This window comes from Amblyomma maculatum, unplaced genomic scaffold (assembly GCF_055883805.1).
Source record: "Amblyomma maculatum isolate TAMU_Amacu unplaced genomic scaffold, ASM5588380v1 scaffold_13, whole genome shotgun sequence".
Classification (NCBI taxonomy): Eukaryota; Metazoa; Arthropoda; class Arachnida; order Ixodida; family Ixodidae; genus Amblyomma; species Amblyomma maculatum.
Genome location: NW_028146738.1, coordinates 4,175,796 through 4,247,884, shown reverse-complemented (window position 1 = coordinate 4,247,884; position 72,089 = coordinate 4,175,796). Strand labels below are relative to the sequence as shown.

The 72,089-nt window shown below is 45.9% G+C and overlaps 1 protein-coding gene across 1 annotated transcript; it reads left to right on the top strand.

Moving 5' to 3' along the window:
• Window positions 1–50,020: 50,020 nt before the first annotated feature.
• Window positions 50,021–60,094, top strand: LOC146172117 (uncharacterized). The gene is made up of 2 exons (XM_084585970.1): window positions 50,021–50,085; window positions 57,701–60,094. The coding sequence occupies exons 1-2, from the start codon at window positions 50,021–50,023 to the stop codon at window positions 59,424–59,426; spliced, it is 1,791 nt and encodes a 596-aa protein (XP_084442096.1). The 3' UTR covers window positions 59,427–60,094.
• The last annotated feature ends 11,995 nt before the right edge of the window (window positions 60,095–72,089 follow it).

The window sequence follows — 72,089 nt, the reverse complement described above, 5'->3', positions numbered from 1 at the left end:
AGCGTCTCTGCTGGTCTCTTCGCCTTCTTACGCTAATTCTCTCTTTGTTACTGCTATGCGCTTTGATGTCATGCGCAGGGCACCTGTTCCTCCACTCCGGTATGCGCGCATGCGCACTAGTGGCCTACCTTACACACGACGAAATGCTCTGGTCGTATGTATGGATGGTGAGAAGGTGGTTGCTAGGCAGCGGTGGTGAGAACAATGCAACCACTGTGAAATTGGTGCCACAGCGGATCGCTGTATCCCGGCCAATGTAGCTTTCGCTACAAAACAAAAATATAGAAGCGTCCTTTACACGTAGTGTGACACCCACACCTTGACATGAGTTTGAACATGTCTAAAATGGAAATGCTTATTCGCACATGCTTAAATGTTAATATGCGTTTTCCTAGCTGTTCCTCTGCTACTGTGACAATAAACAAAGATTTTTCTCTGATGATCATTTGCATTCTCAGCCTCGTATCGTAATGCTCCTTTTGCATGACTATTCTCGGGTTTGAAACTGCTGAACGGATTCTTTTTTCTGAGCAACTGAATTACAGTTCATTCTTCAAAAGTAAGCATTAGCGCCCTCTCTATCTCAATGCATAGCATTTCGGCAGCATGGCCAGAACGAAAGGTTTTTGCTGTTAAAAAAGGTCAGAACGCTTATTTCGTACCAATGTGTGATTACTGCTTGCATTTAATTACCTCGCTAGGGTTGCTTGTATTTGATCTCCATTGGTACGCTCAAACGGAAATTAAGGAAATAACAATCAAGAAGAAAAGTTGTCAATGACACATTCGTCGTATTTACAGCAGAAAATGTTAGTCGTTTCGGCATGTTGTACTTTATGGTGTGGATCTTTACTTGGCCTATAAAACGATGCTTGGGGACTTTACGAACAGCGGACGCCAATTCGGCATTTCATCACATACCTTCATATTTAAAAGACAATAATGCAGCATATTAAACACTGGAAAACATTGGAACTAAATAGGTTGTATCTCCTGTTTCCTCTAAACCAAGATACACGATGCTTGAGACTAAGGCCCCGTCCGTCGCCTAATGTCCCACTGCGTCCCGCCCATGTCACTTCGGCACACCCTGAAAAGGCTTTCCAAGGCCTTCCGCTCTACGTCACAGGCGCAGGGGTGGGTGACACCCTATTGGTCGGGAGCACCAGTTTCCAAAAATGGTTCGTTAAATATAGTATAGACTTATGTCTTTTACTCTTAAGTCCAGTACTGACAAAGACAGCCTAAACAGATCGTTTGCATCAGAACATTCTATCGAAAATATTTAGTGTCCACTTAGAGGGACATCGGAAGGCAAATAAAAGTTGGCATGCAACGGTAAGGTATTGCGTTGTATTCACAAACAGGTGCATCTTACTAAAGACGAACCTGTGTTATTCGCTTCACCCGCCCGCCCCCCTTCACAACCCAAAAATAAAGACATCGCTCATCTCGGTTGCATTCACAGGCCGAAGCAATGACGTTGACTTAGTTTAAGTTGCGTATCTCTAACACTGAGTCATACCTTCCATTCACTGCCAAATTGGGATCAACGAGTCTTATTCAATATATATTTCACAAGTTTTCGCCAAGCAGTGCACAATTCTATATTCATTTTTAAGCTCAACTTTCTCAGCATCGGTTTGCTTTATGAGAGTTAACGTCCGAAAGCGACTGAGGTTAGAGAGACGCCAAAATTGAGGGCCGAGTAAATTGTGAGCACATACGGTTCTTACCGTGCACTGATATCGAACGGTACATTGGCGCCAAAAGTAGAATGTCCTAATCATGGCGCTACCACCGCGGAGCATTCACAGCATTGAATGCATCTTGTAATGTGCAAATAACTTCCACGCAGCAGTAATAGACTTCGTCAGCGGATAAATTTGGGATATAGTCGTCGTCACCAGCTTCTGGGGAGATATTTTATTTGTCTCTACCAAATCCGTAATAGTAATAAGCTGAACAGTCAAATATTTCTAAAGCAAAATTCGAATAGAGCTGTCCTCATTGTCTCTTTCATGTGTAGCCTGTACTGATAAATTTGTTTATAGTAGTGGCGATCTCAGGTCGTAAAACCACGAGGCCGCGTAGCACGTTTAGCAGTGGAATGAGTAACAGAGAAAATACAATGACTTACTGCTACGTTTGCTGAAAATAATTTCTTGTTTTCATCAGTATAGCGCGGCGATCATACAAAGAGATCTCCCACAAAATACCTCTCTTTACAGATTCGACCTGTAACCGGCAGATCAAAGTCAACGAATTATTCAGCCTACACAAAGCATACAGTGTTTCAGTGATTTTAATACACTACTGGCCACACCGCTAAAAAGCAACGCGCTTGAACTTTTCTATTGAACTTTGCATCATGCAAACACCGTTGCATATGTTCACACATATAAGACGAGGCACTTAACTGGAACAATCGCCGCCCCTCATACCTGCACTGCGCTACATTAAACTAGTGATACACTGGTTACGATTTAGAATACAATGCATGAATGCCTAACAACTAACCTGAAAGGTTAACACCTATAACTGTTAACAGGCTGGCCCTTTTTTTGTAGGGTTTCTACACGTTGCTAACACACAAACTGAAGCTTTGTTATTAGTTGAGTCCACCTCATTCCGCCTTAGCGACCGTGCTCTGTTCACACTTCCGGCTGCGGAGCTCCAAAACACCATACACCATGTTTTGTACAGTTCTTCCTCGTCTGCTCGCGGTGCCAATAACATGGCACAATACGCGCCGCTACGCGAAGTCCTGACACCCGTAACGCATACAACAGTACCCGACTACTTGAAGTTTTTCCAGGGTATGTAATGTCGCTGACGCAGTTGCGAACATAATTCAATATTTGTCGGCTTTTGAATGACTGTTTTTTCATCCCAGTGTTGCGTTAAACATGTGCCTATAATTTCAAAGTATTATACCTGGATAACGTTTTTCCACAACGTTTTACTGTTTGACACTTTATAGCAAGCCTAGGCAGGTAACAAGCATAATTAGAATATTGAATGAAATTTAGTGCCTAAGTGGGTGTATGTTACGTTTCATGTCAATACTCCTTTTTTCTCTGATGCAATATTATCGGTCATAGTTTTTAATGGTGTAGCCTGTAAACCGCAAAAGATATCGTGCCAAAGCATAAAGATTAAACAATGCAGAATAATTATTAGGGGTACACTTAGGCTTCGCAATGAAGGGTGCCACGTTGATAGCTTAGGTGGCCACCTGCAATATAAAGCCCGGCTGATTCCATAAAGCCCTGTGTAGCCTAGCTGTAGAGCGCCGGCATCGAAGAGCTTTGGGAGGTTTATTCTTATTTCACCTTCCCACTTCAAATAACCAATCCAAAATGAGAGCACCTCTCAAGTTTCTGGTATCCCACGGTCTGGTTAAGTCGCCCAGGTGATCAGTGAATCAGGGCAAGGCAATGCCAGAGGCTAGCTACTGGCTTCAAGCGTCTGCTTGCGATCTTTCTCTGACAAAGCCAACTACTACACGGATGATGACGTCGACAGCTCCAACATCGGATGTCTGGTGATGTGGGCCTTCAAATCTATGTTGTTAAATTAAAACAACTATCGAAGGCGTACAAATAATGCATTCAGAGTAGATCAATCACTAGTGAGGAAAGCAAGTACAAATCACTAATGACGAAGAGAAAAATTGCACAGGCAGAAAGTTTTCTGAAGAACTCAGATTCACAAGCCAGAATCTAGTATTGCGAAAAACGCATTAACAGCTGAGCACTAGTTTAGGTCTCCAGAGAGACTAGTGTACTAGCCTTTGATGAAGGTTGAATGAAACATTGCTTGGCCAATATGCCTTTTTCCCGGGGTGCTTCAGGCGGCTCCCCACTCGCAAGATAGAAACTTTTCAGCAGCTTGTTGTATATGCTTTGTGGTAGCAAGCGCGACCGAAGAGCTATAGGCACGGCTTCTATAACGTCCGTCGCAATGTCACTCTCTGTACACTCGCTACCTGTGGAATCTGAAGCTCTTTGATATGCACCTTATGCGCATTTCGACGCAAATTCACTTGCCGTAGCCCGCATAAGATTCATCTTGCGTTTCAGTATTGTTGGCTGCCCACTTCTTACTGCTTTAACTATGCACCGTTCTCTACTAGGATTTGAATTGGGTTTCGGCAACGAAATTTCGGTGTCGCTGCAAAGGAGTACAACTCAAGACGAGCTAGCCTAACTCACCTGGTACAGGAGCAGACGCCGCGTGATCAGCCTTCGCAATCTCCATCATTTGCTAGAGGCGCCCTGTTTATCCGGAGTGTTTATCCAGAACCTTGTGTCAGTAATCTTTTGTTGATGATGACCTCAGACAAATGGCGCATACTAACGGCTGGAGATTGGCCAGGGTACATTGTAGAATGTAAACATATATGATCAAGTACTGGAGTATTCAGACAAATATGGGAGTTCAACTAGAATGTGGAAAAATATCAAAAGGAAAAGAAAAATAATGAAGCCTTACTAGCTTAGAAATCTGTCTGTTGAAATTTTGTAATCATCAATAGAATCGTACACTGGTTTTAAGGCATATCCCTTGACGCTTGTAGGAGAAATACATTGGTTAGAGGAAGGCCTAATCTCGAAAGAGAAGTCGCTAAGTAAAGTTTGCGGAGATATGCGAACCGCCGGCAGAAGAGGAAAAAAAATGATCTATGGATTCAATTTCTTTGAAAGACTCAGAGAGGTTAGTAACGGATTGCGCCGAACGACATAAATAGAGATTTAGTTTCGGTAATCTGCAGCGCAAGAGAGTCATAGACACCACATTGCCTAGAACTACACATGCATCCACGTCAAGGCTATCTGAGGCTATCTGAAGGAGAGGCTGGTGACTGAGATAATGGAGACGTTGGAAATTTTGAAATCGTGCTGAAGTAAATGGTATTAGGTATGGCACGGAGCAAGAGGTCCACCAAGGGCAGATTTAGCTAAAAAGTCTGATCTTTCATTAGATGTATTCACTCAGCGGCCAGCGACCCAGTGAGAACGCTATTCTGCAATGTGCGGAGGAATAAAAAAATAAAGGGGACGGCAAAGCGTAGTGTCCCTCGATTTTTTGAGCGATGCCAACAGGGAAAGGCTGTCAGAAAGAAAAATAACATTTGAAAAATTACTAGCGAACTTCGTTAAGGCCAACACTATGGCCAGAAACTCAGCTGTGAAAATTGGCGTATAGTTACGGACACGCAATGAATAACTCCAGTCAAGAGCCTGGGAGCATATGCCAATAGCTGTTTTTTCGTACTGCTGGGAGACATCTGTAACAATGGCAATATGGCTCGGAAAATTGTCGAGATATTCCTGTATAAGGGCATTTAATACATTGCCAGACAAATTCTTAGCATATCCTGGGAGGGTGTTATCAAATGAGATTATAGTATCAGGCCGCCGGTTGTTAAAATGTACTAAAGAGTTTATCGATAGGGAAAGTCTTGGCAGCAGGGAACTAGTAAATACAACCTAGGGGAGCTTATACTTAGGCCAATTATTATCAAAAATGAATGATGGGATCGAAGTAAATATGCGGTTGGTCAATCCTGGGATCCTGGGTCAGGCTCCAATGGCATTAAATATGTTCACAGAGCGAGAAGCTGAAACCGCGAATAGGAATCCGAGCTTCCAAGTATAGCAGAGCATTGGCCACTGATTAGGGCAGACCTAAGCAAAGGCGCAGAGCTCGTCGTTTCAAAACAAACCGGGGTTCGAGCTTGTACCTTGGGCACCCAAGAAAGAGAATGGAGCCGAATTCATTTATTGGCCGTAAGTAGGTCTTATAAAGCAAGAGCAGAGTATCCCGACGCTAACTATATTTTTTGTCGTTGGTTCTTTTCAATCGGTCAAGGGTACGTTCACCTTTAAGTACAATACTTCTGGTTTGGGGACTCCTTTCTAACAGTGGGTCGTATAATACCCCAAATATATTACACAAAATATTACACCTAAATACTTATTACAATCAACCTGCGGGATTAGGACAGAATGATAAGTCAATGAAATGTTAACAGGGGTTGTTTGTGGGAATACGAGTAAGGCAAATTCGTTGACATTTAAAGTTAGCCTTAGGCCATCCAGCCAGACTTCCAGAGCATTTAGATAATCTTGCAACAAATGATATAGGTTGTGAATATTTCTGGCAGAAGGAAAAAAAAAGCAATATCTTCTGCATACACATAAACTTTGACGGCCGGGTGAATAGGAATATGACGGATTTGTAAATTGGTCAATAATGGCGAGAGAACTGCGCCTTGTGCTACACCTCTTGACTGGGGGGTAAAAGGTGGAATTTAACGCACCCTTTGTGCTAAAGAATTATCTATCGTTTAAAAATTCCGTTTTAAATGCAAAGATGTATAACGGCGGCTGGAGACTAGATAGTTTATGAAGCAAAATGCTGTATTCTACGCTGTCGTACGCCTTGTCAATATCTAATGTAGCCAGAGCTGAAACATCTTTTTGCCTCATGAGAACCATAATACGGCTCTCCAAGTCTGCGTGTGCACTCCAAATCGAGCCTCCCTGTCAGAATCCAATCTGAGCCTCGCTAAAGCCATGAATGGACAGAACATGATCCGTGAGACAAGAGTAGACTAACGTTCTGTAAGCTTAGCTAAATTCTAAGTGATAGCAATCGGCCGAATATTGTCTTGATCAATACCCTACCCCTGGTCTTTCAGCAGTAAAATTATTTTCGATGTTTTCTAAGCTTGAGGGATTCAAGCTTTTTTCAAAGACCAAATCACAATCATCAATATGTCCGAGGCAATGTATTTCAATAGTATTTTCAGCATGGCAGCTGATACTCTATTAACTCCAGGGGCAGCCGACGGCAGGCATTTAACTTCAAATATAGGTACCTTATGAAGTTTGTACCAAACTGCAATCAGTCTGAAGAAACTATTGTCTGTTCTGAAACCCCATATGACATGATGGGAAGTGAAGTCCCCAGCAAAAACTATACTGGAAAAAACTCTCAGCAAAACTTCTGAACCGCCTGCACTGCGGACGCCTCTGAGAATGTAAATATCTGCAATTATGACCGGGACACACTGCAGGATAATCAACTCAATGGCAAGCATCCCACAGTCAGGCCCAATAAATTTATGAACCACTTTAGCGCAATGAACCATATTTGTTGAAATCAATGTTAGCAAGCCTCCGCCCCTGCCTTGTAGGCGATCAAAAAACAAATTTTTAACTCTCAAAAGACGATTAGGAGAAAGCCAGGTTTCTTGCAGTAAGATAATATCAGGGATAATTTTAAAAATAAATTGTTGCAGATCGTCTAAAGACAATAAGATAGAGCGACAATTCCACTGAAGTACGGAGATTCCCGCCATGATTATTTCTTTAGAAATGAGGCAGCAACAGCCTTTTTCAACACATGTTTTTTGTAATTTCTTGTGTAGGTTTCTCAGATATGACATACGAATGATCTGATTTAATAGGAGAGAAGGACGCGCGACGTTTCTGAGATGGACAGGTCATCTCAACATCTGACTGACATGCGGTAGAAATAGGGATTGGGTCAGTATCGTTTACATCCACAGGCATGAACACAGAAGAGGCGGTAGGTTGAATATTGTCACGTCTCGATAGAACGCCAAGGAGGACACAAAGATAGGACGGGTTTAATAATCAACCAGGGCGACTCTTGCGCTCAAACTTCCTTCTCTTCCAGGCTCGCGCTTGTGGGGCCAGTCATTATCTTTGGCGTCGTCTTCAATCCGGCATTTGCCCCCCTCCTCAGGAAGCATCGTTCCGACGAGCATAAAAGGAAGTAGGAGGTCAAGGTCAGTCCGAGTTGTACGGCTTCATGCGTACAACGTAGACGACGTCGGTTTGTTGCTGGCGTCGCTTTGAGGTCGACACCCCGTCTGGCACCACCTCATAAGTGGCGTCGGTTAAACGTCGCTGAACAACATAGGGCCCGAAATATCGCCGCAATAGTTTATCGGAAAGTACACGGCGGCGAATAGGACTCAGACCCACACTTTGTCGCCAGGTTCGTACATGACATGTCGGCGTCTATGATTGTAGAGCCGTGCATCATGCTCTTACTGATTTTTGATCCGCACATGCGCTCGTTGGCGAGCTTCCTCTGCACGCTGAGCAATTTCCTCGGCGTCCTGATCGAAATCGTCGGTGTCGTTATTCGGGAGCAAAATTGCATCCAGCATAGTTTTTACTGGTCGCCCGTGAATGGTGTCATACGAGTGGTGTCTTGGCATGCCGTATTGTAGGTGAACGTGACGTAGGGAAGAATTTCGTCCCAATTCTTGTGGTTCACGTCAACGTACATGCAAAGCATGTCTGCGATGGTTTTATTGAGGCATTCTGTCAACCCATTGGTTTGGGGGGGATATGCTGTAGTTTTACGGGGACTAGTACCACTGAGGCGAAGAACGGTCTCCAAAAGTTAGGCCGTAAATGCAGTTCCTCGGTCAGTAATAATGAGCGCCGGAGCGCCATGCCTCAGGACAATGTTCTCCACGAAGAACCGATCTGCTTCGGCGGCGGTGCCACTTGGCAGAGCCTTGGGCTCCGCGTAGCTGGTTAGATAATCGGTAGTGACAATTATCCATTTATTCCCGGCTGTGGACGTCGGAAATGGTGCCAGGAGGTCCATGCCGATTTGCTTAAAAGGTGTTGTTGGCAGTTGAAGAGGGTGGAGTAGGCCAGCTGGTTTTACAGGGGACAATTTACGGCGCTGGCAGTCTATGCACGTACGTACATAGTGTTTCACTGTCGCCGGCAGTTTTCGCCAGTAGTATCCGTTCTGGACTCTAGCCAACGTGTGGGTGAAGCCTAGGTGTCCGGCGGTTGGCTCGTCGTGACACGCTTGCAAAACTTCACTGCGGAGAGTAGATGGGACGACGAGTAGGTGACTGTTTCCCCCAGGGCGGAAGTTCTTGTAAAGTACGTTGTTGCGAATAAAGAATGAAAAGATTACTCGGGTGAAAATCTTAGGCACAACGGTAGTTCGTTTTTCTAAGAAATCAATAAGAGGGAACAATTCCTGGTCTTCTCGCTGCTGTTGGGAAAGCGTTGCGTCATCTCTACTACACCTAAAAACGCAGTGTCTTCATCGGTCGTAGTGGAAGGTTCGACCGGCGCTCGCGTAAGGCAGCCAGCATCCGTGTGCTTTTTTCCAGATTTGTAAACAACTCTCACGTCGAATTCTTGTAATCGAAGGCTCCAACGCGCAAGTGTCCCTGAAGGGTCCTTTAGATTCGTCAGCCAACAGAGCGAGTGATGGTCGCTAACGACTTGAAAGGGGCGAGCGTACAAATAAGCGCGGAACTTCATAACCGCCCATACCACTGCAAGGCATTCTTTTTCGGTTACCGAGTAGTTCGCTTCTGCTTTAGATAGGGTCCTGCTGGAGTAAGCAATTATTTTTCCACACCATCCTGGCGCTGCACCAGCACAGCACCTAAGCCCACGTTGCTGGCATCCGTATGAAGCAGTGTAGGGGCGTCGTCATCAAAGTGTGCCAGGACAGGTGGTGTCTGTAAACGCCTCCGCAGCTCATTAAAAGCTTGTTGCTGTTCTTCACCCCAGCGAAAGACAGCGTTGTCACGCGTCAGCGAAGTTTATGGCCAGGCAATTCGTGAGAAACCAGCAATAAACCGGCGGTAATAGGCGAAAAGACCCATGAAACGCCGCAATGTCTTTTCGTCCGTAGGTGTTGGGAACTTGACGACTGCGGAGAGCTTTTCAGGATCAGGCCGGAAACCTTTTTGGCTAGCGACGTGACATAAGAACTGCAGCTCCTCGCCACTGAAGTGGCACTTCTCGGGTTTTAGATGCTCTTCAAATGTGGCCGAAAACACAGTGACGTCGTCGAGATACACCAGGCATGTTTGCCACTTAAGTCCCGAGAGCACAGTATCCATCAACCTATGAAATGTTGCTTGTGCTGAGCATAAACTGAACGGAAAGACCTTAAACTCGTACAATCCGTCGGGAGGGACGAATCCTGTCTTCTCCTGATCTCTCTCGTCTACTTCTATCTGCCAATATCCATTTTTCAAGTCCATTCACGAGAAGTAACGTGCATTTCGTAGGCGATCAAGGGAATCGTCGATGCTAGGAAGAGGGTACACGTCTTTTTTAGTTACTTGGTTGAGCTTGCGGTAATCTATGAAAAATCGTAAGCTGCCGTCCTTCTTTTTAACAAGTACGACGGAGGAAGCCCAGGGGCTCTGTGACGGCTGGATAACGCCGTCTCTAAGCATTTCGGCCACCTGGCGCTGAATGGCTTCACATTTTTTCGGTGCCACACGGTAAGGATTTTGTCGAATCGGGCGAATCGAGTCATCCGTGATGATTCGATGTTTTGTCAAAGGCGTTTGGCCGATCCGCGATTCGGAAGCAAAGCAATCTCGAAATTGATCTATGAGATCCAGAAGACGGTCCCGTTCTGATGAAGACAAATTTGGGCTAACATCGACGATGGTTACGGGCGTCTTGCACATTGATCCTTCCTGTTGCTGTGAGAAGCAGTGCTGCACATTTGGGAGGCTGTCGAAAAAGGCCACAGTTGTGCCTTTCGGAACTTGCTGACGCTCGTCGCTGAAGTTTGTTAGCAGCACTTCGGTCTGCCCATTGGTCAAGTTGACTAGCCCTCGAGCTAAAGAAACACCTCGGCTTAGTACCAGAGCGACTGCCCTTTCGGCGATACCATCGCCGGTTTGCGCCGTGTCGCACTTCACTTCAACAAGAGAGCATGATCGCGGAGGTAATGTCACCGTCTCATTGGCGACGCGTAAGGGCATCAGTGGTACATCCGCATAACCAAGGTCTTCATGATTGTTGGTGAAGGCAAAGACGCTGTCACGAATGCTGATTATAGCCCCATGAAGGCGCAGAAAGTCCATGCCAAAGATGAGGTCTTCGCAACAGTCAGGAAAAATAACGAAGCTGCCAACAAACACCACGTTTCCTATTCCTATCCGGGCAGTGCACTTCCCCGTCGATGCCAGTAGCTGGCCCCCAGCACTTATTACTGGCCCAGTCCATTTGGTTTTTACTTTGCGCAGCGTGTCAGCCAGTTTCTGGCTAATAATTGAAAAATCCGCCTCCGGTATCCACCAGAGCATGTACCTCCAGCCCATCAATGGAAACGGCGAGGTCAGTGCTAACAACGTTATCTGGATTGCTCGTCTCTTTCGGCATTTGCGGTGGAAGTGCGGCAAGGTTGGCGGTGTCAGCTTCGTCGTCGGGGCTGCTCATCTTGTGCGGCATTTCCGGCGGTAATGTAGGTGGCATTTTCGGCGGTAGTGCGGCAATGTCAATACTAACGGCAGCGTCAGAAGCACGGGTTGTCTGCAGTTGCAGCGGTGGTGAGGGTTTTGACTCTTTTCGACTGTGTGCAACCTCCCTCGCGAGATAGAGACTGTTAGTTTCCCCGGTGAGGGCTAGGGGACCGCCGTCCTCCAACGTCAGCATTGCCACGACGCTTCGGCGGAGAATAACGCTGTGGCGATGGGGAGGAGCGACGGCGGAAACCCGGGGATTCGGGTTCCCTGCTGACCGGAAGGCCGTCCTCGGTTTGGGCAGTGTCAGCGTCGAAGCGGCGGTGAACAGAAGCAGACGGAAAGGCCTGCCCCTCTTCGCGGTAGCGGCAGTACCGATATACGTGGCCAGGTTGTCCGCAGTAGAAACAGAGTGGCCGGCTGTCATAACTGCGCCACCTGTCCGTTCGGCGTGGTTGACAGCGCCTGGAAGGCACCCACTGAGGCCCATGGAAGAATCGCGTCTCCTGACGGCTTGGTGAGCTCGGTAGGGCGTGGTCTGGAAGTAGGCGACGTAGGACCGCGGCATAGCTCTCAGATTGCGGCTCGTGATGAGGTGCAGGAAGGTTGGCCGTGTAGTGGACCGGTTGTGGAATGCGGTATGGTTCGGAAATGTCTGCCGCGTTGTGACTGGATGAAACTCGTTTCACTGAGAAGACGGTGATAGGAAGCACCGAATTTCATTCCTTACAGCTTGCACGAGGGCGTCTGACGACTGAGCTTTCGTAACCGTAATTCGCTTCAGCTCCTCAAGACAATTTCTCTAATCATGTCTCGAAGAGTTGTCTGATCTGTTGCAGTCAGCGCCACCGCAGTCGTCGAGGCACAGCTGACAGGTCGGTTGTACTGGCGGCACCGATCTTGGAGGGCTCGCTCTATAGCCGTAGCCTCCCTAATGAACTCACTCACGGTTTTAGGTGGGTTGCGTACTAAGCCGGCAAACACCTGTTCTTTGACACCGTGCATGAGATGCCGTTACATCTTTGGCTCACTCATATCAGGGTCGGCACGGCGAAAAAAGCGAGCCGTGTCTTCCGCAAACATAGCCACTCTCTCTTTCGGCTTCTGGACACGCACTTCAAGCAGGCACAGCGCATTGTCTCCTCGATCAGTTCTCGCAAAGGTGTGTACGAGTTGGCGGCGGAAGTCATTCCAGTTGAATAAGCTGGCCTCGTGGTTTTCAAACCACGTTCTAGCATTATCCTGAAGGGCAAAATAAACATTGCAAAGTTTGTGATCTGCGCTCCACTGATTAATCTTGGCCACTCGCTCAAACTGGTCAAGCCAGTCCTCGACATCTTCAAACGCTTCCCTGCGAAAGCACTCTGGCACCTTGGTGTTCTGAAGAGTCACTGGCGTAGGGTTGGGATGTGCCATGGCTTGGGAGACCTGATGAACTTGGGCATTTGAAGAGTCGCTCGGCAGATAGTTTTACTCCGGGGCTAGGCCTAGAAGGCGGAGGCTAACGCGATGGACAGGCGTGCCGATGTCTGGGATCCGCTGTGGACTGCCGGAAGGAGTCTTATGCATACCCCAGCGCGCTCCAGCAGGGTCACGTCTCGATAGAACGCCAAGGAGGACCCAAAGATAGGACGGGTTTTATAATCAACCAGGACGAGTCTTGCGCTCAAACTTCCTTCTCTTCCAGGCTCGCTCTTGTGGGGCCAGTCATCATCTTTGGCATCGTTTTCTATGCGGCAATATCATCTATTGTTTTATAGGAGATAGAGCAGGTAGACGGCGTTAGAGGGTCTATAGACGGCGATGCAGTCTGCGCGGAAATTATTTGCAGCAAAGCATCGTTGAATATTTTACTTAAGCGATCAAGTACCCCAGCAACAGCCTTCTTTACAGCACCAAAAACTGACTTTGTGAAACTTCTTTATACATCGAGAGATGAGGTGCTGACAACATTTGCGTATGCACTCTGTGTTTTCGCTATTGGGGCATAACAATCTGCGCGCAAGCACCTGTCGTGCTGAATAATGTCTAATACACTCTGCTCATCGGCCCTTTTTGGACAAGTGGGATCATCAGCTGTGTTACTGCATTTGCAAAGGCAGAAGTTAATAGTCTCAGAAGCGCAATGATCCCAAGAATGATCACCGCCGCAAATGCGGCAAAGCGTTACCGACTTGCAAGCTTTGGCACTGTGCCAAAAACGCCAGCAATTTTCACATTATTATGGCCGAGGATGCAAAGGGTCAACACTGTATATAATTGACCAAACTTTAATTTCACTTGGGCAAGAGAACCCTGCAAATGTGGCAGTAACTGATTCCGTTGGTACGCGTGAGCCTTCAGCGTCTCTGCTACAGCAGTAAACTGAGTGGATACTAACAACGGCTTCATAAAAGTAATCAAGAATCTCTGCTGGTGTAGCGGATGGATCAACCCCGCAGGTTATTTACCTTCACGCACGCATGTTGCTCTGGAATAAATGCCTTCACGTGCAATGAGGCAAATGAAGTCCAATGCAATCCAAGTCATCAGATTTGCATAATAGACTTTTACCAAATTCTCGCAACTGTTGATTATAAATTAGACGAGGATTTTTTTCATTGCGCCATCTCCTACAGGAATAAGTGGTACAGGGATATGCTTGACGCTAATGGCAGAAAAACACTTTAGTGGTATGTTATCAGCCGGCAAACCGGCGAGCCAGTTTACCTAACCTTAGCTCGGGGAAGACAATATCATGGTCCTAGCCCTAGCTAGACAAGAAACCTAAATCATAAGAGGGAAACCTGCGAAATCCCCCACTCACTGAACTGCCTCACTAGTTGGCTGCAAGACGACTCCAAGACAGGCCGTGGACCGAGCCGCAGTGGGACAGGCAGCAGCGAAAACCTCGACAGAGCGACCGTCGTTGAACCAGCTTCTTCTCGGGGAACGTTGTTGTTGTTGTTCTCCTCTAATGTGATGGCACATACCCACACAGGGGGATCGGTCAAGAATTGGGGGGCAGAGATATTAGATTTTGAGATGTAAAACTACATCGCAAAAATAAAAAAAAATAAATGCTAGGGAATAGAGAAGGAAATGTAAATATGATAAACCAAAATATAAAAGATTAAATACTAACGCACGCAGTAGGACAATAGTAAGATTTATATGTACAGATTAAAACTTCTTTGAACCCGAGGCTGCACATGAGGCGTTCTTCTTCTACCTTGATAAATGGCACATATATTCGAAGGCCGATTGGCCAGAGTTCAGTTTGGACTGCCAAATGTCCTACAGATACTGAATTAGTGCATTAAATTATTTATCCACAAAACAAAAGTTCTAAGATTTAAAATCAAAGAATTGAATGAATGGAAAATATTACGTAGCGTAATTCCGATCCACTTTTCTTCCTCTTTGCCCGTTGAACCGTGACACATACCCGCACGACGGGAATGACGAAAGTGACGTGGCATATACATGAAAATTTCCACATTCGATTACGACAAATATATTAGCGCCAAGACGTAATATCAGCGGTAGTTTTCCACAGCTTCTTTTTTATTCTGCGTGGTTCTATCACAACAAGGTGAACAGCGATTTCAGCTGAAATATATTCATAAATGCAACCTAAAGGGGAACGCACTTCCGTAGAAGGCGTTAACTTACTTTACGTCAGCAAATTGCATGTTCTCATCATTACAGCATCCTATCATTTCATGCCATCTCCTGCCCTTCTTGACAACTCCCTTTACTGTTGTTTAGATGAAAATGCATTCCATAATTCGACTTCAAGGAAATACACCTGCATTGAATACGGCAGTCTTTAATGTCCTGTTGTAAATTGTGGATAAAAAATAATAACATCCGGCGTAGTATATTCGAGCACTTGTTTTAGGCGTTCAAAAAGTATCTCCAATGCGTAGCGCAACTGAAGTAACGCGAGAGAGCAATTTTAATTGCGTTCATTAATTTCTTCATAAAATCTGCTTTCTTAAACTTTTTTATCGCCACGTAGCGCTGGTCAGAGGACTCGGACAGTTGACAGCCGTAAGGTGCAGACGCGCCGTGGAGCGCTCTTCTTATTGCATCTGGCGACTGGAAGCGGACGGAGCAACTACTGCGCTAGCTATGTGAATGCGCAAAATAGATTACATCTTTCCTTTATTATTTTGTATATATTGTAAGTGAGGTTAGTTTAGGTGGAGCTAGGGACAGATTTTAGCTTTGTCCTAGCAGGCTGGTTTTCGTGCCGGAACTTGGACGTTTCGGCGCTCATTCATGAGATAACTATTTTATTAGCGTATTAATCTTTCTCGAAGGACAGCTACTTCCCGAACGAGACAAGATACGAGTCTTAGAAATGTGGCTTCAGAACAATCAGCGATGCAGCCATACGCTCGGCTTTCTCAAGCAATCGACCACTCAGGTCGCCAGGATGATCACGCGTGTGTCGCAGAAGCGGAGCGGTATGCTAGATGGGGATACCCTGCGCCTGGTTCAGAGCCTGGTACTCAGTCGCGTAGGCTACGCCCTCCCGTATTTCAACCTCAACAAAGGAGAAGTGGAAAGTGCAGATATCATCATCCGCAAAGCTTACAAGACAGCCCTGCACCTACCAATGAACACCTCTAACGCAAAACTGCTAGCTCTTGGCGTTCACAACACCTTCGAAGAGATCAAAGAAGCCCAACTGGTCACGCAGATAGCCAGGCTCCAGCAGACTCCTACGGGGCGCTTGCTTCTTAGGCGACTGGGGCTAGGTGCAACTGCGGAAATCGAGAATCGTACTGCGAGCATACCGGACGCAATTCGCCAGACGCTAAAGGTTAGCTCCCTTCCTCGGAACATGGACCCCAACTTGCATGTGGCCCTTAGAGCATCCCGGGCGAAGTATGTACATCTAAATTTAGCTACAAGATCCACAACGGTATACACGGACGCGGCTCCGTACACAGGAAGCTCATATAATAGCGCAGTGGCGGTAGCTATTGATTCCAACCTAAAGGAACTAGCTAGCGCCTCAGTCAGGGAATGCACGGTAACCGAAGGGGAGGAGCTGGCCGTTGCTCTTGCGGTGGTAGCCGGGTATCGAAGCAACACGTCCCTTACCATTCTTACAGATTCTAGAGAAGCGTGCCGTAACTACATGAACGGCCGCATAGGTCGCGCCGCCCTCAGGCTCCTCCATAGCACGACCCCATCGAAAGTCAAACACAACATCTACTGGGTGCCAGGACACACCGACATAGCGGGGAACGAACGCGCCGATCAGGTAGCTCGAGGGCACACGAGCCGAGCTTCCTCCCAATCAGACGATCTACCCGAGCGAGTCGGCCCTACGTACTCCGACATTCTGGTACGGATCCGCTATCCGCCGCTTCATCGGGATCTAAAACAACAAGAGGCCGTGTACTGGCGAAGACTGCAGACAGGAACATTCCCTAACCTGCATACCCTGAGCAAAATTTACCCGTCACAATATCGAGACACCTGCCCATGGTGTGGTAGCAAACCTTCGCTATACCACATCACGTGGCAATGTAAAAATAACGACAGCTTTCGTAAAGACCCGAGTGCGGAACAGTGGAAGAGCCGGCTCTCCAGCGGCGATTTGGATTGCCAACTAGGTTTAATCCAGCACGCCCAGCGAGCAGCGAAGCTCAGCGGAGCCCTGGAATAGGGGCACCGACCCTGTGAGAAGACGGAAGATGGAACTCTTCCGCTACTAGCACAAGACCCTCCTAGAGAAACTAACGTATTTCCTATCCTATCCTATCCTATCCTATCCTATCCTATCCTATCCTATCCTATCCTATCCTATCCTATCCTATCCTATCCTATCCTATCCTATCCTTTCTAAATAAGTAATATTTTTCTAGGTGATCAGCATCTGTAGAATTTATTTGGACGCCTGCTTGCTATTTTTTCCTGTTGATTGTGTAGAGGTTCTGAGATATTCGTCGCAGATATATTCGAACGGAAACAGGCCTAAGATATGCAACACAAAGGAGGTAAATTGTAATAATTGTGAGGGGATGGCTAAACTGTATGAAATGCAGTTTGACGACAGACAGATAGACAGACAGACACAGGCAGACACAGACAGACAGAGACAGACTCGTATCGTTTGCAAGAAGTACGCTTTCGAAGCCAATGCTGAATGGTTGCTAAGAGGATCACAATGAAGATTCTATAAACGCTTCTTACAGTCTCTATTAAGTCAGTGAATTTTCAGTTTTATTTCGATAAAGGGTTATTAACAAAACAATGAATTTAATACTAGCGTTATTCCTTATACATTCTTGTATGAGTGACATGAGTTTAGGTTATCCCAGCTTGTAATCACCCTAATTATCTGGTATTAGTTTAGGGCTAGGATATTTGTCATGTTCTTCAATTGAAACCAAAGCCCAAGGGCTAATCCATTCGCAAGGCTCTCCTGAAAACCCATGATTGTCCAATGTACACACTAGTTCGTATTCAAGAGCGGAGCTCCCTCAATGTCGCTATTTAGGTTCTTATTTTACGCACATGTGTTCAAAAGATGTACATGTGTTTATGTATATCTGTTCAAAAAAAGTTGCCTGTTGCCTGTCGATGGCTCCCTAACCTTGTCAAGCTGTTCTTGCAGCTTTGTGTGTTTGGTTTAGTTAGTAGGGCTTGACGTCCCAAAGCTACTCAGGCTATGAGAGACACCGTAATTAAGGACTCCAGAAATTTCCACCACTCCAAAAATATCCTGGGATTCATGAACATGCACTGACATCGCTCAACACCGGTGCACCTTGCTTTTTGCCTACATCGAAAAGCGGCCGCCGAGGCCACGATTCGATCCCGCATCCTTCGGAACAGTAGGAGTGCGCCGTAACCACTGCGCAACCCCAGCAAAGTTCTTTGTGGGGGCTTCCGTCAACATTTTGCGTGTTGAAAAGAGAAATGGATTGTATTGTGCTGTATGTATTGTATTGTATTTATAATTTTTTCTTTTGAGTAACTAGACGCTGCTCTTGCGGGATGTAAGCGTTCGTCTTCAGCAGGACCAGATGGAATGAGATATGCTACACTGCCCCACCTTGGCCACGATGCTCGGGAAGAGGTTCTGAAATATTGTAACAACTCTTGACTCAACGGTGCTCTTCGTCGCGAATGTAAATTTAGGCAGGTGATACCGCTAGTAAACCCAAGGATATGTCCACTCGAGCTTTCATCGTACGGAGCAATATTCTTTGGTAGGTGTGGGAGAAATGTCATAGAGAGAATGATTTTGAAGCGTGAGTAATAATCACTATAAAATATCTCCAATGCAATGGCGGGGTTTTGAAGGGATCGCTGCTCTGTTGAGAACGTCATTCATCTCGTGCCCATGGATCTAGAACAAAAAGGAATCAACTTGGAACAAAGGAACAAAAGACGTGTACCCTCTTCCTCGCATCGACAATTCCCTTGATCGCCTACGAAATGCACGTTACTTGGCACTCTTTCTTGATGTGAAAGGTGCCAGGTTAACATGGCCTCTCCTGCCACCTTTGATGCCCTGGAAACTGCGGGCATCGATGGCCCAATGCTCGCGTGGATAGAGAATTTTCTGGCCGAAAGATAATTTTTATTCATTAAGAGGGACACACACCTACGAATTACCTTACCGAGTCGTGCACAAAGCGGTATTTTAGACCCTGCTATGTTTAATCTGGCACCCATCGCCCTCCTACACAAACTCGTTAACACCGTCCAGATATCTGTGTACGCTGATGTCTGCATTTAGGTCTCCTTGTGACGTGCCTTCAGGCGCGTACAAGACTTAAACCGCAGCAACGATAACTTGTCTCCAGAAGCAAGGTCTCTGAGTTTAATCGGAAAAGTGCGCGCTAGTGGCATCTACACGCAGATGTATAACTCAATATCCGGTATGCATTGATGGTCGAATCATTTCTTGATGCAAATGTCATTTTCTAACATTTCCGATAGAACTGACTCTATCACGAACCCTTCTTTCCCTTTATTGAAAAAATATAACATCGATGTAACGCTCACTATCTCATTTTTGGCGGAAAATTATGGGGCTTGTCGGTTTAGTCTATGCTGCAGTTGTACAGAGCACTATTTTAGTTTATTCGTGCGGGACAGTACATCCGTACTTTCAAACACGTGCAAGACTAATTTTCGTAACTGCTAAACAGATGAAAGTCTGGCCGTTCACACATGCCTAAGGATGTCTCAGAACGCATCAAATATTGGAAGCAAATTTGGAAGGACTTTCTACGTATATCGCTATTGTCATTATGCTAATGCACACATCTCACTTTTCGAGGATTGTACAGAATCATCCTGTGCCTGTGTCTCTGCGAAGATCACATTCTGCACTTCCAAAGGTCATAGCGAGACAACTGCTATACATTACAAAACAGTTCACCCAGGCAGCACTACCACCTTTTCCACAGTAGGGTCTGCGGCTCCCATGTGTGCGCCTCCTAATCTGGGGATAGCGAAGAAACCAAATTTGCCTACGCTTACACTTCTTTCACTGACACTGTCTATGCTACACTTTGAGTTTGAGACCATTGTCAAGTCTATACGGATGGCTGGGTAACCTGTACAGGCTCATTTTGAGCCCTGGGTATTCCTGCGAGAAAGTACAAAATTAAACAATTTCACAGAGGGCGACATGTACTGCGGCAGTACTGGCCTCACTTTGGGGGAGGGGTCAGGAAAGTGTATTTAAGAAAAAAAATATCATTAGATGGGCTACACTGTGTGGCTGAAAGATTGCCCTATAATGTCTTCAATGTGAATGGAGCCACGGTGACCATACGCGAATTGTTGCGGTGGTACGGCATCTGCACCATAAGGGTAAAAAGACTGCCACGAATTCATTTTCTAGTGACTACCAGGCCATACAGGCATTGCTGGCAATGACTTAGCTGATGATGCTCCTCGATCCGCTCATGATGCAACCAACACGATTCATATAGCGTCGACAAGAGCTGACGCAGTAAGGCACCTTCGAGGGCTCGCCAGAAACGCGCCTATTTGCTCAAGGAGCACGGATATGACGTTCTCCCCACTTTGACCCTTGGCTTTACATATACCTTTCGGCCTCCACCTATACGATTCTAAACTGTTGTGCAGTTTGTGGCTGGTAGTTGTTAAAGACGTCGGAATTGAGTTCCCGAATATGAACTTTAATTCTGTCTGCTCTGATCATTTATCCTTGCTGTGTAGGGACACGTGAAGATTAATTTTGATGCTGCCCTTTCTTTCCCTTTCTTTCCTTTTTTCCCACACCATGTGAGGATTGGCTACTGTAAATTGCCTAGTTAATCTTGGCGATTCACGTTCTATGTTTCTCTCTCTCTCTCTCTAAGTAGTTAGAAAGTCGGCACTATGATAATTAACGCGCCGGAAGAACTATACACATCTTTTTTGTAGCTTTATTAGAATGCAGCTGTTCGTAATGCAGCATGCAGGATATATCTTGGCGCATTCCGCTTGAACAGAAGCTCTGAAAAAGGGGCAGATACATAACCTTAGGAATTATTTAAATGATTTGAATGTGAAGTTAGGTAGCAGGCAAGGCAAAGCAGATCTGATCACTCACAATATTGAGCTTACGTCTTGCGAACCAATCCGACCCAAAATTTTAACGTTTCCCCACTCGTTAGCAGTAGATTGTGTCGGCTGATATTAAGCGAATGCTTGAGATTGGATTAAACGAATCGAATAAAAATATTTACACAGTTGTCGCATTTACCTCATTCAAGTACCAGGTACAAACCTCAATCTTGCGCGTAATATTTATGCCTAATTAGGTCACCAAAGGTCGTTTAATTTTATTTTCAATATTCATGACAGCGTTGAGCCAGTGAGCGAGGTGCTGTTCATTTCTGCGTTGGATCTGATGAGGTAAGTTCAGGCCGCACCGTCAGAGTCCGCAAGCTGTTACATTCATTTCATTTCAACAATGGTTCAGGTCTCCCGTCCGCGCGGTAGGTGATCGCTGTCTGCGGATGCTAAGTTCGGCTTTCGCACGAATGCAGATCCAAGATTTCTCGCGTGCATCTGCAACTAGAAAGCTTTTTTACGCAATTTAAAAAAAATCGCCTTGGTGGCACGCAAACCTCTGAATAAATGAATTGCCTATCAATATACATTCAAAGGTGTACCAATGGGAGACAGTCAAGCAGCCCCGACCTTGACACGCATAACCTGTATTCTTCTGCACAACACTGCAGCCAGTATTATGCCGAATGGGTTGTATTCACGCAGAAAAAAATATTATGTATTCAAACTGAAGAATTTCATAATGAAACGCCACTACAGGCGGTCTGTCTTCTTTTCTATAATTCCAATTACGTATCATAGAGGCGCGCTGAAAGTCGGCAATAATTCTAGTGACTGCTTCATAGGGGCCCTTCAAGGACAGAATTATGTAGGCGCGAGCTCGGTGGTAGCGGTTGAGATTGGTGGCTTCGCCCCGAAACAAAAAAAAAAAGACCTGCACTCCTAAGTTCGAACACCATACTTCAATAAAGTCAAATTGATAATGATGTACACTATTCATCCAATTAGTATGGTCTATATTTCAAATTTTTTCGTTGACCTTTTCTTTCTTATGCTCATTTATACATAACTTAGTACATGTCATATTATGCTAATACATTCCTGTCCCTGTTCCCAGGAAAACTGAACACTTTGAGGACTGTCGTCACTGTATAGCTACTGAAATGTCGCAGATGTTTAATGTGCGCCCATTAATTATATCTTCTGCTTAACAAAATGTGGTTTCTTATCGCAAAATGATGATTTATTTCTTTTTAGTGTGCCTGAACAGTCTTGGTTTTCAAACGTGAGAAAATGGACCTGTTTCAAGCTATTTCGTCAAAAATGATAATTTGATTAGGAGCTGCACCCTAACCTCCAGACTCCGCAAATTATATGGCGTGGGCAGCGTAAGAAATACACGTAAGAATGCTTTTGTGTTCTCCCCAAATATTCTTCAAAAATATGTTATCAAAGCTAATGCTGCGTAGTTTCCAAAAATATACGTCTTCAAAGGTGGTAAAAACGCGCCTTGGGAACTCTGCCAAGTCGGGAATGAATCAGTGCTAACTCCGAAAAAGATAAGAAAACAAAAAAGGAAAGTCACCACTCACGCTTCTTCAATACATCGGTTTATGCGTGCCATTTTAGGTTATCCCGTTTTGTAATCAAGTTCATCATGTAGCATAAGTTAGGGCTGCAGTTGCGGTCATGTTCTTCATTCAAAATGAAAGCCCAAGTGCTATTGCCTTCGCAGGGATCACATTCAGTGCATCACAAAGCGAATCTCTAATTAACACATCCAAATTGTATTTCAGGCATCCTTTAGGTACAACTAATAAGAGATGTTGCCGTTACGCTCCTCTAGCACCTGGATATCACTACCTCGCGCATTTTTTCAGCTACACCTCAAACCATCACATGAAATGGCTGTTCGCGAAGGCATATATTGCATGCGGCGGACATCATCTCAATTTCTTGCACTCACTCTGTTTCTGTGTTGGTATAGCGAAATGGGTCTACTCAGCTGCGCCTACTTGCGAATCGTTCCATGCACCTCGCTTTGCTAAGACAGAAATACTGATTTATCTGAAACAGGTTGCACCTTGTCAACGAGAGCAATCTGTCAAGGCTTCTCCGGAGAGTGGCGACACGTTAACCCCCAAATCCTCCTTTCTACCAGTGGAGTGGCCCTTTCAAAGTCGTGCCCCTTCTTATCAAACTTCTCTCAGGCTTACTCTATGTACGATCGATTGATACAACTTTTTCTGCAACAGAAACGCCTCCCCATACATGCCTTCTACTTAGGAGAGAAAACAACTGTTGGCAGGAAATTAATTCTAATTTTTCCGTAACTTCTGCTTTCGCACAAGACTTCAGAAAAGCGTCAGTGCTCAATATGCTCTATTAGGTGCCAAAAACAAATTTGAACGTATAGAATTCGATTACTTTCGCCAGCTAAGCACCGTTACTCTAACCATGCCTCTGACTAATATACCCTTAGGAACAACTCCGTAGCAGCTACGAGCACTTGACCGAAAAAGAAAGATGTAAATACACAAAAACCAAATCGTGGGAGAACTGCTTCGCCTAGAATTCGAAAGTATCAGCATTTTCTGTTAAAATTGAGAAGAGGTATGGAATTCATTATGCTAATTGTTTGAAATTTTCAGAGCCTGTAATGTCTAGCCTTTCTCTTTTCTTGCTATTTGTGTCGAGTGCGTCCATTTCATCTCAAGCATAAATTGACTAGCCTAAGTATTTTTTGTTGAAAACATCTTTATTGTCCACAATAGCAACGGATGAGTCCCTACTCCAACGGGTAGATATGGCAGCGCGAAGCCGACCGTAGTATTCATAGCTACTAAGAGCGCCGCGAAGAAGCGAAGAATAAAAATAAATTTTAATCGTCAATGCGCACGTGTTCTGCCGCCATCCACCAGCATCCGATAATTCAATCGTGGACACTGTGACCAGCGAGCAGTCTCAGTGCCTCTTCGACTGTGGCCTGCCATCCTGTTACGTTATCGGCTTGATCGGAGGTGCCCCTTGATTCCAGGCTGGTTGAGCGGCGCCGTCAGGAAAGGATTCGCCTACTGCCCTGGAAACTTCGGCCACGGCGCTCGCTCTGCGATGCGGTCTCATAGGCGGCCACCAGCCATCAAGCTCGGCCAGGGACCCTTTGTCTCCTCTCCACTCGCTGAGAACGGGATCGAAGTACATGGGGGCGTGGAAACCGTTGCCACCACGCCCGATGGGCATTTTTGTCGAGCCTACTTCGGAGGGTTAACGACCCTCATGGAAGAGCTTGTGGGGATACACGTATATGCCACTGTCCTTTCTAACCAGCGACGAGTGCAGCCGCGTCACGAGATGACGCGCGTTCGCAGGAGAGGGTGGGGAAGAAGGCACTTAGCGTTTTCCTCGCTCCCCATACAATGTTGCGACACCACAGCATCGCGCGGGCAACCTAGGGAAGGGTAACATTACAAACGCGAGGAGGAACGACTTGCTTCTCTCGTCTAGTCCCGAGAAGCAACCGATTACTTCTCGGTATTCAATACCGAGAGGGATAAAACAGCGGAGCCCGGTGACCCTGGACGGATAACCTTGACCCTCCCTACCGGCGGACGACTACGACGACCCTGTGAGCTACCCGATTTCTTATGTTATCGGATAGAACATTCTCCCGCAGTGTGTGTTGTTGCCTTGCGTTAGGGTTAATAAATTGTTACCTAGCGTGCCCAGTTCTTTGCCTATTTCTTCCGGACCTGCCGTGGCTGCGACTTTGCGCCACGGGTTGGGGACACGTGTCGCGTACGAATAACGTCTGCGTGCAGTTGGTACGGGAGCTCGCCTAACCCGCCGGCTGTGCGTAGTTGGGACCCCATAAGCTGTAAGCCCACCAGTGAGCGTCGAATGAGGTGCCTCGTCATCAAAGGCTTCTTTCGTGAGTGAGCTATATGAGCGTTAGCACAAATAAATAACTAAAATGTTTGGGCAGAGTGTCATATCGCGACTGTACATCTGCGCAACATGACATTAAAGGCAGTTATTAACTTTCCCCGCTGACAAAATGAGACTACAAGCAATGCTGACGTATATATATTCTTCGCGATGAGTGGCTACGGCTTGCTCTTGTACGCTGTCCCATTTCCTCTAACCATAGTCAGCGTTTAGGACAGAAGAGTTGAGGAAAGTAACGCCTATTGCTGTCGGCAACGTTAGCCCGCTGTACCGCACGTATGCGACCATTCATTACTCGGTAACGAAATGGGCTCATTGAGTCGAAAAACCGTCGGCATAAAAAAGAATTGCAGACCGAAAACCATAAATTGTCGAAAATATAGGCAATTCAATGAAAGTAATGTTTCGCTTTTCGGATTTTACCCCAAGTCCACGACATGATAGGGGCCGGTAATGAATTGTCCACGAAGGGTTGTTGGCACCGAACGTGCTAGAGGACCACCTAGAGAACACGTTGTAATACGAATGGTTTACTAACATGTTATTGGAATGTGTAATTATGTTATAGTAATGATAATGAAATGAAAAAATAAAGAAACTAATAATGAAAAGTCAGAGTAATTAGGTAGCCCATAGTTATCTCAGCCACTTATGTAGTCCAAGGGAAGGGAGAGCCGTCAAGCATCTTTCCTGCGGATTTTTTAAATCCTTCTCGGTCATTTCATGTTCACTTTAATTGCTAGGTGTGCTGCCAGTTTTGATTTATTCTGAGGCAGACGGTCTCCAAAAAAGCTAGCGCTAACCGAGCATATTGTAGCTTTATCATGGATTTGTTCACGCTTGACAAAAAATCAGACCCGAAAAAAAAAGCAATACAGAATCGGATGCAGGCGAACTAAGTCCAGTTAAGTGAATTTAACATTATAAAACCACTAAGGTTTTTTGAACACGCACCTGACGCAAACTCTGACAGCATGAGGTCCTTCCCAAACACTAAGAGCGGATACCAGCCAGCCGCCTCGCTTTTCGCTTGCCTCAAAGCGCAGTCGCCGCTTCCGGGGTTCGAATTCAGGTCTTTGATTTTCGCAGCCGACCCTTCCGAAACATAAAAAAAAAGAGACGATCAGAAGCTATCTGCGTTTGCAGTGTTCTTGTCCGTTCCTTTCTTCTTGCCCGTCCAACTTTACCTCGCAATTTCACTCGACACTATTGATTTAGAGAGAGAAAACTAACGAAGTATGCTCGTAGCAATGAACTGGTCCAACTAATTCACTTATATATATTGTTTGGCTGATTATATACCTACGGCGATGCGGGGCCAAAGGCTCATCACCATGGACGCTTAAACGGGTTTCTTCCAAAGAGCTGGTCATTACGAGTGAATTTCAATAGTGGTTTTGCCAGTACGAAATATCAAACCCATCTCTGATACCATGCTATTTCTGTACTGGAAAGTATTTAAGCTGTGAATTTGTTATCCCGAATCAAAGTCGCTTCAGAAACACTGAAATATCCAGCCAGCGCAAACCATAGATGGACTTCATAGTTCGATAAGGACTTAAATCTCGGACGAAGGTATGCAATTGTTTTTTTGCAGAGTACATATTCTTTCATTCTCGGTGCGTGGGTGCTCACGAAGTTCTTTTTTTTTAACTGCGATGGAGTTGAAGTCCTATCTAAGCACAAAATTAGGCGCTGAAAGCGGTGTTGGCTGTATGAGTATAAATTACGAGCATCGGCGTGATACGCGGTACTTATTACGTGAAATTGGGGCGTACTGTTAGTCGGCGCGTTATGACCATGTGACCCTGTGATCTTGCAAGAGCTGCCAATTCGGGCTTCTACAGCCAGGCGGGCGAGATCGAAATATATACTCCCAGGAGGGCTTGGAAATTAGTAAGATACTGTATATTGAGGCGACGTAGTCATCTCCTTGTTTATCGGTTAAAGCGAGGTGATATAGATAACAGTATGAGATGGTCTCATATTTAACATATTAGGGTAATGTAGAATTGTATGGCAATGACTGTGCGTCTAATTTTGGAGACAAAGATGAAAAGATCAGGGATTTATAGTGCAGCAATCTATATATATGTGTGTGGGAGGGGGCAACCGCAAACGCGGTCTCAGTCGTAAGGCACTAAATCGGGAGCAAGTAAACGAAGAATTTAAGTAACCTTCCCTCCCCCCTCTTCCTCACTAATTTTTTTTTTTTGCACAAGCCCTGCAATAAAGCTAACCTCCGAACTTGTCTACTTCAGCCGACAAACCAGTGACTACTTGCCGCAGCACGTGGAGTGATACGTGAGCCTTCTGCGCCTCCGAAAACCACTTTCACTCCGGAGATACTACGGCAGAAAAACCCTTCAGGAGCTACTGTAGTACCGCCATCAACGCCACGGCCAGGAACCTATGCGTGCACCGTCCAGAAGAAGGAGGAGCTGATGGCAACAGACTTCTCCTTACACGGGTGTCTTGGCTGCTTTTCCCCGTCTCAATCCGTTAGTAACAATTCCATAAAATGCACGCCTACTATTCTTTACAGCTCGTTTCGTCGGGTGGTCACCGCATTTAAAAGAGGAAACGCTATAGAGAGCACCTTGCAGACGGCACAACGTTGAGTACCCAAAGACTGCGCATTGCAATGCATGGAAAAAATTTTATATTCATTTTATTGTTTTCTTTTGAGAAAAAGCCCTTAAGACAAATAAATTTTATCGCCCTTAAGTAGTTTGATAGGCTTGGGAAAAAAGCCACCAGCCTATATTACACTTCACTCGTAACTTCCTTCTCCTCTCAACTCCATGTGACTTCAATGGCGTCTACCCTTGATAAAGCGTCTTTAGTTTGTGCGTGACCTCCTCGAAACTAGGCGTTATATGCGCCTGTGAATTAAAAACCCTGCTAAGTATGGCCAAAGAAGACCCGTAGAAGACTTTAGCTGCATTATACACTCGAATGTGTGAATCACGACCGCACTTTCGCCGGAATGGCATTCACTTTCTTGACCTCATTTTCTGCATCTTATAGCCTGTCTCTGTGCCTACCAATCACACACACACACACACACCACAAACACACACACACACACCACAAACACACACACACACACACACACACACACACACACACACACACACACACACACACACACACACACACACACACACACACACACACACACACACACACACACACACACACACACACACACACACACACACACACACACACACACACACACACACACACACACACACACACACACACACACACACACACACACACACACACACATACACACAGAGGCTACCTGCCACAAAAGCGGTCAGCGCCAACAACAATGCCCCAAAAGCAATTCTCCGCATCCCTCCTCTCCGTCAGATGGACGCACACGTGGCGCAGAGACACTCAAGCATTTTTCCATATTTGTTAGATCGGTGAGACACATATGAGAGGACAACACGAATTCTTTATGGAAAGTAAATTTTTAATGGTGGGTGGTCGTTGGCGCTTCTTAAGTTGAGCTTGCCATGGAAGGGAATGGAGGGTAGCTTTGCGTGGGCTGGTTAATGAATTGGGTTTGGTGTAGGGGAGCGTGCTAGCGGCTTGTACTCTTAGAGAGCGCTCCAAGTTCCCAATTCGCCCGGGTAATTCATTATCCGCCTTCTTTTTTTCTTCCGGCGGCTGTTTCACAGGGTATTTGGGCGTGATAAATAGAGAGAGAGGGTGAGATAGGTACGTGAGTAGGTTGACGGCGACTGCCCTGGTGGATGCGGGAGTGTTAGGACTAATTTCTTTTTAATTACTCTTTATTACACAATGATGGAAGTGCTGCATCATTTGCTTCATTTATCTGCATAATGCTTCCTCAGCTCCATTGTGGAGCAAAACTCAATGCTTCTTCATAACTGCTCCATACCTTGAAAGTTTGCCATCAAATTTAGCAGAACACGGCTTTGCCGCTAAGTGGAAAAGAATTTTATTGCCTACAAAAAACGCGATCCGATGCAAATCGATTCAACGACGGCGAGAAGCGCAGTAGGGCGATGACACAATCTTGCATTATTTTTATCTGCACGCTTATTATTTCCATTGACTACACGCACTGTGTATCAGAAATGTTTTATATTGATTCACTGCCGTTAACGCAGCACTTTGATGTCGGAAAAAAAACAGACAGGCACCATTCCTGCTGATTGGAAACTTTAATTTTGCAAACAATAGCGCCGATGCCTAGCCTTAATAGGCAGACTAAACAAATAATTCTGGGCAGAAAGCTGAATTTGCCTGGATTGTTTTGCAGGCGATTACAAATCTCACGACTTTATTTCTTTTCTCAACAGGAAAAACAAAACGAAAACATAGCTAACTAAAGTAAGTAGAAAGGTTATTCGTGAGCAAGGTGTTTCTTTCGCACTGAATAAGAAACAAATCAAAGTTTACGCACAACGAGCGCACAAATAACTGACCAGTTTATTTCGCTGATGAATACATATGTTCCTTTCCGGCATAAAAAAGAAAAAAGTTGTAGGCCACTATTTTTCGTTCGTTTTCAAAGCGCCGCGCAGAGAGCGGAAGAAAACATTTCGAGATCACTACAGAATCCGGAGTGGACAAATGCAAAAGCCTCAGCGTTGCTGCCGGACACGGTACATTGAGCGCCTCTTGTGGAACACAACCAGCGTTCCGTTCAATGCATCAAATTTCACCGGCGTTCTACAATTTGTTTACAAGGAAAGAAAAGGCGCAGTGTCCGTAACACGCGGAACAACGCTACTATAATCCTCACGGTAGACAAGAAGAATTACGATGTGTGTTTCACGTTCGCGGGTGTGGCGCATTTGGTTAAAGCGCTTGGTTAAAGCGAGGGATGGAGGCTCGATTCCTGGTGGGGACGGATTTTTTTTTTTGCTAACGTGATCGGGATAATTGAAGGGGAAAATCTCGTGGCATTGCGCGTAATCTCGCGAAGGAGTGGGACACTTCTCGTGCATGCACGGACCAACACGCTGGCGAGTCATGAGCCGTAAATGGCTGTCGCCTTAAATCTCGCACAAACAAAAAAAAGAGCTGGGATTGCGTCCGGTTACCGTAGAAGACAGGAAAATGAGCGCTGCACACACTGGCCGGAACCTTCGCTGGTTTCGCCGCTGTGCTACGTTATAGGGCACATGTAAGCTTTCCGGTCGACACTGGCGCCTCAGGTGAAAAAACAACGGTACATACATCGGTACATAGCGGCCGCCATAGTGAAAACGATGGCACCCCATAATGACATATGTATAATGCATCTCACACAGCGCCTTTTATTAATTTTCATAGGCTTAGAAACGCAAAGCATGGTGTCACGAAATCGGCGCACATCTTTATCAAGCCGGCGCAGCGCGAGGCCCGTGCGGCGCCGCATGGATAGAAAAGCCTCCTTCCCCGCGTGAGAGAGCGCTTAGCTTTGTACGCGTTGCCGTCACCCTCTTTCCCATTGCCCGAGGACGACGGTGGTTCATCGGTCTGGAATATGCCAGACCTTTCGAGAACCTTCTAGGGGACCTAACCAATGACGACGCGCGGCTCGACGGGGGGAGAAGGGAGCGTTCTAACCAGCGAAGCTAAGTGTGTGTGCGCGCTAGCTTTGGCGAGTGTTAACAGACAGACGCGGCGCGCCCTATTTACAGAGACCGCGCCGCTTGTAGAGTCAGTCAGTCAGTCAGTGGTTGCGGCGTGCTCGCAAGTGCGACAACTGGACTGCCGGGGATCACCCGCTGCTGACAAGCCCACGGACCTGCGATGGAGCGGCGCTCGTCTTGCACGGTGGCCACATCGTGACTCTCGAGGCGTCGGACTGCAACAGTGCCCGGTGAACAATTTCGTGTTTGTTTTTTGTGACTCTCTCGTGTTTGATCTGTTGTAAATCCTCTGTGTTAATGAATACCTCTGCAGTTGCATGATTAGTGTTTGTATTCTGTGAACCTCTCGTCTGTGCATTTCAATTGTTCTTGTGTATTCGTTAGTATTGTCTCTTGCTGTGCATAAAGTGGGTTTTGTTTCTTACTTCTGACTCCGAACCTTACTCTGGCTTGAACCGGCGAGAGTTGGGCACCAAACGGCCACCCCATTCTGTCACTACAAGGTAGTTGAATTCCGGCTGAGCTTGCCACGCAGGTAGAGGGCATCTCCTTCGCGACCGGAAAAGCTACCCCCACTCACCCTAAGGGTGTCTGGGAGTGTGCGCACCGTTAATTGGGCGCATCGTTAATAATACCCCCTAATTATTAACGGGTGACACACGGAGAATAATAAATGTTCGTTCTCAATTGAACTTACAACAATCTACAAGCTATTGGAGAGGCACAATTGTGAAAACATGCTCCGTACACACGACAGCACCTTCCCTCAGCCTTTTCAATCACCGGTGGTGAGAGAAAGGAGAGAAGGTAGCCAAGCAGACACTTCTAACTACCACGCGTTGTTAAAAACACTTGTCCGTCCGCAGAGCAGTCCTTTGTTTTCTAGCGTGTTAAGTCTACGTCAGACAAAAGCATACTTGAAGCATGAGATTTACGCCTTGGGGTGGCAGTCCGAAGAAATGTTTTCCAGAGGCTTGGAAAATAATGAAGAGCTTATCGCGAGCCTGTCATTGTGTTTTTAAACGTCATTACACGCTACCGCGTTCTTTTAGGGTTATGTGCACCTGAGATAACGCGACCCACTCAGCTTATTGCCGCTCACTATTATATGAAAAACGTGTGCACAGTAAAGGGTTGAATGAAACGTATAATGATTTCCTGTGACTGCTGGCCTCTATACCCCCATGTAGCTCGCTTTACAAAGATACAAAAAATCAATTTCAAATGTAACTAAAACGGGTGTGTATTGACTGCGTGTAGCCTGAAGCAATTTGCGTAACTGAAGACATCTCGCCATCTTTGATCTCTGCCGTCTACGTTCTCGCTACGGGAAATTCGTAAGTTTGACACAAATTTATGTGAACTATACCTATGGGGCTGAAACGTGGAGGCTGACCAAGGGAGTTCTACCTAAGTTGAGGACAACCAAGAGGGCTATGGAACGAAAAATGGTAGGGGTAACATTAAGAGATTGAAAGCGTGCAAAGTGCGTCAGAGAAATAACTCAAGTTACCGACATTCTAGTGGAAATTAAGAAGAATAAATGGACATGGGCAGGACATGTAGTGCGAAGAGAGGATAACCGATGGCGGCTGAGGGTAACAAACTGGATTCCAAGGGAAGGAAAGCGTAGCAAGGGGCGGCAGAAAGTTAGGTGGGCGAATGAGATTAAGAAGTTCGCAGGGGTCAAGTGGATGCAGCTAGCACAGAACAGGGTTAAGTGGAGAAATATGGGAGAGGCCTTCGCCCTGCAGTGGGTATAATCAGGCTGATGATGATGATGATGATGATGATCATACGGCTGAGTATCGGCGATGAGGACACAAGCCTCTCCTTTGTGTTAACAAACCGATAGTTAGAACAAACAAGTATTATGGAGGGAAGAGGCAAATTCGCGCAGTGCAGTGAAGTTAACACTACCTAGATTTCTTTCGCAGAGAGTTCGCATCCTTCGCTAAGTGCCCGCATTGTCTTTGCCATCTGGACAGTGCCTAATTCGACTTTATACAGACTCGCAAAGCATCATCAGGAAAGGCATGGTGCTTGACGGTTTATCAGTCGCTAGAAACTCAGTGCGCCTTCAAGGATACAGCTCACCCATCTGCCAGTTCTTGTGTTAGTCTGCAACGTGGGTTCTAGGGGCAATACGGACTGTATCCAGAAGTAGTCCAGAAATACTTTCCTTTTAAGAGGTACAGTATATATTCTGATTCTGACATCAATATTACGCTGGAAACACGCAGGTGTAATTATGTGTATCGACGACATTGACGAAGGATGTATTATATAGGGTTTGTCTGCATTCCCTCCGGTATACCGTTTTTAATGGTAACAAGAGGGAGTGCATGATAAAGAAACTAGCAAACCTTTAATAGGACACTGTAGGATACATTTCATTATGGAGAGATCATTACACACTTTTCGATGACAAAGCTTACAACAAAACGGGACCGGCGCCATTACCAGCCTTCTGCTGCATGCACAGAATGAACATCGGAAGAAACACCCATTAACGAAGATAAACTAAGCTCCTTGCATTTTGTACTTTTTCAAGCATCACTCTGGTCAAGAAAGATACATCTGCTTGATGCTTTTCCAGCTGTAGCTTTGACAATTCTATACAAAAATGGACACGCCTTATCTCATTCCCCTTCCCTCCCCCACGCACACAGGGGAAAAAATAAATGCAAACGAACTTGCAATCAATCAGTCACGCTCAAGTAAATGACTACAACGAGCGTTTATCCACATACACTGCCAAGAAGTTACTGATTCCAAAGCCGCGGAAGGCAGGGAAGTGAATACGCCGCAAATTTCGCTGCCTCGAATGCACTGCATTTCTTTAGGCTGATAACGCCAAAATCTCGGCCTCATACCTGTCGTTCATTCCATCTAAGCGAGTACCAATAAGAATACTCGAGCGGTTTGCTTCTACTTTCGAGCGGTGCATTTGTGTAGACCTAGCTGAAATTCTGTACATGCGCTCTCAATTTCCACTGTATTTCGCGTGTTCTGAATAATCCACAAGTGGTGGTGTACTAAACCGTCTCCTGTACGATTCGCCAAGGAGGGCGTGAGGCGAGGAGCAATCCAGCGCTCTCAGTTCCTTGTGCATCGTTATGAGGGTGCAGTGAGACGCACGCAAGAGTCTATTCCCGGAGCTCCACGGGATGTAACAGACAGAGCAGCACAGGTCAGAGACCCGCGAGTAGAGCGCACACGTCACTGGCTATTGGCGGACCACTGCGTCCAACCCCATTTTATAGCAGAATGGGTGCCAATAAAAAAAAAAAACGGCTTCTAATTTAACACTCAATACTAACGGAGACTGATATGTACGATATATGTGGTAATTATGTAGCGCGAAAACTGACACACCTAGCCAATTATGTGGTTACACGTTGTTTCTAAGCGCCATGCCGCTCGCTATGGGTAGAATATTTTTGCTTTTTATGCTATAATGCAGAAAATACTGAATGAAAATCATGCGAACCGTGCGTTGTCCGTCCGCGTGAAAATGTTATGCCACGATTAGGGTCACTCTTAGTGACCTTCATTCGCTTCACCGGCCTTCTAAAGATTGAATATATATATATATATATATATATATATATATATATATATATATATATATATATATATATATATATATAGCGGTATGCTTGAAAACATTCAGAAATCCTCTCCTTATAATATTGTCGAAGATTGCACACTCCAATTTAGAGCCGCTACGTACACGATTCTTTGTTCATTTTCTGATATTACGAAATGGTGATTTCATACAGTTTTGTTTTGTTGAAAAATATGCTTAGCACGCGTGTGTTTGCTGAATTGAATTATTAGCTTTAGTTTCCAGCTCGATTAGCTGCGTAATCTGCGTATCAAGAAAATTTTGTATTCATCACACCGTTTTTGTTTTCAGAAGAAAAGCACGAGTGAAATTCTGAGCTCTTAAGTAATATTTTTATATGCTTTAAAGCCAAGTGACAAGCCTGACTACACACTTTGCTGGTAACTTCCTCCTGCTCTCAGCGCTAAGCGTGACTGATGTCAAGTACACTACTGATGAAGAGTCTTTAGTCTCTCTTGACATCCGTGTTTAAGTGCGTCGGTGCTAAGAAAAAACCGATTATATTTGTCGAGCGGAGAGCTCCCGTGTAAGCCTTTACAGTGAATGAAAATACCTGCAGTATGCATGTGTCTGCAGTATACACCTATCCTAACGCTCCCAGTGCTTTAAGGCTTTCCTTCTGTCAAGGCTACCTTCTGCGTCTCCTAGCCTTTCCCTGCGGCAACTACGCAACAGACAACGCACTCAAGGACGTACGCAAACAGTTCGCACCTGTCAAAAAGGTCCTCACCGCCTGCAGATTTGTCCAGCTCACGATTCGCAGCATTCTCATTTCCGACAGCCGGGCTGCCGCGTGGCGCGAGGGTATTTAATCCACCTCGACCGATTTCTCTCCGTGAATTCAGGTTTGTATGGCTAGCAGGACATGTCGCCTTGACGTCGAGGCGTGGACCATGTTTTGCAGCCCTCTGCTTCGAAACATTGTCAGTCTTCAAGCGCTCTTCCTTAGGTCATTTGCTGCAGTGAACAATGTAACGCTTCCAATGTTCTATTTTAAAGTTTTACATAGCCTCGGATTGCGGTGAGATGTATTAGGGCGCTTCGCAGCAATGGTGAAGAGAACGTATTTCGCAACACACTGGATTCCCTGCCGGCTCAAATCTGCATTCTATGATGTAAACCTAACTGCATGCCCTAGAAATCGTGCACAAGCGGATTTTGTACGTAAGTGGGTAATCAGCAATTTTTTGTTTCGCGTATTGTAAAGTTTCAGAGCAGCCGTCAATATACCGGCAGATTTCGCCTCTGCAGAATCGTATGTTTAGGCCATTAACGTTTTTGCTATCAAAATAAACATTCTCCAATACCTCGATGCGACCGAAGAAAAAATGTCGTTTTTGTTGCGCGTAAAATGGATCCGTAATAAAAACCTTAGAATATTCAACAGCTCTGTCAGAATTAAAGTCTACCGCCAACAAAGTGTGACTTCTGCACAATTGTTAATACGTGCCCGTAAGGAAAAACTGACCATTCTGCTACTTGTCAGCAGCTCCGCGAGCAAACAATCTGCTTTAAAAAAAAAAAAAAAAAAGTACCGCGTACACAGTTAACGAAGTTCGCATAAAAGTTGTGTTATCCGATTTTTATGGTACAGGTCACTCAGTTCAGTTCAGCCTTTAAGTCGTGTCCGACTCTTCCTGACCCTATGAACCATGTCACGCCATGCTTTCCGGTCTCTCACTATCTTCCTAACATCACATAACTTCATCTGCAGCGCCTCGAGGATGCCATCCAACCATCGCGTTTGCTGCCTACCCCTTCTCCGGCGACCCTCAACCTTTCCCAACACCAAATCTTTCTCCAGCGACTCCTCTCTTCTCATCAGATGACCAAAGTAGGTGAGCTTTAACTTTAGAATTTGACCCTCCAATGAGCATTCAGGGTTTATGGTCGACAATATCGACTTATTTGATCTTCTGGCAGTCCAAGGAACTCTCAAGAGTCTTCGCCAGCACCACAATTCAAACGCGTCAATTTTTAGGCGGTCAGCCTTTTTCACAGTCCAACTCTCGCATCCATACATCACAACTGGAAAGACCATAGCACGAGTTATACGGATCTTGGTTGGCAGACTAATGTCTCTGCTTTTTACTAGGCGGACAAGGCTAACCATTGCTCTCTTTCCAAGAAGCAGGCGTCTCCTAATTTCATGGCTGCAGTCTCCTTTCGGGGTAATCTTGGAGCCCAACAAAAGAAAATCTGTCACGGCTTCCACTTCTTGTCCCTTGATGCTCAAGGACTTGATAGGGTAAGACGCCATGATCTTTGTCTTTTTAATGTTCAGTTTAAGCCCAAACTTCTCACTCTTCTTGTCCGCGCATCAGAATTCTCTTCAGTTCCATTTCACTTTCTGCCATTAAAGTGGTATCATCCGCATATCGAAGGTTGTTGATACGTTTTCCAGCAATCTTCACTTCAGCTGAAGACTCGTCCAGACCGGCCTGCCTCATGATGCGCTCTGCATATAGGTTAAATAGGCAGGGCGACAGTATGCGGCCTTGTCTCACTCCTTTCTCAATCGGAAACCAATCAGTAATACCATGCCCAGTTCTGACTATGGCCTCTTGCCCTTCATACAGGTTCCTGAGGAGACAGATAAGGTGAATTGGAACTCCCATCTGTTGGAGAGCTTGGTACAATCTTCTGTGATCTACGCAGTCAAACGCTTTCGCATAATCAATAAAGCAGCAGTAGATTGGTTTCTGGAACTCTCTTGCTTTTTTCATGATCCAGCGAAGGTTGGCAATCTGGTCTCTAGTTCCTCTGCCCTTGCAAAACCCAGCTTGCACGTCCGGAAGCTCTCGATACACATACTCTGCAGCCTACCTTGGAGTATTTTCAACATCACCTTGCTAGCATGCGAAATAAGCGCGATTGTGCTGTAGTTGGAACAATCTGTGGCGCTGCCTTTCTTTGGAATGGGGATGTAAACTGACCTCCTCCAATCCTGTGGCCACTGCAGGGTTGTCCAAATCTTTTGACATAATGTATGCAGAATGTTAACAGCGTCATGGTTGAGGTTTTGAAGCAACTCAGCTGGAATGCATCAATTCCGCTAGCTTTGTTCTTAGCAAGGCTGGCTAAGGCCCATTCAACTTCACTCTTCAGGATGCCGGGCTCGAGATCAGTAATCACAATCGTATTAAGTTGGGCTTGCACATCCGGGTCGTTCTTGTACAGTTCTTCTGTGCATTCCTGCCACCTCTTTATCTCTGAGGCTTCAGTGAGGTCCTTTCCTCGTTTGTACTACCTATTCTCAACATTCAATTTCTCCGCTTCATAATACACTCGAAGCAAGGAGCCTTCTTTTTTACGGAAGATTTGCGTCGCGAGAGGCATCGCGCATGTCAGACTAGACCCCAAATTAGTTGCGATTGCGATCTTGGTTCAAACTTTGAATGCGTATATTGAAGAGGGGGTGGGGGGAGAGGGGAGGGAATGTGGCTATCTTGTTGACAAGTTGGCGAAAATGATATTATGTATTTCTAAGTATGCTCGGCAGGAACGCTGTAATTCTGGCTTCGCGGTAATTTGAAAATGATGAGAGCAGATAGAATTATGAGCGAATAATGTGCAAAAACATCCAGAGTACAAGAAATTAAAGCCTTCGCATTATGAAAGAGTTTACTCGCCTAATATTTCCTATCTCAGTTCATGTTTTTATACCCCTTTTCACTCGCTGGTAACCAGATAGTTATCATATACAATGAAGCGTCTTCAGTATTAAAGTTTACCGAAAATACAAGCGTCGCCTTAGATGGCTATTGCGGTTTTTGTACGCCTCAAAACATATGTGATGAAACAATTTAAACATTGACTGTCTTCTGCTTCTTTTCTTTCTACCATGTTCTCTTTAAAGTATGCGATGTAAGATGGGATTTCACACTTCAATATATTGTCGCATACAATCACACACTGAAAATTCTGGATGAGATAAACGAAGGAGAGAGTCGAATATTTTTTCCTCTCATTGTTGGCCTTCATACCATCGCTGAATTTCGTTTTAGAAAGACACAAGAACATGTAATTTCAAATACAACGAAAGCGGTTATATACTGCCTATGTAGCTTCAGCAGTTGTCTTGCCAGCGTCTCTTGATCTCTGCCGCCTTTTTCCCAGCGTTCAATATTTTTAGTTCCACGTGGTTTAATGCGAACGCAGGCTGAGAATCGGCAAAGAGGGTCTAATCGTGTTCTTTGTAGAAGAAAATGTAAATGCAGTCTAAACAGATGACAATGGGCAGAAAGATAAATTTGCATATGCTATTTCATTGCTATAACCCAGAATTTTTTCATAGTTTTCATCCATCGCCGATAGTGCACATAATCACTGTAATTTAGAGAGCACCTAATTCTACTTTAGTAGTATGGCTTACCAAGATACTTTGTTGGGCGAGTTGGTACTTATTCATTATTAATTTAAACAGCGCGAATACGAAGACAAAAGACAAGATAAAAGAAAGCCACAGTACAAGCGCTGTACAGCGCTTGTACTGTGGCTTTCTTTTATCTTGTCCATTGCCTTCGTATTCGCGCTGTTTAAAATAATAAGGAATAAATCTACTTTAGGAGGACTCAGGAGGCATCATCAGGGATAACATAAGGGCCAACATGGTTGTGCATTAGCCACAAAACCTGAGCACCTACGGCTCAAAGCCCTCGCAGCTCTCACGCGGTTTTACAAATTGGAGTTGGCTCCCGAATGTATCCAATTTTGCTCAAGCAATACTCTCCCTTCAGTGAGGAATTATATATGATCGTCTACCAATGATTCTGAGGTTCAAATCACGGAGTTGACATGCTCGGTTACGACGACTGTCACGCATTCTGCATGGTACAGGGTGCACCGTTTTCGGCTAGAAAAACACACCGAACGAGACCGCGCTCACGCTGCTCGAATAACTGACACACACTCTAGTGAATACCGAAGCTAGCAAGAGAACATTAAAAGAATACATGTGACTTTCCAAGGGAGCAATGAACTTTTGTACGGCAAAGCTAATAGCGAAGGAAACCGGACGTCATCACCAAACTTATTTTGAGCTAGCAGGATGAACATCTGAAAAAGGGCTCTTACCGAGGGTTTCAATTATGTGCGCAGTAGGGAAGCAGCTGCTTTGTACTTTTTTGCCATAAATCCAGCAGCTGTGTTGGTAGTGCACAAGCCAAAGGAGAAGTAAAGTGTCCACGCTCTTGTTCCTTCGAGCCCTTACCCCCTTCTTCATAACCGAACGAGAATGGAGGAGGTGTGCCTTACAATAATTAGGGCAGCCCTTACCCCCTCTGTGGCGCGCCGATGGGGTTGCAGTGCAGAGCACATGTCCCAAGTGTCCAAGGCCAGCCGGCGAGGTGCCCAGGAATGCAACCGTCAAGAATAAGACGACTACAAAAATTGGGCTGTTGGCTACAAAGGAAAAAGGACTACACTTGTGGCTGATGGACAATACTGAGAGCCGAAGCTTGCTCCAGTTTCTTGAAAAAAATATACTGCACGACTTTAAGTTAAAAGATAGCCTTATTACATGCCGCATAGAAGGCCTTCGAATTTATAAAATAATAAAAATAAAATCGGCCCCGCTTCACCCCTGAAACAAGCACTGGTGAGATAGCCACCGTCGAGAAAATTACCGATTCCAGAAGCCATGGAAGAGGCAAGTGAACAGACCATGCTCTAGGAAATCACTAACATTATTTTTTTTATAACGACCTATTTGGGCGCACTTGACACCTGAAATGACATCTCAGCTATAAGAGGCATCTGTAGGAGACTGCAATTTACTTTTACGTATGGTAGGCTATTCGGCACTCGGATCACGCACATAATAATAGGTAATGTGCGGTTTATAACATTAAGGACGAAGATAAAACGGTGACGAGAGTCCTGTGGGGAGCTAATTTCACTTCAGTTTTTCCGGTATCTTTCCCTGTCTGCCATATATATACTGAGTCAAATTTACTGTATTTGATGAACTCTGCACGTCTCTAAACTCTACCTTTTTACAATCGTGTAATCAATCAAAGGAAGTACTGATCAATACATTCAAGTGGCGTGATGCCACTTCGAGATGATGCATCCGGGCAGGCAATGTTTACATACAGCATATGCGCTTGGTGCATCCAAAATACTTAATTTAATCGCAATAATCCCTTCCCGTTAGTGTTGCTCAGATACGACACCTGTACGACTGGACGAGGAGAGCGTAAGGCAAAGATCTCCTGAGCACTCTCGGTGATTGTTCGTGTGGCTACGTACACCATCCTTATGGGGAGCGCTGTGAGGCGCATATGAAATGCTGCTCACGCAATAGCTGGAAGCAAACCAGACGCAATAGCAGGGGTGACAATCCTGTACCCCGAGCCTCGGGCGGTGCGTCCGACCCAGCTGCCCCATCGGAGCACCATTAGCTAGGTATCATTGTACGGCGGTTTAAGAGAAGGGGACTCTCCCAACAAGCGACGTTTTCAATCGAGCCTGGAACATTGGCTGCAGGCAGGTTGGAAGGTTGGGCGGCAGCCTATACTGCAGTATTTTCAAGTAGAAAAGCTGCAGCTGAATTCTGACACTTGACATTCAGGTCTAATAATTAGTTACTTGATGTAAAGGATGTACACGTGGTCTAGGTCTACAAATGGGTTAAATCGAAATGCCAGTGTCCTTTGAGACACTGACCACCCCGAAACACTGTTTACTGCTAAATGCAACGTCTCTCAATCCACTGGCGTCAAGTGCTCCGTGATCAGTGTTTGGATACCAATTCATCACCGATCGGTCATCATCCGCTACGCTAGTGTAGTCGCATATATTGGTGCCACCACGGACTCCCTACTTCTACCCTATGAGTACTTCCTCACAGCGCTCCTCGCGCCGCGCGTGAAAATTCACTAGTCAGACCTGACTGCACGTCTTGTACCTTGAGCCTGGTGAGGGGCCGTAGTTCTCCGATTATGAATGAAGTCAACCAGGTCAAGACTGATGTGCTGCTTCTTCAGTCGTGGAACGTCGTGCGTTACAAAACCCACTCTGCCTGTACAGGAGGTTGAAATTTGGTGGTAGCGACTCGCATTGAGTTAAGCCGTGCTGAGATAGTATCCTTACGGCAAAACCGCGAACGAGGGGACTCAAATATATTATAAGTACGAATGAAACTATTATATCTCTGTGAGCGCTATTCAGTTCACGCACGATGAGAACCATCGTGCAAAATACGTGTTATAATTTCCAAAATTAATCACAAGTACTACCGTTCCAGCATTGCAAAATCCGACAATACAGCCAAACTATTGCGACCAATATAATCGTTCAAGGTTTTTCGGTGCTACAGGGCTGACTCTCTCTGGTGCATATGTAACGTCAGTGGCATTCGTTCTCTGGGTGTTCAGTGCATCAGCGTCAGACCAAGACTGACACCGAGGCCTAGCTCGATGACTGGTTGCCTCCGCCGTGACCGTTTCACAGCACTCGTGGCGACGTGGAAGCTAACGGGGCAGTGATGCAGTCCCTGCACGCCAGCGCCACGTTCGTTTTCGCAGCGAACGCTGTGAAAACAGGACTAGGCGGAGCATCCCGAACATACGCAGAATAAAATCTTTCCGTTATTTCTACGCTCAAAATCTCTAATATCGCAGGAGAAGGGCAGAGTGAGCTCACACAAGCGGGTTTGCTTTGTGTTCTTCCTCCTCATTAAGAGGCAAATACGTAGAGAAACGCTTTGTGTGGACTCCGCGGCCTCAGTTGTGAGCGCGCGCACCATTGAACTAAAAAAAAAAAATTGAGAGAATAAGGCTTAAGAAAAAGATAACCTGATGGTTTAAGGTGGCCGCCTGCAGTGGATAATTTGACCTCAGAAAGCTCATGTCATGGAGATCTTTGCGTAAAAAATGAAATCGCTTATTTTGGAGTTGGTGGTACTTTAGTATTCGGGCATGATCTGCGGAGTCTTCTCAACACAGAGAAAAATATAAAGCACAAGAGATTTAAAGCAAATGTAGTATATACAAACGACAAAAATAACTGAAATATACTAAAACAAATTATGAGTGGTTACTACCCGTAACCAAGACAAGCATCGAACCTGGAATCAGTGAAACGCCAAAATGATCGAAGAATTCATCAGAATATAATTGAAGGAGATTAGGCAAACGGCGACAAAATTTGGCACAGTTTTCATTCCAGTCAAGACGTTCTGTCTGTTGTAGTAGTGAAGGCATTAGAATATTCACAAATAGGTTTTAACGCCCAGACCCTTGCGCACGTATCCAGAAAAGGCAGATCTGAAGCTTAAGAGCTAGGCACTTATAATATAAGGAGTATTTCCTGCTAATCTCCCTGTAAGGAGGACCGCTGGATATAAAGCAAGTAATGCTCCAATGATTCGACTTTCCCGTACTATTCGCGAAGGAGGTAAAATCGCAACTATACAAATGTATAAAAATAAATTTAGGCAAGGGATTCTTTTCTGCAAGGGAGTCAGAAACACCCTGGCGTAGTTCGTTACAGTACTTCTAGGACACAATAAATACTAGAAATGAGCGGAAAACCGCAGTTGTCATAGTTCGACGGAAAATTGCTAGAAACGTCATCATAAAATATAACAGCTGCACTGAGAGTAAACTTACCTAAAACATCAGTCTCCTTGTTTGATCGTGAATCCCTGTAATGTGTTCGTACACAGAAGATGACTTTTAAATATTGCGGGGAAGAAAATACCGAAAGCGATGGGGTCGACGGAGCATTGCCTGACATTTTCACAGGTACTGAACGAACAATGCTGTCTGCGTGACCCGGCAGTCAGAAATTTACTACGCCTTGAAAAAAGAAATAACCAAACAAGCGAGAGAAATGAGAACAGTCTACTATGGCTACTTGATGACCCCTTGCGTAGGCATAACTCAGACTGTAAATATCATCTTAATAGTGCGAGATCAGGTGCTGGTGGGTCTACCCGCGTAAGGAAAATGCAGTGGTGCGGAATACGGTACTCAGTAAATCTTGACCCATTCCGCGAAGAAAGAATCTCTGTAATAAGGCCAGATAGATGATCTTAGGTAACTTTTGAGTAAATTCGAGTAGAAATTTACCATTGGGATATTGAAAGTAGATCTGATCTCTGGGCAGATCGAGCTGACCTCTTTTGAACATAACAGGTCGAATGCGGACCGTTGTTAACGATGTCCCCAATACATCACATAGTCTGATCATAGAAGTTGCAGGGATCGAACCAAATGAAAATGATTACATCTTCTTTATTTTAATCGTTGAGGTTCCGGGTAAGAGCGTAATTCATGTGGGTTGTTTCGAACCACAATGCGGTCACCAGAGGTCGCCACTATCCTAGGCTGAATCCTCAGAAATGAGCAGAGTGTGTCAGTGAGGTGCAATTGCTCTCTACGGTTAATGTTATGATGGAATATGCACCGCCCCCCCCCCCTTAATATGCTTTAAGATGCTACACAACTTTAATCTTTCATTTCGCAAATCGGGACATTTAGGCCAAATTTCTTAAGGGTGGCTATAGCGCTGTCTTTGGCCGCTCACTTTTACTTTAGCCCGATTTCACTCCTAATATTCCTGGTGTGCAGCGTTCACGATAGAATACTTTATGCTTTATGGCAATCAAATAAAACTAGGATAGATATTAGCTTTGGTGGACAAAATCTCAGTACATGAATTTCCAAACCGTAAATACATTTGCTGTATTCTGATGCCCACCACAATCCTATACAAAAGGGTGCGCTCTTCAAACTCTATAAAGCCCATTTTAAGAAGCCACCGGAACTATTAGGTGGACCACATAGTATGCATATGTCTCTCTTCTTCTCCATGTGCCAGTTTAACTGCAGTAAACTGATAGGCAGTCAAACAAATTGGGCGTGGCTTAGCTCAGCTAGATCAGGATATAGATAACGAAATCATGCGTACCCGGCGCTCGGCTGCCTACTCCTCTCCAATCGAAACTGATGTCATCCAGTCCAGTGTAATCCAACCCAATCCAGTCTAATCTAATCAAATCCAAAGCAATCCAGTTTAATCAAGTGCCGTTCATTCCAGTCAAATTCAATGCAATCAATCCTGTCATATTCAATCCTAACCTGCCCGTTCCAAATTAGTCCAATCGAGTCCAATTCTATCCAGTCAAATTTATTCTAGTCCAATCCGAGGGATGCAGGTTTGATTCCCGGTGGAGAAGATTTCTTTCTTTTTATGAGGAGACCTGCCCAGCATAAAATCAGCAGTTACCTAACTCGGCTATGTCACCTAAATCTTGATTGAAAGTTCAGGCTTGTCGGTTTGTCTAGCTATGTTGATGCTCATTAAATACAAGACATCTGCTTCTCCTGGTTACTTCTTGATTGCCATATGGCGAGGAGAGCGCGCGGCGTCCGCCAGCTGCGGCAGTTGCTAAGGAACTGCTCTGTGCCTCAAGCCGCGCGAAACGCACCGTTCGTGGCCAATGTAGCTTTCACTACAAAACTTCTTAGTCAATTAGCTTCATGCATGGGAATGGCTGGAGGAAGCAGGCCTGAGCCATGCTGTTGGTGATGGTGACACCGTTGAGCAATTAAGAAAGGCGCTCTGCTCACCAGCCTAGATACGTTACTTCCATACAGATATATTGCGGTTGACTTTCTGTATTCTTCCATTTTCCAGGACAGACGCAGCGGGCAGGCTTCGCGCACTTGCGCGGGAACACACGCTCTCCTTGTGGAATTCTGACCAGTTTGCGAACTGCCGCTTAAAATCCCTGGACCCTGACCTGAAGCTCGGGCTTCCACCTGGCCTACCCCGATGTGAAGAAACTTTGCTGTGTCGCCTGTGGGTTGGTGTAGCATTTACAAACTATAGGCCACGTTCTTTGTGAGTGCTCCATATACAGCGAGGAAAGACAGTGCCTATGCCGTGCGCTGGAGCATCTAGATGGACGCCTACTAACTGAAATTAAGATCCTAGGTCCCCGGCCACGGCGACCATCTGCGGTGAAGGCCTCCCAGGCACTGCTCCGCTTTATGAAAAGCACAGAACTGATTTTTTATGTTACGTGTAATGACTGTGAAGTGATGTGATGTGACATGTCTGTGATGTAAGTGTACTGTCATCACCCATCCCTCTCTCAGCCACAACTTTTATACCCATCTACCCCTCTCCCCCAGTGCAGGGTAGCAAACCAGTTCCTTTACCGGTTAACCTCCCTGCCTTTCCTCCTCATCTTCCTCCTTCTCCTTCCATGCGTAATGTGAATATTTCTCTTCTATTCATTCGACATCGGCCTCGTTATGAACATTTATTATTTCATCGTCGTTGACCTTGGTATGGCGTACTTATATGTTTCTGCGCTTGGTCACCACAAAAACCGAACGCTTTGTGGAATTGTACTTTAAAACTTCATAGCAGGTGGATATTGCATATGTACCGTTGACGCCTTTCAATCACTGCTTCGGCATAAAACATTTTTCCTATACCGATAGTGAGGATTTCGTCATGAGTGACTGAGTAGTTTTTGGAACCAAGCTGGTGAAAAAATGGTTGTTTTGTAATAATTTTGCCACACATGATCAGTTCATTATGAGATGTAAGCCGAGTCTCGATCTCTCTGAAACATGACAAGGGCTACGTGTGAAATGTAATATTCAGATGTCTAGGGCTTGTTATGTTGCCTTAAAAAGTGCACAGTCAAACCCAGTACTGAAATAGTTTTGTCTAGAGTGTCAATGGAGATAATGAAGAAGCGCATTACGGAGTCCATTGAGTAATTGACGCTTCAGTGTTAATCTTTACGAAATTCATTGAACGAGCAGAAGAAGACAACACTGATGTCAAATTCTTTATTTTCTTTCATGGGTCGCATTCGCCTAGATTAATATATTTTGCAATCGCGATTATTTGATAAGTGCCACCAGTTCGAGGCTGCAATACTTGCCCGGTTCTTCAAATAAAATCAGTCCGACAATAATTATCCTCGCGAGCAACTGTTAAAAACGCATCTCCAATCGACATATTCAGATGGTATTTCAAGAGTGGAAAATTCATTTAGCCCAGCACTTTATCAAGATGTTGCACTTTCGTATGAGTAGCACTCCAATAAGGACATCCGATGCACTCTTTTAGTTAAATACCACACCAGGAGGAACTCTGATACCAATTAACATAGACAGTATATATATATATATATATACATATATATATATATATATATATATATATATATATATATATATATATATATATATATATATATATATATATATATATATATATATATATATATATATATATATATATATTGCAAATCATCATTATCATCATCAGCCTGACTATGCCCACTGCAGGGCGAAGGCCTCTCCCATATTTCTCCACTTAACCCGGGTCTGTGCTAACTGCATCCACTTGACCCCTGCGAACTTCTTAACCTCATCCGCCCACCTAACTTTCTGCCGCCCCTGCTACTCTTTCCTTCCCTTGGAATCCAGTTTGTTACCCTAAGCGCCCATCGGTTATCCTGTCTTCGCACTACATGTCCTGCCCATGTCCATTTCTTCTTAATTTCCACTAGAATGTCGGTAACCTGAGTTATTTCTCTGACCCACTCTGCACGCTTCCTATCTCTTAATGTTACCCCTACCATTTTTCATTCCATAGCCTTCTGGGTTGTCCCCAACTTAAGTAGAACTCTCTTGGTTAGCCTCCACGTTTCAGCGCCATAGTTGAGTACAGGTAAGATGCAACTGTTATATACTTTCCTCTTTAGCGATACCGGTAAGCTGCTAGACATAATCTGCGAGTGCTTGCCAAATGCGCTCCATCCCAATCTTATTCGTCTTGTTATTTCCTTTTCATGGTCCGGATCTGCGGTTACTACCTGTCCTAAGTAGACATATTCGCCTACTACTTCCAGTACTTCGCTACCTAATGTAAACTGCTGTTCCTTCCCGAGGCTGTTGAACATTATCTTAGTCTTCTGCATATTGATTTTCAAGCCTACCTTTCTGCTTTTCCTGTCTAGGTCATCAATCATTTTTGCGGTTCATCTCCCGAGTTGCTTAGCAAGGCAATGTCATCAGCAAATCGCAGAATACTAAGGTATTCTCCATCTACCCTTATCCCTAACTGCTCCCATTCCAACTCTCTGAATACTTCCTATAAGCAAGCTGTGAATAGTACTGGGGAGATTGTGTCTCCTTGCCTAACAACTTTCTTTATGGGAATTTTGTTACTTTCTTTATTCAGAACTATGGTTGCTGTGCAGCCACTGTATATAACTTCCAGCACTTTCACGTACGGCTCGTCTACACCCTGATTTCGCAATGCCTCCATCACCGCCGAGGTTTTAACTGAGTCAAATGCTTTTTCGTAATCAATGAATGCTATGTATAAGGGCTGGTTATATTCCGAGAATTTTTCTATCACCTGATTAATTGTATGGATAAGATCGATAGTAGAGTACCGTTTCCGAAACCCTGCTTGATCCTTTATTTGATTGAAGTCTAAGGTTGTCCTGATTCTATTAGCGATTACCTTAGTAAATACCTTATACGTAACAGACAGTAAGCTGATTGGTCTGTAATTTTTAAGGTCTTTAGAGTCCCCTTTCTTATGAAGGAGGATTATGTTTGCATTCTTCCATATTCCGGTACCGTCGATGACACCAGGCACTGCGTATACAGGGTGGCCAGTTTTTCTAACACAATATCCCCCCGTCCTTCAGCAAATCCGTTGTTATCTGATCCTCTCCAGCTGATTTCCCCCTTTTCATAGTTTCTAACGCTTTCTTGACCTCGTCCTTCGTCACTGGTGGGACGTCTGACTGTTTTTCCCTACCGCCAATCTCATTACGGTCCTTACTACTTTGGCTACTGGAGAGATTTGTATAGAACTCCTCGGATACTTTGGCTATCATAACCATATTCGGGATGACGTTGCCCGCCTTGTCCCTTATCGCATACATCTGGTTTTTGATAATGCCCAATTTCTTCTTTACCGCTTTAAGGCTTCCCGCGTTCTATACAGCATGCCCAATTTTCTCCATGTTGTACTTCCTTATATCGGCCACCTTGCGCTTATTGATTAGCTTTGATATCTCGGCCAATTTGATCCGGTCTGTTGGATTGGAAGCTTTCATACTCTGGCGTTTCTTAATCAAATCTTTCGTCTCCTTAAACAGCTTACCGGTATCCTCTCTAACTACCCTACCGCCTACTTCTAGCGCGCACTCAGTATTGATATCTCTGAAATTATTGTTCCTTGCTTCTAGGGTAATGTCGCCATCCTCGGTTAGAGCTGAATACCTATTCTGTAGCGAGATCCTGAACTCTTCTGCCCTCTCTCTCACCGCTAATTCGTTGATGGGTTTCTTTCTTACTAATCTGTTGCGTTCCTTCTTCAGATTTAGGCTAATTCGGGACCTCACCATCCTGTGGTCACTGCATCGCACTTTCCAGATTACCTCTACATCTTGCATAATGGCGGGGGTTGAACACATTATGAAGTCGATTTCATTTTTAGTCTCCCCGTTCGGACTTTCCCATGTCCATTTCCGGTTCTTCCGTTTGCTGAAGAAGGTATTCATGATTCGTAAGTTATTGCGCTCTGCAAACTCAACTAGTAACTCCCCCCTGCTGTTCCTTGAGCAAATGCCATAGTCACCTACTGCGTTGTCTCCTGCCTGCTTTTTCCTTTTGCAAATACCCACTCTTAACCCATCTCAACGGCCTCAAATATATTTTTTACGTTTTTAAAGGCGAACCGGGAAGGGGGGGGGGGGGGGGAGGGGCTCTTGCTTCACGTTTTCTGCATTTGAAACGCTTCTGAGGGCCTCTTTGTGTTAAGGCAAAAGTCCCCATCATTTTGGTGTGCTTCGCACCCTGCCAGTGCGACCATCTCGTGTGCGCTGGTCTAGAGAATGGCGAAAACGTACTTCTCCATCTTATTTTCAAGCTTTGCTACCCGTACAGCTCGTCTCCATCCCTCCATATTTTTTTATATCAAACCAATCAGTTGGGAATTCTATGTAATATCTGCCAATACAATCTGTTCTCCAAGAACATTGCCTCCCAACGCTTACACCTCCCGCATAGCAGGCCCCGGAACCGGGTGAACGAAACTGGTGTTTTCATTCAACCTCCTCTGATCTCCCATATTGCTTTAGGAAAGGGTGAGTGCTATCTACTTGCTATTAAGCTTCGAAATCAAATTTTAACATATTAACTGCGATTAGCTTCACTTGCCAAGTACCGCGACTCTGATTGATATAAACCTCAGGAACACTACCGCAGGCACCCTGACAAAATATTTCCCGCAATTTATCCCGGCGATTATTGCGATGCCTATAGAATTCTAATATTGTAGAAATTTGTGGCAAGAGTATAAAGTATAATGCGTATCCTCAAAAAATTTAGTAACCACATAGTTTCAATTTTCCAGTGCCTGCAAAATCTGTCCCTACTCATAACGTGCTCATTTCTGCGGGAGCATCGATTGTGTCAGGCGCGTAATAGCGCTTCGAGCAAGTAGTTGTTATTCGAAACATTTTCATTGCCCGAAGAGCAACGAGTGGGTCCCAGTACCGAGCACGAAGAGATGCGCCCGCTGGAATGCAATTGTGTTATTCTTACCGCGGGCGCCGGGAAGAAGAGGAGGCAAAGAACAAAATCGAACTGCTTGTGGTCATGCGTACAGCCTCCATGCGCCAGCAGTCGGCGATTTGAACGTGGTCACTACAGCCAGCATTCTCTGTTACGCCATCAGTAGTCATGGGCCGCGCCTCCTAGACTCTTCCAGGTCATCCTTTTAAATATGGTACACTGGCGGCGGCTCTGACTCCATCCTGGTGGCGTGGCGTGGTGTGCAAGAGATCGGCTTGCTGCCATTGGGACTCCGGCCACATCGCGTGCTTTGCGAAGCGGTCAACGAGGGAGCCACCGGACATCGAGCTCGGTCAGGCCTTCATCATCTCGATCCGACACGCTGATAGCAAATGCGGACCACATGGAGGCGGTGACGGACACTGCCACCTCTCCCGATGTCAGTCTCGGTCGAGGCTACCTGGGAGGGTAAACGGCAATCCTGGAAGAGATGTAAGTCGACCGACCAGCGACAACCATGTGCTTTATCGTGAAAGCCTCCTAGTGTGAATACCTTGAATGCGTTGGCACAGAAAGGTCACTGAAGTTTTCGGGCAGACCCTCTTGTCAAGAGTGCAAATGGGCGCAATTTGGAAATAAACTGACCTAATTTAAAGGTCCCGGTACTTGCGCGGCAAAATAAAAATTAAGTACAAGCAGCTGACGTTTACACATTTTGTGACGCGTGGCTGCGACGTCGGTCTTCTATTGCTCATAGATTTTCTGAACATAGCCTGCACTATGGGGGAAGCCTTGAACGAATTAAAGTATACGCTTGTCGGCAACCTTAGCCCGTTATGCTGCACGGGATGCGGCCACGGAAATTTCATTGGCTGCATGGTATCATTTTAAGGTCGTTCAGCCGAAAAGACTTCGGCGTAAACCTTAATTCAAAACCGCAACATAAACATCTGCGGAAAAAAATACATGACTCATTGAAACGAATTTGTCGGCTTCAGGGTTCGAGCCCAAGCACTCCTCATGATAGGGGGCACGCAACGCCTACAGCACTAAGGGCTGTGGCAACAAACTGGTTAGAGGAGCACTTAATGAACGTGTGGTAGTGCGAATGATGTTCTAACATGCTTTTAGTATGTGCGTTGATGTTACAGTAATAATATGGACACGGAACATATAAAGAATGCAGGTTGAAAAGGCATCCCCCTAATTTTTATTTTAATGTATGGAGTCATCCTTTGAACTAAAAACAACCAGTGAGCCAAGTCTCGATTAGTCAGCCGAGGGTTTTTCGTGAAATGTTCAGCGGGAGAAAAATAACCAGTGCAGCCTCCCCCCCCCCCCCCCCCGTCCCCCAAAGAAAAAAAAAGAACTCGCTATGATTTAGGCTTTGCACCAGAGAGGGTTTGCTTTTTGCTTGAACGGATCCTTTAGCAACTAAGGCTCTTTTACACGCCACCTTATAACAGACACTGGCATTGGCAACTATTCAGGCTACTAAGGTTTCGCTTCCATCAAAAAAAAAACGACCACATGCTCTGCGCATTTTACAGTGCTTGTGCCTGTCCTATAGTAAATTGCACAGTTTTTATGATATATGGAGCACTATAGCCCGACACCTCGCTTCTGTGAAGCGGACCGGCACCGATTAAATTTTCTTTTGATAAGCGCGCATTGCTTCAGAGACAAAAAGAAAAAGGAAATATGCCTGTAGCAATGATCGTCTCTGACTGGTTAACTCATAAATATTTTCGGCTGATTAACCTGCGGCGCTGCTGGCACATGGTTCACTGACTTCGATGACTACGAACAATGAACTTCCGCTGCACCATTCATCACACCCGAGTTTGAATAGGAGTTTCAAGTCGGAAATTTCAAATGTGTTCCTGATGAAATGCTACTTCAGGTCTGTGAGGAGTAGAAGCAGTGACAAAAGCAAATCGCTCGGTTTTAAGTCTCGGACGGAAGTTGTGAAGGTCCTACTCAACAAGCCCGAACCTGGACAACAGCGACCCTGGAAACCTATTTAACTGCCATTGATCTCTGAAGTGCGCCCTGGCCCATTGTTCCAGACAGGCCACCTCACTTCTTATACTCGCCGAAGGGAGGCTCTACTCGCTTCTCCAGCAGTTGATTGATTGAAGAGCATACGCCAGGCTTTTTTAGCCGAAACCTTTTCTGCGCCTTCTCAAAATCTGGCTCAGATTGATGTTGCCTATGCTGTCCCATGAGAGACAGGCCGCAGACGGATCATCCCACGCATACTACTTTGTTTCTTAGCAGGTTTTGTGTGGTAAAAAATTGTGCACTCTCAGAGCAGCGCCAGATATTTTGTGACCGATAACAGGCAAATAATAAAAATAGATACGAACCATTTACTATTATCTAGTTAAAAAATATAAAAATATATCCGGCCAAAGATACGAATAGTAATATGTTGTCCGTAAATTTCATTTTGCTAGGGTCTTCTGTGAATAGTTTTGCTCATGATAGCTTATTACAAAACAGATCTCTCCAAGTATATGCTAGGCAGCTCATGTTCGTCCCTCTGATGCAGGATTACTAGTGCAGTTCTGGTCATTCCACGAGACCGGCATTTATTTTACCTTTTCCAAATATATTATATTTATGTAAATGACGGCCGTTAGTAGCCTGCTCGAGATTGTTGCGAAATTCTCTGCTTATTCTTTTTTCCTGCTTATTTTTTGCTCGCTCGAATATATAGCACTGTTGCAAACGGGACCTTGTCACCTAGTAGGGAATAGTTTTTTTTTTTTCAAGGATTCTTAATTTATTGGTTAGTATATAACGTTCCACTGTTGGCAGGTGGGCATCTCCTGATTTCGATGTTTTTTTTTTATCTGGATAGAGTGAAATGTCCCAGTCTGTAGACATTTGCCGCTGACAGCATTGCCGGTGGTGTGGGGATAAAACCACAAGCGCTGCTATGTTAGGTGGCAGTTATTGCGTCACATAGCAGCATGCTGATTTGTCCGTACGTTGTGCGACCTCAAGAAACCATGTGACTTGGCAGGTACTTGCAAAACGGGCTTCTCATTTCAGATGGGTGAACCGAGATGGACATCGAGTCTTTGTGTAGCCGTTGGCCTTAAAATCCTTTTACGGGCCCTCCCGGGATATCTGTCACTCAGTAGTCACTGCTCATTTCCTCAGCTCTGCGACTGACAAAGCCGGTCAGGTGATTTCATATTTTTAGACTTTCGACCGTGTGCGTCACGATAAACTAGTTCTGAAACTACAAGCAATTCATCTTCATGACTTTATAATGGCCTTGGTCTCCGCTTATCTTTACCATCGCACTCATCTGTAACAATTGACATTTACTGCTGACGTAATAAACTAGTCACATCAGCTGCACCTCAGGGAAGTGTCTCTGGGCCTCTCCTTTCCCTAACATTTTGTAACGATATTGTAGACGTTTAAACGAGCCAGTAAAATTCGGTTATTTGCAGGTGATTGTGTCCTTTTTAGCAAAATCAACTCAGAAAAAGACCAGCCTGCCTACAACTCGGCCGCGAATTCCTTCAGCGACTGGACGATGAAGTGGGACATGAAAAGTAACTGCACGAAATCTGTATTTCTTCACGTTTCTTGGAAGAAATGTCCACTTCAGTTCGCGTATACAGTCCGGGACTTTTATCTCGCTAAAACCAATGAAATTAAATACCTAGGAGTAACTATAGCAAATGAACTGAACTAAAAAACACTCATTAACAATATTTCCACCTCAGAATTCCGCAAACTCTACTTATTACGGCACAAGCTTAAGGACGCAGCGATGCAGGTCAAATACCTAGCATATACATCTCTCATTCGTCTGAAACTAAAATATGCATGCATAATTTGGAACCCATTCACAAAACTAACATTTACACAATAGAAAGAGGTCAGCGCCGAGTTTTTCCGGTTTATTCACTCTGCATACGATTTTAAGGATTTCATATCTGCTCTGATATAGTCCAACAATAATCACACGTTCAAATCAAGCCAAAATTCCTCGCGTCTGAAATGTTTGCATTTGTTACTGAATTGCAAACTTTCCTTACACCCAAATCTATAAATAATTTCGCTCAGTACGCGGCAGACCCGTCATAATCATTAGCTTTCATTAATACCTTACTTCGCGAGGAATGCCTAATTCCAGAACTCCTTTCTCCCCCAAACTATATTGGATTGGAACACGCTGCCCAATAACTGCATTCAGTCTTTGAACACGGTTGAAGAATACATCCTGAACAGCGCATAGTTGGCATTTAATGCTTTTTTTATGCTGCTTGTAATTTGCGTTTTTCTTCATAGCGTTTTTCTGCCCGTTCTGTATGCTTTCCTGTGTCATTACTGTATAAGTTCTGCAGCTCCATGTTTCATTCGAGTGCAATGGTTTTTGCATGTTTGTAAATGATCGCTGTCAAATTATTTTTCTATTTAGTGTCCCTTCTGCTTGGGCTCAGGCCTTGAGAATTGAGTAAATAAATAAATAAAAAATAAATAAGCAATCAGGTGACCACACATGCACAGCACCTGCAACTACATAGCATACTTGGGTTGAATTTTTACTTCACTCTCTGCTGCTCTTCTGCTCAAGTTACTATTCGTGTAAAGAAAATATTGCGAGGATGTCACGCCATCTATAGAAAGGACACATGAACGCATATAATTTTGAGTGTAAATATTAGATAACGTTTGGGGATAATCTTTCTATATCGGCATGATCATCAGCACAATCACCAAGTCGCCTTTTCCTCCACAGAATTTGACCCATAGAGAATGAGCGTGCCAAGTGCGTGCAACATTTGACGGGAGAAAAAATTGTGTTGTAATTATTCAGAGCCAGATGAAAGTGACAAAGGTGAGTCAGTTCAGATAAATGGATTGTCGGACAAGACTAGGAAGAAAGAGCCCCAGATGCTTCAAAATTCGAATAAGAAAATGAAAACAACTAATCGGGTTAAACAATTTTACTAGATATATTCTCGAGTGCAAAAATATTCATGAAATTTAAGTGAAAGTCCAATGTCCCAAAGTGGCTCAGGCTATGAGAGGCGCCTAGGTGTAGGGTTCCGGAAGTTCCGACCACCAGGGTTAATTAACGTGCACTGATATCGTACAGCATACGGGCGTATTGCTTTTAGCGTCCACCTAAAAGCGGTAGCCACGGCCGGGATTCGATCCTGTACCTCTGCGTGCATCAGTAGAGCGCCCTAACCACTGCGCCACCACTCGTCGACTGGGGATCTTCAGTGGAGCGCATTAATACAGTGGTGCAGATTGCTTCGATCATATTATGGTAGTACAGAATCTATCAGGGTTATTTCTGCTAAAGTCACTCACTTAACAGTATTTAAAATTGTCCTTTTGTCCAATACAGTTAAAGTTACTGAGAAAATCGAGGAAGTCAGACAGATTGACGCAATTCGAATAACTTCTCGGTTTCATCAAATATCCCTGGACGCTATTTTAAACACTGAATAATAATAATAATAATATTTTATAAATCACTTCATTCAAGTTCACTACTGCTCCAATCACGCAGTGTTTTACTGGTGGTACACAGCAAATCAATGCATGATAAGACACCTGGTATGAACTGCTGAAAAGTAGCACCTTCAGCCAAAAAGGCAGTAGAGGGAAGTCAGAAGCGGGTGTAGGAGTTATTCGGCTGCTACCAGCGGAGAAGAAAATTGGAAGGACAAAAAGGAGTGCATGAGGGCAATACAAAACTACCGCGTCGTGCATAATTTACAGCCACTCCGAAAATTAGCTTAGCCGAAGTCACGTTTTGCATTTTCGGCGTCGTATGGTCCTAACTTCTAGCAGCATTTAACTATGTGGCCGGACCTAACGTGACAACTACTGACAGCGCACATACAACCAATATCCGACCACAAACCTGGTTCGCGAGGACATTTCTATAATACACCCTTGCTATATCTGTCTAAAAGCTGCAGCGCACCTCCTGTCATCGATGAGCGCAGCTGAGAGCGTGTCGCCGCTGGCATTCGAGGCCGCTGCTGGTGTGGTGGCTTTGTTTTGCTGACAATAGAATGCAAACTTCGGAAGATTTTGCTGGTGGCAAACAAATAATGAAAGCTCGGACATTCTTTAGCCAACCCCCACAAGCATGCGTGAGAGCTTGGGTATAACGTTTTCGAAAGAAAGACCTATGATTATGACTGAATAGGTTAGTAATTACCCCACAAATCATTTCAGGAACTGCTGCTAGCACCGCCATCGCTGTAACAGCCAAGGCCCTATGCTTGCATCAGCTAGGAGGAACATCTGAATTCAGCAGACTTCTCCGTGCAGGGGCGCCTCGGCTGCGGTACTCCGTTATCATAAATGAGTGGAAATTTAAACACAGGCACTCCTACTATGTTCTTTACAGGAACTTTCGTCGGGTACTCGCATGATTTGAAAGAGGAAATGCTACTTAGAAGTCCTTGCAGCCTGCATAACGTTGAAAAATCGGAGACGGTGCATTGTATTGCATACAAGATAATTTTGTATTGATCTTATCGTTTGTTTCAAAACAAACCGTAGAACAAAATAATGAGCATTCAAATAATTTGTTAAGCCTTAAAAACCAAGTTACAGAACTACCGACAGAGCTTACTCGAAGCTTATCAATGCTCCCTACTCTCAGACTGACCGACGGGGATTGTACGGCTGCTAAAACGTATTTGGTCTTTCCATATGCTACGCGAAATTAGGTTATAAAGGGTTTGTGCACTAAAAGATTCGAATACCTGCGTGTAACGGAAATTACCCATGGAAGTATTTGCCTTCAATGGAGACAGCTGCAGTAGACACCCATATTTTCAATCGCGACTACACGTTCCTCGCCATGCGTAGCGCATTCATTCTGTTGATATGTTTGCGTTTCCTACCCCTTCTCTGGGGCGATCGAGCAACCGATATCGTAGCCAAGGACGCACGCAACCGAGCCGCAGCTGCAAGAAATGTCCAGTTCAGTTCAGTCGTTCAGTCGTGTCCGACTCTTTGCGACCCTATGGACCATATCACGCCATGCTTTCCGGACTCCCACTATCTTCCTAACATCACATAACTTCATCTGTAGCGCCTCCAGGATGCCATCCAACCATAGCGTTCGCTGCCTGCCCCTTCTCCGGTGACCCTCAACCTTTCCCAACATCAAATGCTTCTCCAGCGACTCCTCTCTTCTCATCAGATGGCCAAAGTAGCTGAGCTTTAACTTTAGAATTTGACCCTCCAATGAGCACTCAGGGTTTATGGTCGACAATATCGACTGATTTGATCTTCTGGCCGTTCAAGGCACTCTCAAGAATCTCCGCCAGCACCACAATTCAAACGCGTCAATTCTTCGGCGGTCAACCTTCTTCACAGTCCAACGCTCGCATCCATACACCTAAACTGGAAAGACCATAGCACGAGTTATACGGATCTTGGTTAGTAGTGTAATGTCTCTGCTCTTTACTAGGCGGTCAAGGCTAGCCATGGCTCTCTTTCTCAGAAGCAGGCGTCTCCTAATTTCATGGCTGCAGTCTCCTTCCGGGGTAATTTTGTAGCCCAAGAAGAGAAAATTTGTCACAGCTTCCACTTCTTGTCCCTTGATGCTCCAGGACTTGATAGGGCAAGACACCATGATCTTTTTTTTTAATGTTCAGTTTAAGCCCATACTTCTCACTCTCTTCTTGTACGCGCATCAGAAGTCTTTTGAGTTCCACTTCACTTTCGGCCATTAAAGTGGTATTATCCGCATATCTAAGGTTGTTGATACGTTTTCCAGCAATCTTCACTCCAGCTGAGGAGTCGTCCAGACCGGCCTTCCTCATGATGCACTCAGCATATAGGTTAAATTGGCAGGACGACAGTAGGCAGCCCTGTCTCACTCCTTTCTCAATCGGAAACCAATCAGTAAGACCATGCCCCGTTCTGACTGTGGCCTCTTGCCCTTCATACAGGTTCCTGAGGAAACTGCTGCTGACAACAATGCTGCAGATAACAGCGCATGCGTAGCTAGTCCCTCTTTTCTTCTTCCCCTCCTTTCTTTCCTTCTCTATATATTTCCGAGCCGGAAATAAAGCGTCGTCTTTTCGCTCTGTGAATCTGCCTGGTTTTCATCGCGTAGCTGCCGGCCTTTGGCCGGTAGAACGCAACAGTGGCGACGAGGATTCTGCTGCAGCAAGGAACCCAGCAATACGCCCAAGCACGACAGTCACGCAGAAGGAACCCACCGCCAAGGATCAGCCATTGCACACAGGCTACCGGAATTCGAAGACGAAAAAGATAAGTGGCAGCCGTACCGTGTCAAGGTTCAAGCTTATTTCGAAGCGAATGATCTGATAGACGATGCTAAGAAAAGAGCCCTGCTGGTAGCGGCGCTTGGAACAAGGACAATAGAAATTTTGAACGCGAAGGTAGCACCGCGAAAGCCTAACAACCTTACCTACAAAGAAGTTGTGGAGACGCTAAGCAGCTACTACGACCCGGTACCGAATGAAATCTCTGAAAGTTTCAAGTTCTTCCATCGCTACCAGCAAGAAGGGGAATCTGTACATGCATTCATTGTGGCAATACGGCAGATGGCACACAATTGCAATTTTGGAACGCTGCTAGACAGAATGATAAGAGACCGTATTGTGTGTGGTGTCAGATCCAAGAATCTGCAGAAGCAGCTGTTAGCGAAGAAAAATCTGAATCTCGAAGAAGCCGAGGCTCTTGCCCTCGCCGCAGAGAACGCTGAACGCGAGTCGCGAGGGATTGTTACTGACCAAGAACAAGCGAGATTGCTAAAGCTCTCTGGTCAATACGAATCGCGCACGAAGTCACAGGGCGTGCAACAATGCAAATGTTGCGGTAAGCATGGTGATAATACAAAGGCTTGTCGACTAATCAAGCGCAAATGTTTTAAGTGTGCACGGCCAGGGCATTTAGCGCGAATGTGTGCGGCAAATGAGACAAGCAAGACGCTAGCACTGACAGCACAGACGCCAGAAACCGAAGAGAGTGATAGTAGCGCGTCCCAAATCTGGTCCTTGACCACCACGCGCTCTCTTATACCCCCCATCAGAAAATCGTTTGCATGGAATGGCATCGAAATAATGATGGATATGGATACCGGCTCCCCTGTTTGCGTCATTCCCAAAACCATTTACCAAGTGCACTCCCATCAATGGCCGCAGCTGCAAAAGTCGGAAGTACAGCTTCCATGCTATCTCGGAAAGTTGCCACTCCTCGGTACACTGACCATGCCAGTTTCCTATGAAGGTACCACAGTACAATGCTGTCTGACGGTTTTAGACTGCAATGGCCCCAGTCTTTGCGGTCGTGACCTGCTGAAAAAACTGACAGACGAACGCATTCAGGTGCTGACCATGTATGCGAAGCCTTCCGTATCAAAGCAAGCCAGGGAGGACGTGCCGATGCTGCTCCAGAAAAACTGCGACCTGTTCACTGAAGGCGCTCGTCTCATGAAAGGTCCGCCATCCCGACTGCACATCAAGGCCGGAGCAAAACCCAAGTTCTTTAAGGCAAGGAAAATTCCTTTTGCACTTCGTGATAAAGTGTCTAAAGAGCTTGACAGATTAGTCTCGGCTGGCATAATATCACCAGTTCCTCATTCTGAATGGGCAACGCCCATCGTGCCAGTCTTGAAGAAGGACGGAACAGTGCGCATTTGCGGGGACTTCAAGATTACACTAAACCCTGTGTGCGAGGTTGAGCAGTACCCCTTGCCTGTCATAGACGACATTTTTGCAAATCTATGTGGAGGAAAAAAATTCAGTACTTTAGACCTTCGCGATGCTTAGCTAGATGAAGACTCGCGGAAATTCGCAGTGATAAACACACACAAGGGGCTCTTTTGCTGTAACAGGTTACCGTTTGGCATCGCATCAGCGCCAGCGATATTCCAACGAAAGATTGAATCGGTGCTGCAAGGACTAAAAGGGACTCAGGCTTATCTAGACGATGTCCTGGTAGCCGAGAGCAGCGATGCTGATAACGCAAATCTGCAAGCGGTGCTACAGCGTTTCCACGAGAACGGTATCAAACTTCGTTATGACAAGTGCAAGTTTGGCGAACAATCGGTGACGTATCTTGGTCATCGTATTGATGTTGAAGGGCTACACCCCCTCGAGAAGCATGTGGATGCAATCAGGCTAGCCCCTTTACCGCGAAATGTTGCCGAGTTGCGATCCTTTGTGGGAATGGTTACATTTTACAAGTTTTTGCCAAATCTTTCCACTATGCTTGCACCCCTGTACAGCCTACTTGAAAAAGGTGAAAAATGGGTTTGGCACGAAAAAGAAGACGCGGCATTTAAGAAGGCCAAGGATGCTTTGTGTTCAGCCCCAGTGCTAACGTATTTTAATCCGCAGCTGGAATTGATGTTGGAATGCGATGCTTCACCTTACGGTGTCGGTGCTGCCCTTTTCCACCGAATAAATGGTGAAGACAGGCCAATTGGCTTCCGATCACGGACACTCACCTCAGCTGAGAGAAACTACTCCCAAATTGAGCGAGAGGCTTTAGCCCTGGTGTTTGGCGTGACACGATTTCGCGATTACCTGTTGGGCCGGGAGTTCACGCTTGTAACGGACCACCGCCCCTTATTAGGTCTACTCCGACAGGATCGTCAAACTTCTGTCATGGCTGCCGCCCGAATTCAGCTCTGGGCGCTTTTGCTAGGGGCATACAAGTACAAGCTCATTTGTAAACCTGGAAAACGAATGCTAATTTCTGACGCTCTAAGCCGTTTGCCTCAATCGCTGCAGGAGCCGCAAGCGAAAACAGAGGATCTGTCGGAAATGGTGCTTATAATCGACGAATGGGACCAACCAGCGGTTTCCCACCAAGAGATTCAAGCGCTCACAGCAGCTGACGGGCTTTTGCAAGAGATATGCAGGTACGTGACTAACGGATGGCCCTCCGTCGTAGAAGGTGACAGCAGGGAAGTGGTGGAATTCCGGAAAAGGAGACATGAGTTGTCTGTGGAGAAGGGGCTGTTGTACTGGGGGCATCGTGTGGTGATACCAAGTGCGGCGCGTGAGAAACTGTTGACGATGCTACATGAGTCTCATCAGGGTGCGTCAACCATGAAGACAAGGGCGAGGGCTAAGTTTTGGTGGCCCGGTTTAGATCAAGATATTTGTAGATTGGTCTCGAATTGTCGAAACTGTGTGCAGGCTTTGCCCATGCCCTCTAGGAATCCTGTCAGCTGGCCGATTTCAAGAGAGAGGTGGTCCCGGCTGCATGCAGACTATGCAGGGCCTATTGGAAACAAAATGTTGCTGGTAATTGTCGATGCACACAGCAATTGGATAGAAGCCATTCCAGTATCTCGAGCAACCGCTAAAGCCACTGCCGATTGCATGAGAACCTTGTTTAGCAGGTTTGGATTGCCCCGCACCATAGTTACTGACAACGGTACACCCTTTACTTTGTTAGAGTTTGCGGTATTCCTACAGAAAAATGGAATCGAGCATATTCGTACCCCGCCTTATCACCCCCAGAGCAATGGTCTTGCGGAACGGGCCATAAGAACAGTCAAGGAGGGCTTGAAGAAAATGCCGGGCGTGGAGTTGACAACTGCTCTGGCGAGAATTCTTCGTAACTACAGAAATTCGCCACAAGCTTCAGGCTCTACTCCGTCCGAGCTTCTTCTGGGATACCGTTTGCGTACAAAATTAGATATGTGTTTTCCTCCCAGGAACTACGAAATGCCCAAGCATTCAGAGACTGATTCCGCCAGTCGGTACTTCACCCCGGGAGACGCAGTCTACGTGCGCAACTACGGCGTAGGAGAAAAGTGGACACCAGGCAAAGTGAAATCGACGAGTGGTGCCCGTCTAGTCACTGTGGCTACTGAGGACGGAGTCGTTCGACGTCATGTCGACCAGATCCGAAAACGCTCATCAGACACCGACGGAAGCAGAGAAGTATCAAGTCCTGCAGAATCGCCTCCTGCGACCTTAGGGGCCCCGACAGACGAGGATCACGACCTTCCCGAAGGGCCTGTTCCTGAGCTACGCCGGTCCACAAGAACTAGAAAGCCAGTGGAGCGCTATGGCTATTAGGGGAAGGAAATGCTGCTGACAACAATGCTGCAGATAACAGCGCATGCGTAGCTAGTCCCTCTTTCCTTTTTCCCCTCCTTTCTTTCCTTCTCTATATATTTCCGAGCCGGAAATAAAGCGTCGTCTTTTCGCTCTGTGAATCTGCCTGGTTTTCATCGCTAGCTGCCGGCCTTTGGCCGGTAGAACGCAACAGGAGACAGATGAGGTGAATTGGAACTCCCATTTCTTAGACAGCTTGCCAATCTACTGTGATCTACGCAGTCAAACGCTTCCGCATATGTGGTCAGCACCTAAAACAATGTCCAACAAACTATCCTCGGCATTATTTCCCTTTTCCAGCTGGACGAGCACGTGGCGCGAGGACATTGAAGCATTTTGTTATGTAGAAAACGGGGCGTAGCCTTCACTGCGGGGCGTCGACTATTCCGCGAAGCCCCCTGGTTTAAAATGTATCCGTATCTGCAACTATTTGCAACGTAGGCTTACATCATCCCGAACGTGCGCAATGACTTCTAATCGCGTTATTGAGATAATATCTCAATGCTTCCAATCCTAGGTATGGAAAAAGCTGTACCACGTTTTCCTTCTTGTTAATTTTTCTCAGCGGCGTGTAAAAGCGGAAGAAAAGCGATGACAGGCAAAACAAAAAAAAAGGTGTTGGGGTTGGGTCCGGTTCCCGCAACATACAGGCTGGGGAATGCTGCTTAGAACTTCATTTCGTTCATGCCCGTATTCTCACTGGTTTCGCCCTTGTTCTCCGTCATAGAGCGATTACCAACTGGACAGTCGACACTTGCGCGTTCAGGTTAAAAAACTGAAAGGGGGAACAAAGGTGTCGTATTCAAAACGGTGGCAGCACACTGGTGGCATCAGTATCATGCATTTAGCGCTGGGCATGTTATAATAGTTTCATAAACTCTGAAACTCAAATCATAGGGCGTAATGTCTCTTAGTTTTGAAGTAAATTTAAAACGCACAAGAAGCGATTGGGGGCAATCATTGCAAAAACAAATGATCTGTCTAAGTTCCAACAGCATCTCCCAGCCTTCTCAGTCGCCGCTGAACAGACAATATTCAGATCAGTGAACGAAGCGGATACCTCTAACCCGATCTGCTAGGCATCTCGTTCATCGACATTGGGCTGGACAAATTCTTTTGATTGTTCTGCTGCGCAAGCCATCGCATCCTTCACAATTCAGACTCTTTGTTAAGAATAAGTGTTTCAGCCTATGTCGGACAAAAGCATTCTTGTAGCGTTATGGGTGTGGCAACATGACGGTTTCCGTCAAAAGAAATGTTCTAATCAGTATTGGAAAGCCATATAGTGCTGATTGGCAACGTGTAATGCATTCTGTACCAAAAAGTATGTGTTTACACTGACGCCTTGTAAAGCATGGGTGAAAGCGTAATTTTGGTTCTGCGTTTTTATCGTAGGATCTTTGCTCTGTAGAGAATGAGTGGCACTAAGTCTGAGAACCCTGTTTTTGTAAACATGGAATCTTCCTATATCTGAGCGGGGATCGCTCTGTTCTGAAACTGTGCTAAGAGCCCCTACTCCTTAGATGTGGGGAGGACGTGTTCTCGGAGACCAAAGTTGCTTTCCTGAATCCCCAGGAGGAGGACCCGATAGGCCACTACAACGAGCGCTACCGGTGAATCTCCATGGTGTCCACACACCTCAATTCATCCTAGTGGAGACCCAACGCTACAGCATCCCTGTGACGCCACTCAATGGAGACAGTGAGTTCTTGAACCCTGCGGTGCTTCGCAAGGCGGAAGACTCGTCCAAGCTCATGCTGTTCGCGCAGTGCACGAGCAGTGATGAAGGAGCTGCAATTCCATCTGGGTTAAGCGTACGTGAATAGAAACAACACCCAATAACATATATTTGTGCCAGTGCCACTATTCATTCGTTTGATGTTTTTCCAGACCCAATGTTTCTCTATATACAGAGCTGTACCCTCTCAAAATGTGCAGCAGCCCACTCAATATTCGGCACCGCCAGTTATTGTGAACGTGCATTTCCGCTATTTCACAGCAACATTCAGAGTCCGCTGCTCCCTTGCTAATGAATATTACAGCATCCAGAGCCATTTTCATCAATCCTTCAAAATCCTAAATTAGCTGTCACTGCCATCATAATTGAAACCTCTCATGCGCAAGTTCAAGGATGGGAAAATACCGCTATATTGCGAAGCAAATATTCCGTTTGCTGCTAGCCTGTCCTGAATTGTTGTTCAGGTCATATGCGTTATTTCAAGCATTTGTACATGTTTTGCCTGCCTTGGCGTCTCAGAGATACACAGTGTAGTCAGCAGAGCGATTGAATGTTGAATAAGGGGTAAAAAATGTTTGATTGTTTGATATATCAGGATATCAGGAAGAACAAATTGAAATTTGTAAAAGGTTTTATTTCTTGAAACCTGCATTAAGAAATATCCACGTGAAAAAACTGTTTATTGCAGCAAAGCAGGTCAAAATGTGGTTTATAAATGATCCCTGTGCTCCTCTATTATCTCGAGCACACTACCACCCCTTGAATAGAAAGTGGATAGCCCTGTAAATATACTTGGGGCGCCTGCCAATAGTTAATTTTTTTCACAGACTCATGGCATTTTCATATAGCGTGCTGCACCCTCTCACAGTGGCCAGCTGCCCGCTCAGTATTAGGGTTCGTTAGTTTCTCTAAATCATTAATTCCACTGCTATACGTTTGAATATTGTTAGGCAACAGCTCATTAGCATTTCGAATAAAGTCGCGAGGAACATCAAAACCCCCAACTAGCTACGACTGCGATCTTGGGTCATGCGCGTGTTCAAGGGTGTGAAATGCCACTATCGGTAAATGGATGTCACCGAACAGGACATAGCGCTCTTAGAAATATGTGCGGGAACAACCTAGTGAGACCCTTTGAGCGGTAATTTTCAGAATAAATATAGAAGGTAGAAATGTGGCACAATAATATACAGAATCATCCAGAATACCAACTTCTCAAAGAGAGGTTGCAGCTCCTACACTATTGCAGTTTTCTACCTGAGCCATTCCTTGCTTTGTCCAGGTTTTGCACTTCTTTTCACTTGCTCCGTACCACTAGGATACCGTTTGCACTGAGCAGACTACAGCATTAACGTTTTACCACATACTATAATTGTGGTCAAATACGGTTGATCATATTTAAATGCTCTACAAGCGTGATGTCATAACAATTTGATGATTTTGTTTTCGAAATTTTCTCCACCATGCCACGTTCTTTTGGAAATATGTGCACCTGTTATAATGGGATATACTTCAGTACACTGCCGCATAAATCTATCCGGTGAAATAAGTGCATGTGGCAAAGGCGGAGAGGAATCGTATATATATTTATTTCATTGTTGGCTTTCAATGCTCGCCGTAGATTGAACTCCGCGAAAAAGGTTACGCAGCGGCTGAATAGCCTGCAGCAGTTAGTGTAGCAATTGCTACAGGCTATGTAGTCAGCTGCTAGCGAACTTTGCTCTTTACCGGCTACTTTCCAGCAATTGAAGGACTTCTATGCTGCACGCTGCTTTGTTCGAACTGAGGCCGAGTGTAAGGCCGCGATGAACGGCAGCTTTTTCTTTTTTGTTTGGGGGAAACTAACCCTTGTGCGACTCGCGAAGATGTTCGTTCTCATGCATCTCCGCTACTAACCAGTTGGACCAGCCGCCGACGACAACTGTCTCCTTCGCTGACCGGTTCAAGCTCCCGTGATGGTGGGGGATAAGAGGCCTGTGCAGTCGCTTCGCGACACCTTTCTTGCGAACGCGACTCGGAATGGTGCCCATTTTTCATTCAGGGACTTCAAGGAAGCTTCACCAAACAACGCCTCTCTGTCTGGACGCTACGCACTGGCTTGGTTCAACTTCCAGACTGCCTGGCTTAACATCTTACTTCATCAACCTGCCGAACCCGAACATAACAACATTGGCGCAGTACGACAGGGTTCGGCGACCAGCGACCACAACCATCACCCAGAGTACCCAGGCCCTGGGAACCCACTAGGCAACAAGCGTCCGCACGCCCAGCCAGAAGCAGTAAGGTGATCAAGACCCCGAACCAGACACAGCGTTCTGGGGAAGGGCTCCGACGAGGCTGCGGCACCAATGGACGGAGGCACCAACTGGCGATACCAGATGGGGTAAGCGGGATTTCTTGCGCTTTGTTGAAGTGGCTATGGCTCAAGTGTAAATTGGCGTATGGTTTTAACACGGAGCATGATGGCGAGTGTAGGTGAGATAGTGACAGGGGGAGATATAACAGATGACGGCGAGCCGTCGGAGCAAGCGACAACTCAACCTATAGCAGGAGCGCTACGTGAAGTAGCGGAGATGTCAGTATTCGATGCGGTTGCAATTTGCCGCATGGAACTAAATTTTGAGATGGAAACACTGAAAATTCTTTCACAGGAACGCCTAGAGTTTCAAAAACTTTGACTAGATCCAGCGGTTGCAAAGGCAATAGCGGGAAGCGGGCAGACGCCTGTAAGGTCAGACTTTGACAATCAGCGTCGAATGGGGCCCGATCCAGTCTCCCAATGTGCTAAAGTCCTTAAGAGACTGAAGCTGCCGTGTGACGCGGACGTGCCGTTATGGTTCGAGGAAGTCGAGTGAATTTGCACGACGTACAAGGCGCTATACGAAAGCCGTGTTCACTTAATCATGCCAGCACTAGCTGAGCGTGTCAGGTACCTTCTCCGTAACCTCGGGGACGATGGGTGTGGCATCTACGACACGGTAAAAACAGCTGTTTTAAAGGAGCTGAAAATTAGCCCCACAGAATACCTCGAATGCTTTGAGCGCGCGACGAAACGCCGCGATGAAACTTGGGCGCAGTTCGCTTCGCGCACTGAAACGTACTTCAAGTACTTACTTCGGTCAGGGGATGTGGAAACCAAAGACGACCTGGTATCATTGATCATCGCAGATAGCAGAAACGGTAGCTTCAGCCCTGAGGGCTTACAATATGTGCGTCATCGTGAGGAGGACAGGTGGCTAAAAACGGATGAGATATCTGACGTTCGCCAAACGTTCGAACAGGCTAAGGGCAAGGAGGGGCGCGCAGCGAAACAAATTGTCATGTAGGCGGAAAAACCGAAGGGACCCCCGCAAGCGGCGAACAATGACGGCAAACGGCCGATTCAGTGTTATGAGTGCCGCGCAACTGGCTACCGGGCTAATGAATTCCCTCGCGCTTCGCAAAGCGCGCAGAGGAAGGAGACACGCGCTCGAGCTCAAAAAGTAGCTGTAGCCAGCGTAGAGTCGTGCGAAACACCGGCGTCAGTAAGCTCGTAGGCAACCCTTGTAGCAGAGATGAAAACCCCCCAGTCATTCGACGAGGTACGCAAATCGAAGCTACAGCAGGTGGAGATTGAGTGCGCAGGGACACCGGCGACAGCTATTATTGATGCCGGTAGCGAGATAACCGTGGCCAGGGAAAACCTCGTGCCAAGTATATGTCGGGAGCCATCCGGCTCGATAAATCTTGTTTCGGCGTTTGGCGAGAGGGTTAACGCAAAACTGGTCACTCTTGCGGTAAGCATCAGGCGGCCCACCGCACACATAGCAGGGCCCGAGGCAGTAAACATTGTATGCGCGCTTCCCGATAAGCTGGCGGAGGGAGTAGATTGTTTGCTCTCCATGGAGGATTGGGAATTCCTTTCGGAGATAGATAGTCGTTACGAGGCACTTGCTACGAGTGAGGCCCGCCCTCTGTCTGAAGCTGTTGACGCGTCCGTCACTATGGCGGAGCACAGCACAAAGCTGAGCGCTACATCACACGAGGAGCAAGCAGCGGGAACTGAGGCAGACAAACTAACGAGTGGTGAGCAGGGTGCAGCAACGGAACAGCCCTGTAAAGTAGACCGGGAAGAAAGCGAGAAGGAAGATGTAATCTCGACCCGGAATGATGCGGACGAATCCCTAAAACAGCGCCAGGTATTCAGATCCTACCAAGTATCAGATGAAACCCTAAAGAAAGCGTGGGCTGACGCAAAGGCAGGGAAGGCCGGTATGTTTGTTTCAGACGACTTATTGTATCACTGGGACTCGATCTCCAGTAGCAAAGTCAAGCAGCTCATGCTCCCCCTTAGTAGGCGCGAAAAGGTACTCTCCCTTGCGCACGAGTTCCTTTGGGGAGGCCATTTGGGGCCAAGGAAGACAAAGACTAAAGTACAGCTTTTTCTGGCCAGGCTTAGAGGGAGACGTAACGCGCCACTGCAGGACATGTCACGGCTGTCAAATCCGCTTGGACAGGCGAATTAAAGACAAGGTTTCCATTACACCTCTTACCAGACCCGACCATCCGTTTCAGGACGTAAATGTCGATATAATCGGGCCGTTTGATATTCCGTCAGGCAGGGGTCATAGGTACGCTCTCTGCCTCGTTGACTTGTGCACGCGGTGGCCGGAGGTTGTCTGTTTGCGATCCCTGATCGCTTGAGCAACATGCGACGCCTTGCTTACGATTTTCAGCCGCACGGGCATACCTGAGGTAGTCTGTTCAGATCAGGGAACAAATTTCATGGCGCAGCTAACGAGTGAGATGTTAGCAAGACTGCGATGCGCGCCATGTTTTTCGACTCCTGACCACCCGGGTAGCAACTGGACAGTGGAAAGGTGGAATCGCGTTTTGAAAAACATGTTTCATGTTATTGAGAAAGATCCCAAGGATTGGGATAGACTGGTCTCGTTCGTTTTCTGGGCGTACAGTGAAGTCATCCATGACACTACAGGCGTTCCGGCTCTTATACGGTAGGAACCCTATCGGACCACTAGCAATTCTGCAGCGAACATGGACAGGCCAGCCACCTCTCCCGAACAAAATCAGGGAAGAACCCGCGAAGTATTTGCGACAGCTACAAGAGCAGCTAGAAGTAGCAGCAGAAATAGCTGGTTTGACGGCGACCGCACGTCAGGGAAGTTACGCGCAGGCGTATAACAGGCGCACACGGAGCAAAACGTTTGTCGTTGGAGACCAGGTATTGCTCTTTGACGTAGAGCCTGGCAGTAAAATGGCTCCAAAATGGCTTGGTCCATTCATCGTAACCGCGCGAGAGAGGCAGAACTCGTACATAATCGACAGGGCAGAGAAGGCTACAGCGATAGTGCATGTGAACAGCCTGCGACCCTACTACGCACGTGTCAATCATGTCGGAGTAGTTTTCAAGGACGACGAGGAGTTTGGTGAAATCTAGTACACCCCTCGGTCTGTGCCCGAGAGATGTGGTGGTTTTCCGATAGATGCGGAGAAACTCGCACACTTACCTACTCAGAACCGTCTCGGGATCTCGGACGTGTTAGCCGTATACGTCTATTTGTTCAGCGAGACGCCGGGAGTCGCAAGGGTTGGTGCACATAAGATAAAGCAGAACGGAGGCTACCAGCTCAAATGCACTTTCTGATATCGCGTGCCGGAGTTATTAAGGAGTGAGGTGAGCCACCAGGTAAATGAGTTGCTAGAATTTGGGCTGGTGTATCCGGTGGAAAGCGAGTGCGCCCATCCCGTTGTATGCGTGGATACGAAGGATGGATCTGGGCGCATGTGTGTTAACTATTACGCTCTGCAGCGACGCACATGGATTCCTTTCCTAGTGACACCCCCAGAGAGCTAATCATGAGGGTGGGCCGCGCTGCGTATATCGCTCTTATCGATTTGCGACGCGGATACTGGCAAGTGCCGGTAGCTCAGGAGAGCTAACATCTGCCCGCTTTCGCAACTCACGAGGGACAATAGGCTTGGCGCGTCATGCTGTTCGGGCTAAAGAACGCCACGGCCACTTTTCAGCGGATAATGAACACCCTCCTCTCAAAACATCAGGCTTAGGCGGCCGCATACCTCGATGACATCGCCGTTTTCTCTTCCTCGTGGGCTTAACACGTGCAGCACTTGAAAATCATTTTTGATTTGTTGCGCGACGCCAAGCTTAAAATGAGCCAGGAAAAGTGTCAGGTCGCACAGGCGCACTGTACCTAGGACACATAGTGGGAGGCGGAACTCATGGACCCGATCCAGAAAAGGTATCGGCCATTCCAGGCCTCGTGCCCCCCCCGCAACGAAGAAACAGCTCCAAAGTCTGCTATAGGCTTATGTGGCTACTACTGCGATTACGTTGAAGGCTAAGCCGAGGTGGCCGCACCAGTCACGTCTTTGACGAGGCGAGGTGTACCTAACACGATTCCGTGCAGCCATGAAGCGCAAAGCGCGCTCGATAGGCTCAAGTCAGCTCGGTGCGAAGCTGTAATGCTGAACACCCCCGACATTAAAAGACCATATTTGCTGTTCACCGACGCGTCCGACGTCGCAGCGGGGGCTTGTTTTTTACAGATGGGAGACGAGGGACGGGAAAGGCCGATAACGTTTACCAACCACCGATTCTCGCCAACGCAGACCCGCTGGTCTACGATTGAGCGGGGAGCATTCGCCATTATCTGTGCACTAAAGAAATTTGATCATTCGGTGTGCGGGGCAGAAATTAACGTGGCATCTGACCACAACACCCTCTCCTATCTCACTACTAGTGCACCTCGTGGGGCAAAACTTGCGCGATGGGAGCTGGCCCTACAGCGCTACAATGTGGCAATGACCCATAGGAAAGGGTCAAGCAATAAGAACACCGACACGTTATCCCGGTTCTCCAATGTTACTTGGGTCGTAGAGCAAGCAAACGCTTGAACCATGGCCTTTAGGCGACGCGTGAATGTTCCCGCGTACCCGGTGCAATGTGTGATGCGAACAGTGAAGTGCACGTGAGCTCTGTGTGAGGACATCCAATTGCTCACGCGCGCTACTTTCACGAACAATGCCCGGTCCGCTAATGCGAATGTGTGTGATTCATTCTGTGTTACTCGTTTTGTGTCGCGAGATTCAGTTTGTGCCGCATTTATGTGTGGAGAGTCGTACATGTTTGTTTATGTCGCGGTTTGGTGTGGCCTTTCTTATATAAGGCTGGAATGAGCGGACTTCAAGCTCATCACATTCTTAGGGGGGACGTGCAAGGCCACGATGAACGGCAGCTTTTTTTTTTTGTTTATGGGAAAATGACCCTGTGAGAACTCGCGAAGATGTTCGCTCCCACGCATCTCCGCTTCTAATCCGTCGGACCAGCCGCCGACGACACCTGTCTCCTTCGCTGACCGGTTCAAGATCCCGTCACGGTGGGGGATCAAGGACCGGTGCAGCCGCTTCGCGACACCCTTCTTGGGAACACGACTCGGAAGGGCGCCCATTCCCCATTCAGGGACTTCAAGGAAGAATCACCAAACAAGGCCCCTCTGTCTGGACCCCCCCCCCCCCCCGCCCACAGCTGCATCGGCTTTTTCGCCGCGGCAATGAACGCCCCCGCGGCGCCACTCTGAAAAACGCGGCAACGACATTTCTGTTTTTCCACATAGACCGTGGGATAGAGAAAGGAGGACGAGGGCCGATAGGGAGAGGTTGTTAACCCTCGAGTGGAGAGTGTGTTCAGCATGCACACTGCATTTGTATTTTAAAAGAATTGAGTACCTGGGTCAGAGAATATGGCCATCCCATCGGAGTTGGGTCTTATTAATCAACGGGTCTGATTGGCTGCGTAATTTTGAGGCGGATCATGTGAAGCGACCGCCCTCATGTCTTTGTCATTGTCATGAAAAAGCGGCCATCAGACCCGGTTGAGCAGTTCTGTCCAGTCGAGCACAAGCTGGCGACTACGTGCTCGGCACGTAGCTTTCCTCTGTGTGAGCTAAGCGGTTCTCTCTGTGAGATGTTTTGCGCTTGTGATGTACCATTTTGCTAGGGCGGTGGTCGCTCTGTGTGAGGCCACCAGTGTAAATTCAGTTGTCATTTGTGTATATAAACTGTAAATATCTGTAAGTATCTGCTGAAAAAATATTTATAAATCCATGATCTGGCTTTTGTAACGTAAGGCTGCCCACCTGCGTGTTACACTAACATTCTTTTATGCCGGAAAGTGTGGATTTATGTTGCCTTCTTAGTGCGATCTCTAAATTCTTACTGGTGATAAAGAAAAAGTTTGGTAATGATAAAGTGCGCTAGGCCCTACAGGGAATCTCCAAATAACACAACTGCCGATTTCTATTAGGCGACGTGTGGAAAATTTATTATGCTATGTCAAGTTAATTTTACCTCTTTCTACATGTGCACTTTTATTCTTCCGTGCATACAGAGATTTCCCGCGATGTGATTTCAACGTCTAACAAGAAGCCGATTTCAAAATCTATGTGTAGAACGAGCAAGTGATGGATATAAAAAACGTTGTCGAAAGAGTATTCCGTAACAACTTAAGGTATACAATGTATGTTGACTGAGACTTCACATCTTATTGTGTGTTGGTGTCCTTGTGCTCTTTGTAGCGAGAAATACATTAGTGCTCTTGC

What these genes read in the sequence shown, in the direction of transcription:
- LOC146172117 (XM_084585970.1), top strand. Translation starts at nt 50,021, where the DNA reads ATGGAGGCGGTGACGGACACTGCCACCTCTCCCGATGTCAGTCTCGGT. An exon ending in GGTCGAGGCTACCTGGGAGG is followed by an intron (nt 50,086 to 57,700) that starts GTAAACGGCAAT and finishes CCGGAAATAAAG; the next exon opens with CGTCGTCTTTTCGCTCTGTG.